A 62,376-nucleotide genomic window follows, 5' to 3' on the forward strand; every position below is an offset into this window, starting at 1 on the left:
CAGGCTGCGGCGCTTTTGCTCCCAAAGCAGGAAAATCGATTTTGCTGGATCCTGGTTGTGCTGAAAGGATCCAGAATGGGTCCAGAGAAGGCTGGCATTTTCCTTTCCCTTAGGAAGCAGCAGGGCAGACACATGCAGAGATGGAATGCACTTGCTGGAGCAAGTGGGCAGCAGCCCATCATCTGACTGGCTTTTTCTTTGCACCTGAGCTCACCCCAACTGCTTAATTAGTCACACGGTTTCCTGGAACCTGGGTCAGAACATCACAATTTTCGGTGGTAGAGGAAAAGGGGATGGAGGGAGGCAGAGGTGGGGGGAGAACAAGCATTTGCAAATCAGACTGAAAAGAAATATTTACTCTAATTTGGGAGTCATGAGCAAATTCAGAACACATCGCCTCAGGCTGCAGGTGGCAAACACAGCAAAGGGGGTGTGCAGAGAAACAGTGAGGTTTAGGGAGTGCAGTTTCAGTCGTGTGAAGCCCATTAGGTACAGAGCTATCTGTGGGCTCTGCCTCAAGGACTTTGTACTTACCCCCACTACAGCTTTTCAGTTTGAAATTGCATCTTTTTCACATTCCCTCATTATCCATGGCTTTGGAAAGCAACATGGAGGACTGCAGAGCTAACACTACCACTGGACCAACCTCTTGGGATCCTGCATCAAGCCCTGCCAGGTTTAAGTTGCACACTTACTGTTTGCCTCTGCACATTCACAGATTTGAAGGTTAACAGAGATTAACTATGCCTTAGTATTCATGTAATACCTGGACAATATAACCCTGCTGTAAAACTCATAGCCCCTTGAGTAACTTGCAGTTCTCTGCAGACTTTTTTCAGATCACTCAAGAAATGAATAATCTGTTTTTTCCCCATGGAAATTTGCTACAATTGTTATCTGCTTTCACAAGTAAAGGTCCATATACAGTTTTATCTGGTTTTCATTTCCACCTGTCTTTCTTTTCACTATGTATACTTTTTTTCCCCTGCTGTTATTGGAAAGTTGCCTGCATTTTTAAATGCTTTTTCAGTAAACCTTTCATTTCTCACTGGTGGCAATGGCAACTGGAAGAGGACATTTTGCACATTTATGTAACTTAAAATAATCTAAATGAGAGCTGCCAGAGATTCCCCTTACTCAGATACACAGGCACACCCTCTGGGTCACGTTTATGCAGTTTAGAACTGATCCATCGAAAGGGGGATCTGCCTTTCCCTGGAGCATCTTGCCAGCTGGACTGCAGCACAATTCCACAATCACACAGGCACTAGGGCAAGCATGGGAGGTGAGGCAGGATGGCAGCAAACTTCAAGCAGTGCCCTTGCACCCTTGGAAACCTTGGGGCCAATCTCAACTACAGTCACCTCAGTCTCTCAGTGGGTCACCAGCAGCACACGGAAACTCCACAGCTCTGGAAGCTGCCGTCCCACTGCCCATATCCCAGCAAGAATGGCAACTGGTGCATGCAGTCTGCTGGCACTGGTGAGGAAGTGACTCGTGGGTAGCATCCTCAGCAGCATCTCTGTGGTGGCCCATCCCTCCTGCAGCATGACAGCTGCTCGGCAGCTCTATCCCCCTCTCCTGTGGGAAAGGGATAACAATCTCCCTTCGAACCAGCTTTCAGTCTCACCTTATCAGGTGTGAGATGACTGCCAGTCTCACCTCCTCTGTGGCTAGTCAGCATCCTGCAAGGATCCCAGAGGCCCTTGCAGATGTTTTTGCAACAGTTTTGCCTACAGCTGTCTCACATGGAGCTGCACTAGAACAATCAATCCCTCAGTGACAGTAATTAGGGACTTTAGGCTCTTCTATCCAAATAGTGGAGACAGGGTAAGGTTCTGTGTCCCAGCCATGGAGAGAGCGTAGCACAGGTCTTTATAACAAAATTTGGCATTTTGCCATGATAAAAAAGTGGACGGAGCCAGGCTCTTCTCACTGGTGCTAGCCAGTAGGACACAGGCAGAAACTGGTGCACAGTTCTTCCTCTTGACCACGAGGAAGAACTTTATTGTGTGTGTGGAAGATGTCCAGAGAGATGTGGAGTGAGACAGAAAACAGCTGGCAAACAAACTTTCTAATACAATTTAAAGTATTAGAAAGCAGGGATTCTTTATTATGAGTGTGCTGGATTCCCAGAAGGTATCTTCTCCAATATAACTGTGTCCAGAGTAAAATCCCATCATGGCCATACATGTTCATTGCAGTGTACTTCCTATACAGAAACATCACTTTTCCTAGAACTAATTTGCATGGATCCACTTCAGATGTCCTTTATGGTCCTAGAGGGTCATCTAAATGGGTCTGTAGTGGTCATACTCACTGAGTGGCCCCGAGAGGAAAGCTGATGCCTTTATGAACAATTTGATGAGTGAAGGTATGGGTGTTAAAATCTTTGAGATGGGTCTTAATGTTTCTGCCAGTTTTGGGCAGCAGAGCCCAGAGAGCTTGGCTCCTGAAACAGACAAGGATCTGCACAAGCCTGAACTTCTGAATTTTGGGGTAAAACAGTAGGTTCAAGGGGGGATATGTGGCAGGCAGTTCAGGAAGGCTGCACCTTCCCAGTACCTTGGCAATGGGGAAAGGAAGAGGGCAACATGTGGCCGGGAGTTTAGGATAAAAGGTGGCTGTGCCCTCCGAAACCTCGAGAAAGCAAACCCTGCAGGTGTGTGCCCCAGTGAACATTCCCTTTATTCAAATAAAGTTTCTGGACAACTCTGTCTCCTTTTTGGACATAAACGTCTGGCGTTTGTGGATTTTCCTGTCACCCCCAATGATGCAGATGACCTTGGCTTGAACTTCTTTTAGGGCATGAGCTGCTACTTCTTTTTACATGGCTTTGCCGCAAAAGCCACTATATTCCTCGTTATCTGTTTATCCACTGGTTCCAGCTACATTTAGCATCCTGTGTGTCTACTTTTATACTCCTTTATCTATTTTGCTGGTTAGTATTTAAGTTCTATTTAGCAGCTTCAAGGGGAACCGAAAACTTCTATTCTCTGTGTTGTCTGTTAGGAGTCTCCCTCACTGGAGATACTCCAGAACCGTCTGGACACAATCCCGTACCGTGTGCTCTTGCACGACCCTGCTTGAGCAGGCAGGTTGGACCAAATGACCCACTGTGGTCCCTTGCAACCTGACCGCTCCTGTGATACAAATTTGTTTTCTGAGCATTTCTAGGGAGACAGAGAGGTGGGAGGGAAAAAAAAAAGACGAGTTAAGACAGACACTCATGGACGCGGCGAGGACAGAATCTCCCGGTAGGCACAGCAGCGTGACCATGACTACGGAAATTATTATTTCCATACTGGCAAGGGAAGCGGAAAGCGAGACGCGGCGAGGAGAGACTCGCCCCAGTAGGCACAGCAGCGTGACCATGACTACGGAAATTATTATTTCCATACTGGCAAGGGAAGCGGAAAGCGGTGCCGTGCCGGGGGCGGCGCTTCCCGCCCGGCTCCCGCAGCCATGGCGGCTCCCGGCGGGATGGTGCCGGTGCTGGCGGGGCTCTACGTGGGCGGCGCGGAGTCGTGCTCGTCCCCGGAGGCGCTGTCGGCGGCGGGGGTGGTGGCGGTGCTGACGGTGGACGCGGAGGAGCCGCCGGCCGTGCCGGGGGTGCGGACCATGCACGTCCGGGCGCGGGACGAGCCGGGCGCGGACCTGCTGAGCCGCCTGGACGAGTGCGCCGCGTTCCTGGGCGCGGCCCGGGCGGGCGGCGGCGCCGCGCTCGTCCGCTGGTGAGCCCGGGGCCGCGGCGGGGCCCAGCGCTGCCCGCGGCGGCGCTGCCGCTGACGGGCCGCCCTTGCCTTGCAGCCACGCCGGGGTGAGCCGCAGCGTGGCCGTGGTCGCCGCCTACCTGATGAAGACGCAGGGGCTGGGCTGGCAGGAGGCCCTCGCCGCCGTGAGGGCCGCCAAGCCGGACGCGCAGTGAGTGCCCCGCCCGCGGCCCCCGCGCCCGCCCGCCCTGCCGGCCGGCGCCCCCCTCACTCACCCCGCTCTGCTCTCGCCCCCGCCGCAGGGTGAACCCCGGCTTCCAGGGGCAGCTGAAGCTCTACGAGGCGATGGGGTGCGCCGTGGACACCAGCAGCGTCCTCTACAAGCGGTACCGGCTGGAGATGCTCAGCGAGAGGTTCTCCGGTGAGTGGGAGCAGCGCGGGTGCGCGGAGCAGGCTCCCAGCAGGGGGACAGGCTGTCCCGGAATGAACCCCGTCAAAGGGGCTTGACTTCCAGTGTTGCCCCCAAAGGAGCCGAGCCTGCACTTGGCCGGGGCCAGCATTCGCATTATACCAGCCCTAGAGAATCCCAGCTCATCAGTGGGGGGGAAAAATGTGCCTTTGAGAGATGCGTGGGAAATAAGATCTCTAAGGAGCTGCGCTCTTTAGAGCAAAGTGCAAAAAAGTGGTAAAGGTCAATGTGATATTTTTTGTGATTTTTACATCCCTGGCAAAGCAAACAGCATCCTCAGAAAATACGTCAATGTGATGAAAAAAATAACATGCAAAATTTGAGATAAAGTTGAAATGCAGGTAATGAAGTAAATTTTCATACTTTAATTTGCAAAAGATATGTGTGCATCGGTGTAATTTTATAATGAAATAATAATCTTCAGCTTTTCTTGCAAGATCTGTGTTGCACACTCAGCATCACAGTGCTGTTGGCCCTTTATGTATCATTGTCCTTAGCAGTTCTCATTTGCAAGCTGACTTTCTGTATTTTGGGCACACAAACATTGGCACAACTGCTCAGAAACCTCCTCTACCTTTGCTTTCTGCTGAAGTAAGAACATAAAGCAAAATATCATTATTTTGTCATGGTTGAGGCCATAGTCTAGATCCCAGTTCTTTGCATTAAGCAAATCCCAGTCTTAGGCATGGCGGGATGAGGCTCTTTTGGTTTTAGCTTAATCTATTGGAATTGGTGAGAGAGCAAATGAAGGGGAAGAAGGTGGCTTCTGACTGGGGCAGAGGCACAGTCCTGTCTCATTCCCAGGAATGCAGCGTGGCTGAGCTGATCTGATTCACAACATGGTTCTGACTCCTCTGCAGAACCTCAAGACTTGCCCCGAGAAGTCTTTGCAGTTGATCCTACGACTATATGTCAAACTTTGAACACAGAGGTTCTCTACAGATGCAGGAAATGCAGGTACTTTATATATTTTTTTAAAAATATGTATTTTTATGCATTTATAAAATACTTTCTATTTCTCCTTAAAACGGCATTGTGAAATCTATTTGAGAGTAGAATAACCTGTGTAAATCAATGGGTATGTTATTCTTGTCAGGTCAGGGATGAGCTGTTGCCTAAGTTTCCATACTGTGTTTGTGGGGAAAAAAAATCAAAAGTACAAAATAAAAAAATTTTTGTACCCTGCAGTGGTGCTTGTGAACCTTCTGGACTAATAAAAAAATGTAGGATTTGTACTCCTTTTTAATTATTCAAAATCAGGAGGCCCATATCCTTATTTTCTCTTGTCTGTAGATTTGCCCAGTTAAAAAAACTGTTTGTTTTACTTGTTTTTCCCATGTCCCGGAGGGCAGACGTGCTCTGTTCCGTAGCTCCAGCATTTTGTCCCACACGGAAGGAATGGGACCGACAGCCTTTGCCCACAAGAGGATAACAGAGTCTGCACGGCTTTCTGGGAATGGCCAGGAAAAGTGCACCTCGTACTTCATCGAGCCCGTGCAGTGGATGGAACCGGCGTTGCTCGGAGTAATGGAAGGGCAGGTGAAGTGGAGCATGAGCTTTGTTCTTTGGATCTTTGGTGTCTTTTTTTTTTTTTGCGAAGGCAGAATTGTGTTTCTTCCCTGAAAGGAAAACCCCCACACAAAGTCCTAGGCCTCCCAACCTTACTGATGTAAATTTTGCAGCTTACGGGCAGATGCTTAAATGAAAAATAGTCTTTCACAAGGAAACAAGCTAATGCTCTGCTTGAGATGACAATACCAGCCACGATCTTGGAGAGGGTTTATCTGCTGTTTGTTTCTATTATGAGAAAGATTTGTGCGACTTCAGAAGCCTGTTGTGGTCTCAGGCTGACTGAGTCTTTTGGACCCTGGTAAAACTGTCTTGGAATCCCACCAGGTCCCAGCAGCTGCATTTCCACACCCTCCCTTCTGCTAGCAAAGCTGCCTGCTACACCCCAGGGCTAAAGAGCCCTTCCAATTTGGCTTTTTGGCCTGTTTTTAGCTAGGTCCACATCAACACGTCTTAGACTGAGTCCTGTGGTTTTTTTGCAGCTTCTGTGTCCCAAATGCACGTCGAAGCTGGGCTCCTTCAGCTGGAGGGGGGACCAGTGTTCCTGTGGCCGCTGGGTGACACCAGCCTTCCAGATCCACAAAAGTCGAGTGGATGAAGTGAGGACATTGCCTGTTGGTAACTTCCAGACTGCCAAAACGTGAACTCATCACTTCACTTGATGGATTTCTTAACATCTACTGAGAACTACTAGTCCATAGTTGCCAGGAAATGAGCTTATGACTTCCAACCCTTTGTGAGGCGGCGGACTTACTTGAACGCCTTCAGCTTGCTGTGTCTCTTAATATATTCCATGAAACACCAGAACACTTTCTTCAAAGAGGTGTTACAGAGTGGTCAAATCTACAAAATGGGCCAAATGTGATGTTTTCAGTGTATTCTTCATTTATGCATTGCTGTTCAGAGAAGGTCTCAACACCTCATTCAAAAGGAGTTGCTGTGGCCAGTAGTGCTGCTCAGCTTCTGATCCAAGGTGCCAAGTGCCCTCAAAAGGTACAATTACAGTTGTTTTGCATGCATGGCAACAAAATACAAACTTACAGTTACAACTTCTATTGTATTAAAAGTAATCCTAAAAATACCTGCCCTAAGAGTATTTACTACTTTGTAACTGTGCAAGCTGTAATGGGAAAACTGAAGTAAAGAGTCCATGCCAAATTACTGCTTGCAGTTTTGAAGAAATCCTTAAAGCGATGAAGTAATTTTTTTTAAGCAAGCTGTCACCTTTTGTGATGGGCTGCTGTGTACACCACTGTGGCATAGGTTTGGTTTGACATAAGAAAATGGGACAGATAAAACCTAATTTAAATCAATTTTATTTTCATTGACTTGAACAATTTTTTTAAATTTATTTTTTACACAATTTCCAGCAACGTACATTATGAAATATACAAGATAAAGTAGGTGGTGGGGTTCTGCCCATGTTGTAATTCCTCCCACAGCTGTGGAAGGAAGACTTGCAGGACACAGTGAACATCAGAATCTCAACACTGAAAACAGACACAAAACAAAAAGGACAAAAATATATATGAAACTTTAAACTGGTCACACTTCAGGGCCAGGTACAGCACAATAAATATTAGAACTGCATTATCTTAGACATCTTCTGTAAAGTTTATAACATCCTCTATTTAAAGAGATAAGAACATCTGGTTTCTAGCATGAAATGCTACATTGTACAGTGGTGAAGGGTACAAATGATGAGCCCAGCAAGGGCTTGGATGGTGACTACTCATTCACACATGCTCGTTGATAAAATAAGCAGCATACACCAAAAGTTTAGTGAGCTGTAAACTTAAGCGTTCACTACCAGAATATCAGCTGGAGGAGCAGTTTCTTTTCGGGAGAACCAAAAATAGTCAATCCCTTTAAGGTTCAGCTGGGCTCTCCCCTGACAAACAGTGGGTTGATACCATAATGGAAGTGGCAGCATTTGGTCCGTAGCACAAGATCCCTTTGCATCACTACTGTTCAAAGCTGGCGCCGGTGGAAATACTTCAGTGCAGAATTAATGCTCGCGCAGGCACGGTGTCACCAACAACAGGTGCTGTCTCAGGACTAACAAAACAGTAGGTGGCAGCTGGAACCCAGCTGGGCACAGGATGCCACCTGACACAATCGAGAGGGAGAGACTGGAGAGGATGCCAGCATCTCTCTCTCTTGCACTCTGGAGCAATGGGATGAGTGCTGGGCTCAGGGAGTTTGACAGAAAGGCTGCGCTCTGCTCATTCCTCATCTCAGTCTAGTTTTACCGATAAAAAAAAAGCCCAAGAGACAGCAGTTTCAGCTGCTTGACAGAGGGCTTCCAGAGCACAGAGCAGAAGACCAGAGCCACTGGTTTGTCTTGCATCGTAATCAACAAGGCAGGAGTAAATACATTTTGTACTCTTCAACCTTCCCCCATTCATCCCCTGCCCCCAGGGGAACTGGGGACCTTCTGTGCCACCACCCAACAGGCCAGGTGAACACAGGTGGAAGAAGAAGGCTAAGCACGTGCTTTCCTTTCCTTGGCATAAACTGGGCATTGCACTGGGGGCAACTGCACTGGCAGAGCACCACCAAGGAAGGACCAAGGACCACACTGTGGTCAGCACGTGTGGCATCACTGTACCTTGCCAACCATGCCCTGCAGTACATGGCAGCATCACAAGCTTCACAAAGTAAAGCAGCTGAGTGTCAGGAAATTTTAGGGGGTGAAAGGGTGCCAAGAAGGTAAAATTCTGCTGGAAGCTGAGCACCTGTGGCTTTGATTTTAGCTGATGCTGAGTCCAACAGTCCTAACTGCTTTAAGTAGGAAGATAAAATTGTATTTCTCCAGTGTACAAAATTATACCAGTCGCTTACATATGCTCATCTTCTACTTAGTCCCTTCCTGAAGAGGACCCAGAACTACCTCATTTCAGTACCAAAAGACTCGGCTGAGAGACAGAAATGACAGAGTAGTGAAGAATTTTTGGTTGTATCAACATGTCATCACAATATGGTCAAAAATTCTGTTTGAGAACAAGGAATTCTATGTCTGATAGTCACTTAGCAAAGTGGCAGGTGTAAATGCCCTTCCCACTGCCAGCTCGCAATGTACTGCATGAAGACCTACACCTCCTCTGCCAGTGCAGCTCAACTGGTTACACCCCGAGGGGAAAGACTGGTTACCAGGAGAGCTGGGAGAGGAAAAGTGAAATTTTTCCCACCCTAGAAGTGTACAACAGCATTTCCTCACTCAGCCAGGCCCATTCACACATCACTCACCACTTCAGACGCACAAAGCAATGCCAAATACAAACTAAGAGGAATGTTTCTTGTAAAGACACTCTCTGAGTATGAACAGGGGAAACACAGGGTTATTTATCAACTCAAGTACTGTTGCATCATTCTTTTAAGGTAGGGAAGCAGAGGAGCTGAGATGAGGAACTGAGAGGACAAACTGGAGTGGTCACAGAGGTCGAGTTTAGTCTTCCAGACTGCGAAATGCATTCTGCATATCCTCAAACAGCTGAGCATAGTCCGCCTTGATTTTTGTTTCACCATCTTTGACAGGGTCCTGAAAAAACACAGCAAGTAAATAGATCCATCAGGAAAAGCCCATGGTAATTAAGTCAGCCCTGGTTTGCCTCTGCTGTAACCTCTTGACCTCAGGATTAACACTTGCCAACTGCAGAGCAGGCACTGTAGCTCTGTCTTTGCATCCTGTGTATCTCTCTCATCAAGAGCCAGAGGGTTTAAATCTCATTCTCTTCCCACATTAGTGAGCAGACAGAATGGGTACTGGAAAGAGATTTTTTTTTTCATGAGCAGTGGTTACTGCATTGTAGAGCAACTGATTTGGAAAGCAAGCAAAAATACTGAGGGTCTTGGTTAATGCTGTGTGATTTAAGAGCTGCAGTGATTAATACCAGAACCTATCCCCACACCAAATGCAGTGCATCCCCATTAAGTGGAAGAGTTACTCTGCAATTACTTAGAGGTTGTTTGGTTCAAATTAAAATGTATTGTGTAATTAAAAATCTCAAAAATATCTTTGCACAGCTTCATTTTCTCAGAATATTTTTCATGAAAGACAAAGGCAAAAAAATTATCACCTTTGGTCTGAGGCTGCAAGGTTTCCTCTGCAAGAAGCATTAACTGTCAGGCTGTGAAATCTGTTCAATGCCTTCACCATGCTCCCCTGAGTGCTAAGATCCTCTGGGTCAGGGCAACTCTTGGTAAATGCAGAGGCCTTACACATGTGGATGCACTATTTCTTACACTGGCTCTCCAAAGTACCCAAACCACAGGATGCAGGACATCTGAATCCTCACACCTGTCAGACTGACCTGGGGAATACAATTTTCCTTTCATAGCTATTAGAGGTCCAGCTCCACTTAACATGTATTCACTCTCTGATTTGCCTTTTTCAGCCACGCTGTCCACTGCTCTGCTGTACTGCAGGTGCCTGCTGGTGAGCCAGGGTTTGTAGGGAGTGTTTTAATTATTCTATCTACATAAGCAGCTCTCAAAGAAGCTCATGTCCCCAAGGGCATCTTGTTATGTTCTTGATGCTTTGAGCATATACACCAGGAACCCACTTACTGCAGAAACAAGCCAGTACCCTGCAGGAACAGAATACATTGGCATGGCAGAATACTTAATTCTAAACAGATTTAATCCACTGCTACTTGTTCTTCGAAGATTTGCAGTATTGACTTACATGAGTTTTAACAGAATAAGCATTACATTTCACAGAGGAGATCAGTCAGTATCACAGGTTACCCATTGTCCTACCAGTAACTGCTACACCAGCATGCTCTGGAGGAGTTTTAGTAAAGCTGTACTCTAAAATGATGGCATCTGAAGTTACCGAGAGCAGGTGCTCCAATTCACTTGCTTTGTCTTAAGTCCATGCTAAAGTTACTCCTCCCTTCCTCTCCCCACTTCCAGCACTCTCTTTTATATTAGAGACAGGAATAAGCAGCCTGAAGTTTAAATCCAGGATAAATTGAATGATAGAAATGTTAACTGAGCTACTGTAAATAAAAGTTAAGGAAAGAAACGCTCCTGCAATAACATATGACATGTCCCATGTTTGGCTTCAGGCTGCTTCTCTCTGACAATAGTCTCCTTAGAACATGTTACAATATTTTTACAGAATTTTATCACAAAATCCCCAAAGCAAACTGAAAAAGATGCTTGTACTGTTACCATGACTATATGTAACACAAAAGAGACTGCTGAAGGTGGAGTTGCCAAGGCTGTGCAGTCAGCATCAGCTGACTGGATTTCTGCACTGACCATTCCTGTGCTCAAACCAATGCTTTACGTCTTCAAAGTGATGGCAAAGAGTCTCTTGTTCACAGACCTTTTGGTAAAGGTCTTTGGTAAACACCACTGAGTCAGCCTTCCAGAGGCCCTGGAAGCTCACAGGAAGCAGGACAAGCCACTTCCTTACAAACATACCTTGAACTTCATGGAGGTAAGTCTGTAGAGGATTTCGCTCATGTTCTCTCGGATGATGGACCACGTGATCTTATTGTCACTCTGAGCTGTGGTTTCTACAGCACGGCGTGCCATGTCATAAAATGCAATCATGTTGGAAAGCATTCCCACTGTTTTATAGAAAGGGCAGAACCTGATGGAATAGAAGAGGACCTGTCAGGCATCTTGGAACAGTTATCAGCATCCTCCCCTGAGAGAAAGAGTGTCAGCCTGCCTTACTCCAGTGATTTTTAATGTATACTGCCAAAGGAGAGGGGGTGCCTCAAATAGGTCCCACATTTTTAAACAGTCAAATTGCAGGACAAGACAATCATCCTGAAGCTGACAGAAGTTGAGGTTTCTGAAGCAGTACCCAAACATTCAGGCAAAATAGGAGTGAACAGGAACTGCTGCTCTACAAGTCTCACATTTCAATCTGTGCCAATGCTAACAAGTAAAGGAAAACAATGAGCAGCCAACAGAATTCCTCCTTCCTGTTTTGTCCATCAAGGGAGCAGGCTTCCTCCTACGAGGCTGGGATGACAGCTCTGCAAGTTTCTTTGCTCACAGGAAAAGGAATTTCTCTATGACAAGAGCACTTCATGCAGTTCCATTTTCAATAGGTAGGTGAGTGCCATAAAAGGTACCTCATTATTATTTATGTGGTACTGCTGTGCTTCCTATAGCATATACACATACCTGTCCTAGTAACCTGATCAAAGGCACACACTGTTACAAAATGATGGATGTCGACATTTCTAGTGATGAATTGCTTGAGACTTCCTGATCTACCTGGGCTGGGGAGTGAGATGAAGTACAAAAAGGCCCCTTGCCAGGCTGTTAAAACACAAGGATAGCATGAAAAGAAGTGTTCACTAGGGAGAGAGTAAGGGTTTTTTTGATGGATCAAACTTACTCAAGAATTATGCAATAGTAACTGAAAACAGATTCTCGCAGTCCCCTGTGTTTTGATGGGGTAAACAGGAAGACTTTGGATGAGGTCTATGAAAATAAAGCAGTCCTGTCCTCCTCCTCAGACATGCTACTGCAGAAACACTGGCTAACAGAACAATAGAGGAGGACCTGGGAACCCCGAAGGGTTCTGCTTTCAGAAGGTGTCTGCATGCCTTGGGTAAGACAATGTGAATGCACTGTTGAATGAGCTACCTATGCACAGTTCTTCCACTTCTTTACAGACAGTAACATTAATTTCTGCACTGGTCAGCTTCCATGTGAAATAACTGTATCATTCCAGACTGCACAGGACTAAGAGGGCAGTGGCCAGTCAGATCTCACCTGTCATAAGGAGTGTAACCATTCTGCTGCAAGAAGTCATCTTTTATCAGCTTGGCAACCTCCAAGGTAATTTTATCTGTTTCCGCCAAGGAAGCCTAGAAAAGTAAGGTAAACAGTTAGTTTAGTACTCAAGTCCATGAAGACACATGGCCAAGAACATGTCCTGGCCAAGTACATGTCCTGTCTTAATCCTAAGACAGGATTAAGTAGAACTCTGTCTTTTGGGTATTTCTCACTCCCTGCTATAGAACAGCAAATTTAACTGACTGCCAGATTAAGATGGGCCAAACAGTAAATCTGCTTTAGGTCTATCTGATGATAGGGAACTTCCTTCCCACTGTTTAAGATCATGGAAAAGCCACCAGACACTGAAAATGCAAACAGCTTTGCTATGAGATACATTGAAACATCACCCTCCTACATAAAGAGAAATTAATTTATACCTTCCTCAACCCTTATGGAAGAAAGGCTAGATCTCAGCATGCTAGATCAAGAAGCAAGCTAAAGGATTTGGTACTAGTTTGCACCGTTACCAATGTCCTTTTCCCACCTGGCATTCAAGAAAAGAAAAGGACTGATGAAAATGCCTGTCATACTCCACAGGAAAGCCAAAACTGCTGCACACTGCTACTCTTGGCACCACATGGCTCTTGGTTGCTCTTCTCCACCTTCATCATCCTTTTACTAAAGGGGTCTGATTAAGCTTTAAGTAGCCCAACTTGCTTTCTAAACAGGAAGTTTGGACCTTCTTTCATGAGAAGATCTAACAGAATTCAGAGCTAAAAAGAAAAAACTACACCCAACTGTACTTCCACAATTCCCCCTTTCTAAAGATTTGTTGCAGCTGTTAGCCAAGCCCAGACAGAAAGGAACTGTCAAAAAAAACATCTCTGAGAAAAAAACCCACCGGTTCCAGTAATTCTATTGTGAGAACAATGCCTAGTCACAAGTACTGGCTTATGAATATCCCTTCCTCACCAAGGACCCAATCCTACCCTGCTTTGCAAACCACTCTTTCAGAAGATGGTTTTGTAAATAAAGAACTGCAGAAAGTCCTATGACCCCATTTCCTTTTCTTCAGAGACACATCAAGAGAAGAGAGCTCTACTAGGCAAGATCTGATGAAAGGTCTCGTCTTGGTTGGACTAGAACATCAGTGAAGAGACAGAGCATCATGAGCAAACTTCCTCCATGTAACTGTACTTAATACATGTTACTACACACTGCTACAGCTCTGTAAATCATAATATCTCATCTGAACATCACAGAATTAAACAACTGTCAAGTATGTGCCAGGAACCTGCCAATTATCATATTTACAGTGCTAAGCTGAAACACAGTTTTCACTGGGTCCTTTCTGAGAGCTTTCAGTGGAAATTCTCCTGTCCAAGTTTAGCTTTCTCTTCAAAACAGTGAAGTGAAAAAAAGAAATTAAAGAATGCCTGCAAAATGGAGCCATATGTCACAGGTTTCCAAAAGAAAAAACAGATAATCACAAGTTCTTTAGAAAGCAGACTTCACGTTGTTTCTACAGGCCAACTAGTAAATGCCAACACCTCTGTCCTGCAGTTAACAACATGGTTTCTAAAAAACTGTAACCCTTCAGATAACTTCAACAGTAAAGATGGGTTTGCATAATTTCTCTACAAAGACTGCTTCCAATGGAATAGTACTTTAAGTTGCAGCAAAGGGCATTTCAGCAATAGAACAGAATAGAACACTGAAGCAAGTGAACTTTAAAGCAAGCAGCAGATGTCCCAATATCATTTACATAAGAAAAGCAGCACCAAGCCAAGGTTTAGCAAATCTGAAAAACTATTTGTCATTAGAAGTCAAACAACATGTAGGAAAGTTGGAATAAAGCACAGTTCGAGGTGAGAGAGTCTGACATCTGCCAGTGATCTTTTGTGTGCAATGCAGCATCCATCAGATCTGTTCTGAGACATGGTCAAAAGCCTGCACTAACCATAAGGAAATGGAGGACGGCTCAATGACACCCACATCTGGTCACTCACCTTCCCAACAAGCTGCACAATCTCTGCAAGGTCCTCTTCCTCCTGTAGGATCTCTTTGGCCTTTGTCCTGAGAGGGACGAATTCTGTGAAATGCTTGTCATAGTACTCGTCCAGGGCTCGCGTGTACTTGCTGTAGCTGATCAGCCAGTTCACAGATGGGAAGTGCTTGCGCTGGGCCAGCTTCTTATCCAGGCCCCAGAAAACCTGCCAGAAGCCAGAAAGGTCAATCAGCTCTCCAAATCAAAAGTGAACTAAAATAATTGAAGGCAATTAAAAAAAAATAGAGAGAGCAAGTCAAGCAAGTTGGAGTTAATGCAGCATAGCAAAGGCTTCACAAATGGAAGCCTGGGAGCTTATAGCAGTGACATTCAAATAACACTTTTCATAAAATGGTGCAATTTTTAAGCTGAGTTCAGATTTATTCAGCTTGAGACTGCTCATGAGGGAGCAATTAACCATAGCAATGTCGATATTGGAGTCTATGTGAAGATGAGACCAAATAGATGTAACTGCTTTTCCCAAAACTCCAAAGAGTTGCAAGACACTCCCAGTCAGCTTCTCTGAGGATTTTTTGTGGTTTCAATGCACCTATATAGAGTGGTCTCCTTTCCATCTCAGCTGGAACAGATACATTTGCAGTGCAGCTAAATAGGCAGCACTTAGAAAACACACAGATATCCCTGAGTAGGCAATGTTGGAAGGAATTGCTGCCTTCACTCCCTCTTCCAAAGGGGTCTCAAACACATCGGTTTGAGACCATCTCACAAGGTCCCCTTTCACAGTGTTAGAACATTTTCCAAAACACCCTACAATGCTGCCTGTGTCAAATCAAAGCTCACCCCAGGCACTGGCACAAATGTGCTGAAGTACAACCATCTGGAGTCTAACAAAGCGGACAGAAGAGCTGCAACGTTGTGAGACGTACCTGAACAATGCCCAGGGTAGCAGATGTGACAGGATCAGAGAAGTCACCACCTGGGGGAGAGACACTGAGCAGGAAGAGATAGGGAAAGGTTGTCAGAGTTGCTTTCACAGTTCAAACTGAAGTACTGAACATATGACTGACTGCACAGCTCAGTGAAGAGAAACCAGAAAAGTCAACATGATTTCAAGTAAATAATAGATCGCAATATGTTTGCAGAAAGTGCTTGATGCATACCCACACAGGGGTAATATCAAGCATACCATGAAATAGTTACATCAGCAACTGATTGACAGTATTAAGGTGTAATTTCAGTCATGTTAGCTCCAGGTAGTAACTCCAGCTTGGATCATGAAACCTGTCTCAACTAGAACAGATTCAGCAAGAGTGCTGACAGAACATCATGAATACACAGTGCAGTGATTTTACAGAAAACAATATGCCAATTTGAAATTATTTTTGATATTCACCTATACAGTAACTACTTCATTTGTTCTTGACACTCCAATATATGCCTTTCCAGAGATTAAAAAAAAAATTGTCTTCCAAACTCAAAAGCAGAAAGCCCTTATGTACGTATGCTGTGAACAGAACTAAGCAGAGCAAAAAATCAGCTCTGGGTGTTCTTGCAGATGCCAGGGGCCCTCTTGAAAACACAGGGAATCCACTTTGCCGAGGGTATGATACACAAACCAGTATCACCTAGGAGAATGCCTGTGGACAACATGCTTCTCACAGCCTGAGATACACTGCTCCATGGGATTCTACTCTATTTGAGCATAAGAGTCATGATTCATTATGCCCCCAAGTGCTGCTCCAACTGCCCCTTCTTTCCTGCTCTGAGCATGGTTTGACATACTTTTCAGAGAGCCCTAATGACGTTCTTCCCTGAGCCATTTGATCCGATTGCTGTGCCTGTGATTCCACAGAGCTACCTGTCTGCATTCATTCCTTCTGCCCCCACGCACAATTTAGCAGCAGTTCTGGGTGAGCAGAGACTATCTACCTACTCACTCCCATATTTTTAAATTCTGCAGCTGCACAGAGCAATGAGGCCCTTTTGTCTGACAAAAAGGTACTGTGTCACACAAAACAGTGAGGAAGAACCACAGCCAGTGCAGAGGCAAAGCAATGCAACACTCACGCTCCGACAATGCTGACACTGCCTTCCCTATCAGGATTTCCCAGACACTTCACTCTCCCGGCTCGCTCGTAGAAAGAGGCCAGACGGGCACCGAGGTAGGCTGGATAACCACTGTCTGCAAACACCAACACAGAGATTCAGCCAAAGGCTCGGAGTTTGAAGGGCTGCATTTACAAGCCTAGACTGAGGAAAGGCTACTCACCAGCTGGCATTTCAGCCAGTCGCCCTGAGATTTCCCTGAGAGCCTCAGCCCATCGGGAAGTAGAGTCTGCCATCATACTGACATGGTAGCCCATATCCCGGAAATACTCGGACAGGGTGATTCCTGTGACAAAGACAGTACAGAAAGGAATTCTGTGCTTACATGTCATCATAAGTATGCAAATAAACCAAATTATTTGATTTACATTTTGATGGAAACAGACAATGGAAGTTACTCTTTCTTCCTGCTTATGTCCCTGCTGTCTCTTTTTTGCTGTTGCTGTTTATTTCTTCTCACTCTCCTCATTTTTGTTTATGAATCACTCAGATTCATCTTACATTCAAGTGTATTTCTTTGAAGAGACACTGCAATGTCACTGATGCTACTCTTTCCCTCACTGAAACCAGGAACACAGACTCCACTTACTGTAAAATGTCTCCTTCCCTTTCAAACCACCAGAATACAAGAGTGAGAAAAGGTCGTGTTTTATTTGAATTATCTGACAATTGTTCATAAAAAAGAACTTAAAAAAAAGCCTTCAAGAGGCTGCAAAGGAAAGATTAGTCTACCAACTCGGAGAATATTATTCCTGTCCGTTAAGTAGCTGTACTTGTCAGCAAAAAGCTAGTCAAAACCTAAAGCTTACAGAATTAACACATGCAGAAAACCTACACAAGTCCTGGCACAGTAAATACACCTTATAAACAAAATTTACTAAATATTCAGAAATGGCAATTACATGCAAGCAAGTCAGATTCAATTAAGATACTAAGACTTTGTGCAGGTAAGGTCTGAAAGGGTTTACTTCTGAAACTAAACTGGCTTCTTGATATGGTCATCTCAGGAACTGAATATACTAGAGAATGATGGCTTGCTTTATACACACAACTTTCTCTATCCTCTTGTAAATCTTACCAGTATAGATGGAGGCTTCTCTGGCAGCCACGGGCATGTTGGAAGTATTTGCTACTAGAGCTGTTCTCTTCATGATGCTTTCTACCTTGCCATCAACTTCCATTGTTAACTAAAATGCAAGAAAAGGAAAAACACCCAAACTGTAACAGTAGCAAGCTTTTTTTGTTAATTTTTTGCTGCCTTTTTTTTTTTTTTTTACTGTTTTACTTGCCTTGTGTCAGGATACTCTCCTCACAGCTATTCTACCAAGAGCAGAGATGAGATTCAAAATTTTAGGATATGTTGGTTTGTCTTTCAGACTACACACAGCTTAATATTTTAATGTACATGCTTCAGTCTCACCTCATCTTCTGCAACTGCCAAATCCCTGTTGATCCCATTCAAGTAAGTAATGACAAACCCACTGCACAAGGAAGCACATGGTCCTCTCTCAGATTTCCAGGCTGAAAGAGCTAAAAATTCTTAGCCTGCTATCATAAGTCCATTAGGAATTAGAGATCTTTTTTTCCCCATCTACAAGAAGCCAAGTTAGTATTTGACAACTGGACATAAAACCACATTTTTAACCTCAGTGAAGCCTTACAAGCCTGAACAACAGAATGCACACCCTGACATTTGTGTAGAATTCCATTTATGAATACCCTGGCATCTGCCTTCTTCAAGGCTAGCACAGCTTGACCTTCCCACTTTGTCACCAATCAACACACCCAAGCCTTTTAGCCCCTATTTCTGACAGTGATGTTTTTACCTGACTGTTCATACTAGCTGACCCTGGCACAACAACTTCACTAAAACATAGTAACAGGTACAAGGATTGGTAAATCTGTTGCTTGGTTGCTGTTTTTTTGTTTTGGTTCATTATTTTTTTTATTAACAAGGTATTTTCTACTTCATTCAAAAGGTACTCCAAAGCTTAACATGTCAAACTAATATCTGGTACCTGTATCACCACCCTGCAACTTGTAAATGGATGCTGCATTTTCTATGCATGGTCAAGTTAAGAGACATGGCCAGCAACAGGTGAGACACTTACAACTGTGCTAAATTCTTCTGACACTCATTCTGGCTTTATTTTAAACAATTTAGAAGGTACACCCAAAAACTAGTCCAGATGTTTATCGAGAGGCCACTGAAATAATTCTTGAACAAGCCAAAAGGGATTTTTGCCAGAGCTTCAAGGCAGATGATCAAAGATAATCATTTCAAGTCGCTCTACCACCATGATATTTTACTCAGTTACAATACCAGTACAATGGCAAGTCTTCCCAGGAAGGTTTACTCTCCATGAAATCTCAATACTAACCTCAGGGAAATCTCTCAGTACTTCAGACATTTCATTTCCTCGTTCTCCACAGCCTACATAAATGATGACATCACTGTTGGAGTACTTTGAAAGAGACTGTGAGATCACAGTCTTTCCACAACCAAATGCCCCAGGAATCGCTGTTGTACCCCCTTGTACACACCTGAGTAAAGAAAAAGGACTCTGTTTTGCAAGGAACTAAAAAACAGCTCTTTCCCATCTTAGAATATATTTTTCACTAGAACTCCCTCATCAAGAGCAGAATGACAGGAGTCACATTCAGTGTTCTGGGTGAGAAACACAGAGCTATTTCACTAAACAAAAAATCGAGGGATTAAACCATCCTTTTCTTCTCCTGTCCTTGAAGTATATGACTTATGCTGATACAACAGCATGACTTTTGGGCTTGAAACATAGCAGTTTTCACAGCTGGAAGCAGTGATGGAATGGAAATGCTAAGAAAAGAACAACTGTACTTAGCTGTGTGTTATAGAATAAGCAGCACAATATATCAGGACCAAAATAACTGAATTCAGTGTCTTGGAAGTTAGCTGCTTAAATGAGCAGTTTGTGTTACAGTTAAGTGCAACAATTTTCCTAAGTAGCAACTTGAAAATCATTGGAAACTACACATCCTCAAAACCATGGAAAGATATCCTACTCATGCATTCAAATGAAGATAGCAAGCTCAAAAATTCCAGCCTTTCTGCAGATGTGACACGATTATGTTAAGTTCATGCATGTCCAGTTTTTTCTAGATTAATGCCCTAGAAGAACAATTTTTCTAAACTTCCTTTTTCCACCAGTGGGTTCACCTGCTAAATAAATATGAGAAGTTCAGCTTAATATTTTTTAAGATTATGCTGTGACACATGGTGAAAGCTTACCCTTAAAAAAACCCAATGCTCTAAGGCCTCTTGCCTCTGCTTCCCCCTAAGAGAGAGATTTCTTACACAGTAGAAAATAAAAGGAAGTGCTTACGGGAAGAGGGCATCCAGGACTCGCTGGCCAGTTAACAAAGGATGATTGGCTGGTAACTTCTCAGTAACAGGACGGACTTGGCGTACAGGCCACACCTGCACCATGGTGAACTTCTCCTTCACACCTTCAAACTCCAGCTCTAACACTACATCCTAACAGAGAGCACCAGACATGTGAAGTAAGCTAAGAGCTGCATGCTGGACCAGCACACACATTCTCATTTTAACTAGTCTGCACAGGCCTTTGATAACACCACAGAGCTCTCAGAACCTCAACATGCAATCATCACCTCCCGAGGGAAGGCTCTTTCCCATATTTACAAAGCCTCTGGGGGAAAACAGAGCAAGACATACCATACATTAAAAATACGCTTTTGAAGAGCAAGTGAATTTTACATATTCCTAAGATATTGTAGATCCCCACAGAGGTCATCAAACATGGCACAGTGAAGTGCCATTGGGAAGCCATACACATAGAAAATAGCTGCACAAAATAATAATGCAACCCCTGCAGGCAGGGTAGCTGAAGTGATCATTAACTCAGACACCTTGTTGCATGAAACACTTTAGCTGGCCTCATGCAGAACAGAAAGAGTACACCAACCTTAGGAAAGAGACATGGAATATACCAGCAAATGCTGTTTGGGAGACTTACTGAAGTGTCATAGTTTCCTGGAGGAGCAATGTATGTAACTGTTCCCCTATTTCGTGGGGGCAGCATGATTTTGTGTTTGATCAGGGAGTTTTCATCCACCACACCATAAATATCTCCACCAGTGATGTGGCTGCCAGCCTAAAATCAGAACAGGTCTATTAGTCATAACTTTTAAAAAAGAACCTTGACAAACTGTAAAAAATACTACAGCTATTAAGTCTAGCACTGTGATTACCCCTTTTAAAAATTCCTTGTTACAGCACAGTAGCTCATTTACATATCTCATTACTCCAACAGCATTGCTAACAACACTACCTGTGCTCAAGTGCCTTTCAAGGCTCAGACAGGAGCAATTACTAACAGACAAAAGAAATTTTCCTCATTTCTTTTCCACTTCTCAACCTAATGTGCTAAGAAGAGAAAGGACAGCACATGCTAACCTGCAGGGTTGGAAAAAAGATGCTGCAAAGGGCTAAAGCTATGACATTTTCCAGCTCTAAGGCTACCTTCACCATTTGCAAAATGTGTGCTGCAGTCATTCTTTTTCCTCAGGTAACACCTGCTCCTGCTAACGCTTACTGCAATTCCAGGAGTTTCTCTATGGTTTGGTAAATACATCAAAACTCTGTAAATATCTCATATGCAGCAGCAACACACAGTAAATCATATCAAGTAAATTTTGGTGATCCCCATCCAGTCTCATGCATCACTACCACCTCCTAGCACTCCTTTTTGCAAACTTCAATAAACACAGCATTAACCACAGGTCCCAGCAGGCACAGCCTTAGACCACTGCTCCTGGCCTAAGCTCTGGGGGTAGAGGAGCAAGAGGGGAACACAGGATTGTCAGAACCTACCCGCAGATTTTTGGAAGGTGTGAAGTCCCATTTGATATCTCGGCTCAAAGCTGACACGTTGACACCTCTAGGGATATAGATACTTTTGGTCAGGGCGCTGATGTCTGAGAGAGGTCTCTGGATACCATCAAAAATAGCTCCCATAATGCCAGGCCCCAGTTCCACTGACAGGGGCTTCCCAGTACGGAGCACAGGGTCTCCTACAGAGACACCAGCTAAAGATTTGCTGAGGAAAAGTTCATCCAGAACAAGGGAAAGAAACCAGGCAGAAGTCACCAGCTCACATCATACTCTCTAGCTCCTTTTCTGACTTTAAGGTAATACTATTCCTATGTTACACATCAGCATTTGAGAAGCATGTAGGGCTCATACTAAATTCTGAATTTGCTCAAACAGCAAAGTTCACCACCCTCTAGAGAGGCTAAGTAGTGGCAAATATTCTGCTTTACAATCATTTGTTCAAGTCACCTGCTGTTGGCAACTAATGTCAACTAATATGGATGAATTCACTGCAGTGCCAGGCAGTGGGATGACAAAACATCACACATTTCTTACATCTTCAAACCTAGAAAACAGATTAAGCTGTTTAAGTCAGATAATGTTATGAAATACGGAATTTTTCACTTCAGAATTTGTTTATAGAGAACAGCTGTTTTGATCTTGAGCCTCACACAGCTTTTTTCAACAGCAGCCTAATTTTAAAAGGACTTTGTCTAAGACCAGCACTACTGTCCTCCTGTCTTGTATCAAGTTGTCAGGTCTGTGCACTACCTAAGCTCCAAAGATGCACAATGGACTTTTCTCTGCAAAGGGCCAGCACCTTGGCAGAAGGGCCTGCAGGAATACAAAAGAAATCTCCAAAACTTAGACAAATTTAATAGATTTAATATGAGTCGACTTTGGAGAGGCCTATGACCAAGCTTCCTCTCAAGAGGACATTAAAAGTAAACTATACTCAAACTTGTTCCATGTACTGAAAGCTACTCGATACTGTAACAATGATGCCATCTAAAATTATAAATTATTAGGCAGAGACAGGACCTAGTCAGCAGTTTGCCAGCAAGCTCTTCAGAACCAAGGTTTGGAAGCCAGCACAGCATTTTTCCTAGGCTCTACAGATACAGTCCCCTTGGGAGGGGGAAAGAGGCCTGCCTTCAAGTTTCATGACTTTTTTTTTTACATTCTCTCATATATATGTATATACACACATGTTTGTGTGCGTGTGTGTGTAATAAAAAATACATTTTAAGTTGTCTAGCTTTTAGAATATATGCTGCATCACAGCTGGACCAAGATAGAGTAAGCCTACTGCAGAAGAAAAAGTGTAATCTATCATGCTTGGCAAAATACTCCATCCAGAAGAAGGCATCCTGCCCACTTCACATTTCTTTTTAAGCATTATACAAGCACAGTTATCAAAAGCAAAGACAAAGATGCAACAAATATTGCTTAGGTTTGCCATTTATGGTTGACACTTGTCAACTGCCTTAACAAAGAGGCATTAAAATGCACTTGAATTCTAAGGTACGCTTTGATTTCCAGTCAAAAGAAGTCTCCTCGCTACATAGCCACATAAGGTAAGCTTCACCTCAAACCCAAAATTTACAAAACACATGCAGAACAGAGGTCCTGCCAGAACCCAAAGTATCTGGCAGCACAGAGGGAGCAGTGAAAAGGATACAAGTTTCCTCATAGACCTGGACAGTTGCCAGATCCCCTTCCAGCCGGATGATCTCCCCCACCAGCTCGCTGTGTCCCACTCGTACCAGCTCGTACATGGCAGCGCCTGCCATGTTGCAGGCTGTGACCACTGCAAAAGACGGGCACATAGGTGAGTTATTTTTCCTGAGGCTCAGGAAATTTACCCATCACAAGTCTGTAAGAACTGCACAGCATGGACCTGGTATTCACCCATATCAGACACGCACTCTTGACTTCATGAAAGGATGCCACAACTCCTGGTATTTCTAGTTTAAAAGTCAAAAGAATAAGTTTTCCTACAGTTTTCACTCTGTCCTTTATCCAGAATAAGAGGACACTGTGAGAATGTAGTAATTCACAGGACAATTCAGGCCATAATTTCTCTTATCTGTCCTGACAGATTGCAAACGCTGAGGGTGTGAGATGCTGTAAACTCTGACAAACAAGTTCTATAGGCACTTCTCCCTTGCAGTGAGCTGGGCCACATCCTCATCTGGCTAAATGAAAACACACAAGAAAATGGCAAAACTCACCTGATGCCTGATAGTTACATATACCTGTGGTTGGGGGCCAGCATTTTCAAGTCACTTAAACTTCTGTTTACCTTGGTAGCATCTGGATGCTGGCATAAACATGGATAGATGAAGCCAAGGCACCTGGCTAAATACCCTTACATCTAAAGTGATGCCTAGACAGCTTTTAAAAAAATACTGTTTTTTGTAGAAAAGCATTGTCTATCTTAGGGCACTTAAATTTAACTTTCAACAGATGACAATTGTTGTGCAGCATGTTTTGGGCCTGAAACTTCTTGATGCTTTGAGATAGATTTCAGCAGGTCATATACGGAGTCCTGGCTGCTTTAGAACAAAATTTATTATGTCTTGAATATTATGATCACAGTAATGGAAGTAAGCTTCACATATTTACACAAAAATACATTTTCCTCTTCTTGGGAAAGAAAGCTGTGTCAGTTTAAAATTGTTTCTAAGTACCACCTCTGCAGTTACAGAATTTGCAGTTAAAAAACTTGTGCCTATTTAGGTAGGGATTTTCTTATTCATCAAATATGTTGCATTAACAAAAATACTTGCTAATCTTCTGTTCTCACATTCCCATCCTTTCCTTCAGCTCTTGAAGAGAATGCAGGACGGAGCAGAAATGCCAGTAGAGTCTGCCTGTGTTCAAAAGCTGTTCCAAGCAGAGCCTAAACTATTTCAGCTGATAAAGATGAAGAAAGAGTCCTGCTTCTGCCAGCTGCACTATCACCACATTCTATCACCTTCCCTGACTCTTGTGGCTCCTTGCTGAACTCTCCCAGCCCATGGTGCAGTAAACAGAACAGCTTGACACTGACAGGGACTGAGGATCTCAGAAAGCACACGGACAAACTTTCAGTGAGAAGAGACTATTTATTTCATACCCCTTTAGAGAAGCTTAGCAGATTGGGCCCTGCAGATTTCCAACCAAGGGGCCTTTTCTCATACAGAAAGCTTACCTTTTGTTATTATTATTATTGTGGTTTTTATTCAACTGCCTGCATCTGTTCATTACATTTTTAAAAAAAGGTTAATTAATGGCAACATCTTGTTAGCAGTTTTTTTAGTAGTTTGTCAGACTCTAAGTCAGTAATTCTTCTTGAAGTCCCCCACCCAAAAAAAGCATTAAAAGAACCACCCAGAGCTCTTTTATACGTCTCTGCTTTCAAGTGAAGATTAATAAGATCCTAAATAAAACAAAATCTATGACTTCCTTTACAAAATAATACCTACCAGGTCCTGAGACTCCATAAACATAGCCAACAAAAGCCTCTCTGTCCTCATCGCGTATTTTGGGGAGCTTGGAGAAGTCCATTTTGCCTGTTCAACTGAACAAAAGAAAAAAATAAGAGTCAGTCCTGAAGAACACACACACATAATAAGCTACTCCTCTTCCCTCTGCTCTCTTCTTATTTCCTGTTAAAAAGAACCCTGAACTCATAGTCTGAAGCACCTTAACCACTATGATTTTAAAGCTGTAAAAAGTGAAACAGTAACTGATTTAAACAAACAAAATATCTCAGACTCCTTATTGCAGAAACACAGGAGTAGAACATCACCCCATAATATGCTCTACAGAGTGCTACTCAATGAAAAAGATGCAGTGCAACAATGCCCTAACACTGTTTCTCTGTTTTTAAGCTTGGTAATAGAATATTTAAATGACAGAAAATCTCTTTTGCATTACACATCTCATTACCCCCCTTCAAAATATGGAGTTTTCCATGATTCTGAGTGAGCAAGAGAACGTTCTGGGTCTGCTTTACTGCCACCAGTCCCTAAAATGCAATACTACAAATATTAATTGTGAAAATTCAATTTTTGCTATCTTAAGGTGCTGAATCACAGTATTTAGAGGAAGAAACACAGATTTTCAGAAGCACCAGCACACAAACACGTGAATCCTTTCCATGTGTTGTCTCACAGCTATGCACTATGCAGTCTTTGCTCTCGGTGAAACCCATGGAGCATTACAGAAGAACCGTGCTGAATAATGGGCAAAACCCCCAACTTACAACAGTTAAACAACAGGCTGTCATCTCATGCCAGTAACTGTTTAGGAAATCTAAACAACTGGCACTGGAAAAGCTGTTTTATCACAGACTTCCTCCATCCATGTTTGTGCTGTGACTGACAGTTGGGCTGTCCTGTTTCCGGCGCGGATCAGAGGATTTAGCGGTTTTGCTTTGTGAGCCCTTATCGTGCTGTGTGTTACCTTGGAAACTGATGGGTGTTAGAGAACTGTAAGGCCACACTCTTCCCATTTTTCCTGTATGGACACACTTAGGACACAGCACTGGTGAAAGGTGTGCTATGGCACCCCAGCACAGAACGCACCTGTGCTAATCAGCAGCAAGGCCCTTGTTCGGTGACACGAATTGGGAGGCATCTGTTCACACTCACACTCAAGTCTTTGATAGCACCCTAATCTTACCCAGCATCTTCCACAAGGAAGTACATACAAAGGTATACTCAGGCTTAAAAAGCTGCCTTGTGTACAATAAGCAAGACAACAGCTCCATCCTTTCCATTAGAATTAAAGGATAAATTTTTGCCTATTCTTTGGGAGCAGTAGCTGACTTTTGCTATTCTTGAAATCCTACAGCCATTTTCCAGCCTTTTAATACAATAATACAAGTCCCCTGCCCTCAGCCTCTTTACTGATCTGTAAGTTTCAAATTGATGGCACTGCTCCTTAAGAAAAAGATCTCCCACGATTCCAAACCCCTGTTCATCCTGAAGGAATAGCCTCTCCCTGACTCCATGTCTCTGTGGAGTGTACTGTCTATCATGGCTGCCACTGATTTATTCCACAGCAGCCACCACAACAGCTGATCATGGCTCAATCACCACCAGCTTGGAGCAGACCTGCTAATGGGTCTTGAGCCCAAAGGCTAATCCAGATATCCATTAGATCCCTCTACCCTCCATAGCCATAGGTTATCTTTCACACTTCCCAGTGTTTAGACCCAGGAGATAATTTTGATTTCACTGCTTTTTTCTCAAATGCCTCCTCTGACAAATGGGAAGAGGGAAGGTCCTGGCAAAGCAATCTGCAGTTTCTGAGCAGCTGGTATGAGCTGGTTCTGATCTGACTAACACAACTATCTCATCTTTTTTTGCTTTTAACAACTAAAACTCAAGCAAGCACAATTGCTGTTCATACCGAAATAAGCAGTTGTTCTTATAAATCCAAATTAAACATTAACTTCAATATAACAGTACAGAACAATGTCCAGTGTTGTACTATCAGCATCTCTAAAAGCACAGGAGAGAGTTAAACCACATTCTCATAACTGAATTAGTGACACAGCTTGGCAGTTAGACAATGTCCCATATGAAAGAGTCAAAATACAAAAGCAAGGAAAAGCAGGAACACTGGGCCAGTTTCAATTTAAATTAACTTTTCTTCATAATCCAAACCTGCTTGAAGCAACTGTTTACCTATTAGGGAGGCAAGTAAGAACCTCAGAACAGCCATTCTGCAGTTAAATGGCAACATACTGACAGACAGCACCTGCCTCTCCTGTTCCTGTGGCTGCTCTGCTCCCTCTCCCTTCCTACAGCCACCTTTCTGAAGTGAAAGAGCAGGGGATCCTCCACTAGACCACCTAGCAACACATTAATAAATCCTGTCTTTACCATGATCTCTAGCATCTACACCAACAGCTTTTAAACACATACCTATTCACTATTTCAAGTGTAAAATATGTGAATTCTTTCTCACCTCTGTTTTACCTCCACTATACCTTCAAAGTACAGTCTACACAAAGCCAGTGCCCACCCAGCCAGGCTGACCTCTTTCTTAAGGGGCTACACATCTCTTAACACTGAATACAAATTAGGGGGGAAAAAACCCTAACAGGTTATTTATCTCTGCATCATTTTCTTGCACTTGTGTATTACCACTACAGATTTTCAATTTCTATGGAAAAGCCCTTGAGGGCCAAAATGCTGCCTTACCTTCCTACCTCGTCAGGTATTTTCATTGCCAGTACTCAAAGATAATGAAATTCCCTAAAGCATATATGTACCCCAGAAGCCATGGTAGCTGATCATTTCAGAAATCTACAGAGCCCCTGAGGCCTTTGAAAGGCCTCTTGCCAACACAAGATATTAGGCACTATATGCAATTCCCTCCTACAAAAGCCCACTAGCACACCTACATAGGATATCAGAAAATTTTAATTCCCTTATGAGTAAAGATGCATTTTGTATCCTTTACAATTTATATCTTCCTTTTCTAAAACAGTTCACCAATTGATTTCAAACATGCTCTTAAGCTCTAGCAGTCATATTCTGATTAATAGTACCCAAAAATCAAAGTATTGCTTGCAGCAGAACCTTCTCTGACTAAAAAGTAATTTATTACACTGATTTTAAAGTCCTAATTAAACAAGAAAGAGCCCATAACCTGAGCTTTCTATCTTGGTTTCTCCCCAGCACAGTAATCTGGTTACACAGTAGCCTAAAAAATGTAACTGCCCTGCTCTCAATGTTGGAGAAACCTGGTTTGCTTCACTCTTCCTGGGTTTTGCATCTAGCATTTGATCAGACACAGAATTTACACGATGAACTGCCTTAACACAAAGATTTTTTCAAAATTCAGACTCCGGTGAGATTTTTAGAAGGAACCTTCTTGCAGCAAGGAAGAAAATCTACGACAATTTTACCACATAAACACGGCTCCTTACCTTATTTTGCAGAAGCAGGGAGCTCCAAAAACCCACAGGCCCAATTCAAACGCTAGAATTCAGCAGTGAAGCATCACCGCTTGCGAAATAATCGTCCTTCTAGTGCCCCTACACAGAAGGATGAGAAAGCTGCTGCAGAGGGGAACGAAATTTCTGACACACAGCAGAGGCACAACCACCTGACTTGATGAGTCATCAGTCTCCCTCTCTCTCCCACCAGCACCGAGGAATGCCGCAATAGCAATTCCAGCCACCTCGAGCCCAGCTGAACTCCCATCTGTGCTCTCTCTACTGCACAGGACCGAGCAGAAGAAATTAAAAGGCTTCGGCGTTTGCATTCAGAGCATCCTACAAAGCCGGGAATTCCAGTGTCCAATGAGTGGTGCACACAACTATATAAACGTCTTTGAAAGAGGTGCATGTTTTCTGCTGGGATCTGTTCACCTGCCAGCCCTCCAGTGTAATACAGCCATGTCAGTGTGTGCTGTGCTCTGGAAGAGCTTAACAGAACAATTGTTTAACAACAGACTGCACAGGGAGGCGCTGAACACACCGCAATACTAATTGCATGAGCGTGTTGAACAGTATTGATTGCCTCCAGGAGTCTTGTGAGGCTTCCTTAGGCTCAGAAACCCTTCCCCTGGCCAGCAGAAGCACTAAGGCAATTGTACTACATCCAGCACCTCCACAAAGCAGAGAGCTGTGCCACCCTGAGTGACAGCTGCTGGAATCTGTTTTCAGAGATGGGCAGGCACTGCCCTGTACGCTGAACGGAACACGGGCAGCTGTGTGACCCCTCCCTAAGAATCTGCATGAAGCTGAAGAGCTCCCTGCAGTCTTCACAACTTCTCAAGTCTATCTTTGCAAGTTCTAGGATTACCAGCACTTCAGGTTGCCACAAAAGCCTAGACACTAACCACAACTGTAGTGAAGAGCACAGCATCAGTAATTTGGATGCAGCAGCGTTACATCAGTAAGTCATCAATGGCAGGAATAATTCTGCTAGAATAACTTTGAACTTGAAGGTCATACATTTTAGCACATCTGAAACAGACTAATGTGGTTTGATTTCCAAGGGTAGAAAAATAGAGTCAGAATATAAGCCCTTACATTTGATATCCAGGAAAGCTTAATAGCCATAAACAGTAAAATGTAAGAGTTTTCCAAAGAAAATCATACTTCCTCCTCTTCTTATTAAAAACCTAGACATTACAGGACAGTAAAGATCACCACCCACACTGGACAATCAGCTTAGTGTCACATTGGAGGAATGTTTCAGATTCAAGGCTGCCGACATTTACTGTGCTCACCTGAGCAGACTGTGGCACAGTGCATAAATCCGTGTCCAGCTGCAAGGGCCTCACAAATAACCAGATAATCACTGCCACAGATTTCCTGTAACTAGGACAGTTTAAACTTCCCCTTCTAACAGATGATATCCTTAGGAAGAAGTATTAAAAAAAAAAAAATACAGTGCCTGAATTACTAGTCAAATGCGGAAGTTTGGCAGCATTTTCATATCTAGAATTTAGGATATTGTCCCACAAAAAACAACACACCCAGAACTCTAAAACAGGTCACTGGGAAAGGAAGCCCAATAGTATTCTCAGGAAACCTGTTCCTTCACAGGGTGCAGAGTTATAATTTTACTATAATACAGCAGGGAAATTACTCCAGATTTCTCAGTCGCCAAACAACTGAATTACTGAGGTTCAGAGGCACCTCTGGCAATCATCTACTTCCAGCCCCCAGCTCCAAGCAAGCTGATGTGGGCTGCTCAGGGCCACATCCAAATGCATTCTGATTACCTCCAAGGACGAAGCCACCACAACTCTCTGGGCAACCTGTTCCAGTGTTTAGACACCCCTGCAGTAAAGTGTTTTCCTATGTTTAAAGGGAATTCCTTGTATTTCAGTTTGTGCCCATTGTGTCGTGTTACCTCAGCAGGTAGCACTGAGAAGAGTCCGGCTCCATCCTCTTTGCTCCCTCCCATCAGGTGTTTATATACTTTACAATAAGATTCTCTCTTCCTGAGGCTACATAATCCCAGCTCTCTCATCTGCTTTTCCTACCTCCAAATGCTTAACAGTCCTTGTGGCCCTTTTCTGGATGTACACCCCTATGCCACATCTTTCTTCCACTGAAGAACCCAGAACCATACACAGCACTCTAGATGTGGTTTCCATCAAGTTTAACCAAGGTGAAAAACCACCTCCCTGAACCTGTTGGTGGGATTCTTCCAAACACAGCCCAGGATAGTGCTGGCTGCCTTTGTCACAAGGGCACATTGGCAGCTGATGTCCGGCTTGGAGACCCCCAGTTCTTTTCGGCACTCAGTCAGTCCTCAGCCCGTAGCAAAATATGTGGTTATTCTGCCTCAGGTGCAGCACTTGGCACTTCTCTTTGTCAAACTTCATGGGATTCCTGTCAGCCAACTTTCCCAGTCCAGGTCCCTCTGTATGGCAGCACAACCCTCTGCTACATCAAACACCTCCCAAGCTACCATGTGCACTCTGAGGAAACCAGGCAGGAGTGACGTCCTGTGCTCAACACAACCACGTGGCTCAGTCTTCTCACGACACAGACATCGTGAAGTGAACAGCACCAACCCTCCTGCCAAGCTCTGAGCTAGAAAGAATACTTCTTAAACTCAACAATATGGACATTTTCCCACTTAGTTATTCATACAATTTCAGTTGTCACGGGCGCTTTGAGGCCACCTCTGCTCTAGATCAATCCAGAATCTGCTTAAGTGATGATCAGCTACATACTGTGGACCCATCTGCAACCCTACAAGACCATTTATCTTCCACATAACTTGTTCCTTGGGTTCTTATAAGCCCCCTCCTCTCACATGAGGCTTGCTTTGCTCAGCACATGTACACGTAAATCCACGTGAAAGAGAATTATGCTGCCACTGTCATTGCAGCACATGATGGCTACAAAGTGAGACCATGCAACACTGAATTCATGAAGTCCACCAAAAGCTCCTACTGACCTCTTCCTAAAAACAGCTGGGGGCTTAGCTGTGGGCATGCCAATACATACAAGTTTGATACTTCAAATAAACATCATGCCTTGCATACAAGCTAAAGATATAACAATATATTTATATTTGATACATATATACAACATACAGTATATATTCCTAAAGCAAGGGTGTGAAGTCTGCCTATGCAAGATGTACCATCACTACAAGCTGTAACTCCACCACCCAGGCTTTTATTCAGCAGCTTGGGAAATTCCTTCAGTTAGCCCAGAACAATTCTAGAACAAAGCTGTTTGAACATGACTAAGAAGTCAGCAGCTAAAATAAAACTAGTTAGAAAGGCTGGCAAGGTGTTCATTGCATAAGTACTTTGACCCACTGAAGATCTGATCAGCTCAGTAGATAAGCGGCCTTCAAACATCAAACACAGCTATCATGCTATATCTAGAAGTGATAAAGACCCTAGCTAAATCCATTAAAACACTCCTGTTACTAGAGAAAACCACATTGTCCACATGAAAAAATGTTCATCAACTGACTCATATGCTACAGTTTTCCATAATAGGGTTTTCTATACCAATTCTTTCCTCTCAGCTGAGGCTTCTCCAGAGGAGGAAATTGATGAGCCTCTCCTTAGTTCTTATTTGCTACACTGCTTCACAATTTTATTACTGTGAAAAATTTGACATTCCTTTCAGCCTGCTACACATTCTGCCCTTTGGTTTGATAGACTTTCATATAAAAGAAAGACCTAATGCAACTGAAATCCAAACCATAATACAGAACACTAATACAAAATTCATCTCCTTGTTCTACAGTGACCTTCTTTTCTTATCCTGATCCTGTCATCTAGCTGCTAGGGCTGAAAAGTTCTGCAGCCATCTGCTCAGTGCAATGCTCAGTCATTTCCTCTAGATGAACAGTTTTCATTAACCTCACTAATGTTACTGCTCAACTAAAATCTACCCTGGCTTTTATTAACTAAAAGTCACTCCATTTTCAGGTGTAGTTGGCACTGTTACTTGAAATAACTTTTGTTGCTCTAACCTTTAAGATGACAAACATTAAAATGAAATTAAATGAATACATAGCTGTAAGCAACTGCAACAGCAAACTTTACCACAGTTCAGCAGAGTGACTTCTGAAGAGCTGAAGATCTTACATCAACAGACAAAAGGTGTGCAATTTGACAAAACAACTGTTGCTAGGTTTTTAAGTCAGGCCCAGTTTTACATACAGAATTACACGAGTTGTTTAGGCTCACTAAAATACATCGTCTCCTCTGTAAGCCTCACTACTGCCTAACCCTTCTCCCCAGGTGTAATGGCTAAGCTAAAATACTGAGCATGAGTTTGGAATAAGCATTTCATCATTACACCTAAATTTCATGTCACCTCTAAAGTTAAGATATTACGGAAACTTCAGTTTATCATGCAAGGTATTTGACAGCTAGTTTGAAGAGCTGAACCAGAAGTGAGTCTGCATGAAAGTCTTTGAGAAAGATCCAACATCCCTAGCAGACAGAAGTACTCTTTTATAGCACCTTTGATATAATGAAACACCTGGCTGGAATCACAGCACACCTATTGGCACTGAATTCCAGTAAAAGGAAATTAAGTTGAGGTTGACTTTTCCTATAATGAAAAACTTCATCTTTATGTTTCAAAGCAAGCTAAGCTACATTTGGAAATCTTATGTTCAATAAAATAATACCTGAAGTATTCACAGCTTCTTTAGAACAGCCAGAGGCCTTCCAACATATTAATGTTACCATTGTTTAAACTACATATTGTGGTGAATGTCTGAATATCTACCAGCTCATGCAAATTTATCCCATGACAACAAAACCCTTAAAATTTTAAGGATCTGTAGGCAATTCACATAATAGAATTGCTTATTTAGGCATCTTTACCAATATAGTCTGCAGTTAGTCTGAAATACCATCTTAGGGTGTTTCTGAAGAGCTGCTTTTTAAGGTCTTGCTTTCAGAGTAGGAAATAACGATACAGTGTAACAAGAACAAGGGCCAAACATTTGCCCCACTAACTGAAATTCTTGCAAGATGCAGTTTCTTTGTTCAGATATTAAAAAAAAACCTGTCAAGCCATTCTTCAGACTCTCACACAAAACTTGCATACCTGAAATCTTTTGGCCAGCTATAATAAGTTATTCCCATAAAGGCACAGCTGCCTATGAAGTCCATGGCTTTTCCCATATCCTTTCTATACCTCCTCACACACAACCATCCCAACCACAACTGCTCTTCATGCTTAGGGCACAGAATACAGACATCCAAACCACCTCTCTTCCACATGAACCACCACAAACCACTTCAGTAAGCAAGCACAGCTTAGAGCAGCCTAAAGACCGGATACAGCATCTTCACAGCACACATTCTGGCACTTTTCAGAGGATGTTGTCTGGCAGAAACACAGCTGGGCAGACTGGTCAGCTGAAACCAGAGCACCAACATTTCAACTTGGCTATGAGAATCCTTACAACGTGAGCACTTTTCAATTGTTCAGGAAGGACAAAGAGAAGGCTTTTATACTACAGAGATCCTCTAGAACACCACTGCTCTCAAGCATTTGTATCTGCAATGGGTCTATTTCCAGCAGGCTTTTTAGCTCATTTACCTGTTCAGCACAATGAGTCTCGGTTAACTGGGGCAGCTTCCCCTGCTAGTTTTGGTTCTTGCTGATTACTTTTGATGTGAACATAACAGACTCCCCAAAATGTTGTAAATTATAAGAAAATTAAAAGAGGGGTCACTGTCAGATAAATTAATTCTGAACAGAGTGAGCAATGACACTGAATTTTACCATTACACAAGCTCAGAGGTGTAGTCAAGCTGATGAAACAAGCAAATTCTGCAGCTAAAACTGCTCTTTATCTGCCATTTGGTTAAGTGGTAGTAACAAGGTCTGTTAGACTTTAGGATTTACCCATATAAATCTTACTGGCTTTCACAGTAAACGTATAACTTCAGTAAAGCCAGGCCTTGGAAGGCAAAGTCTGTCAGAACAGCCATATCATGTATGGGCATCTGAAAAGCTGGCAGCAAATGGTCAATGCTTCTGAGACATGGGACTGTTGAACTTGAGAGCTTGACAGACACAGGAGAAATAAATGCTTGGATGAAATAAAGTAACCATACAAAAAATATTTATGAGTGCAGAACTTAATCCCAGGAGAGATGACCAAACCCAAGAATTTGGTACAAGCTTAGCTGTCCACTTCCAAAGGGAAGAATGGAGTGAGCACATCAAAGACAAGCAAAAAGCTTTTTATACCATAAAAGATACAACAATGACAAACAGAAGATCCAGTCAAAACTGGTTCTGCATGTTGGACATTTAGGTGATGATTGGCTTATTCTGCACAGGAAAAAAAGGCTGAGAAGGTTAAATTAATTCTGCTTCTTCTGCTGGAGTAGGACCCTGTTTTTCTCTGCCCAGCTGGAAGGTTAAGGAGTCACATGCTTTAAGATGTCGAGTAAGAATGAATGAGCATGATATTCCAGTTGACTACATGGTCTGTTTTCACTGGCAAAATTCCAGCCTAAAAAAAAAAAAAAATCACATGGACAGCGTTGTTCAACAATGCCTCAATATTTCCAAGTCTGAAATCCCCCACTTTTGAACCAATGAAACAAGCATGGAGAAAAGTATATATTTCAGTCAACGTAGCATTGGGTTGCGGCATGGTTTGTGTTTTGTAGGGTTTTCTTAAAAAGACAGAGGAAAAAAAAAGAGGGATTACTACTTGGTCAGCTGTAGCATTCAACATTTTATGGTCAACATCAAAGTAACCAGACCCCAACTAGATTATCCTGTAATCCTTTTACTCTTTCCAAAGGAGTAATTAGGAGCACAGCCATAGCTCACAAACATGCAATTTAAAAGCACGAGGGAAACCCATCAGTAGGAACTTCCAGGGCTTGAGAACCCAAAGACAAACCATTATGGCATGAAAACACAAGGGGGAATGCACAGTGCCTCTAAAAGAGGAATCATTCGGGGGAATCATCTGGTAACCTGCTGGACTACAGCAGCTTTGGATGACAATGTGTAACAGCAGCACCCATGCCAGCCTGGAAGATAAATGCATGAAGTCATCCTGGGAAAAAAATTAGGCAACAGAAGGACACTTAAGGCACACAGCCTTCATAAATCAGGGTCAATGAGGCATAAAACTGTTAATGTTTATACTTAGACCAAAACAAAAGCTAAATTTAAGCTAATGCTTTATAAAAAAGAAGCAACACGAATCACTCATGGCTCAACCCTATTAGCACTACCTATAGAAAATAACTGTTGATTTGGAAAATGACAAGGCAGCATTTACAGGAAACAGAGATCTTGTGTTACTATTGCAACACAAGACTGCAACCCCCCTTTGAACAGTCAGCTGATGCCAGCAGCCATTTTCCACTGTTGCCTTAATTTCTCCTTCCCTGTTCTCTCAAGCTGATGTCCATGGTGATTTACTATTTCTGAATGTCAGACTTTGCCACCTGATCACAAAATTAAGACTAATTTTTTCCCCACATAAAAGAATAAAGCTTTCCCAGAGGACTTTTCATTACAGACTGATAGGCACAGCAAAAAAAAAATCTGCTGTATTTTTGGTAATTCAGAGATGTGCAGATTCTGGTATCACTTCATATATTCTTACATAGAAAATAATAAAATGTAGATATTATTACATATTTATATTTGCTGGTCATTGAAAAGGCACTTGAAAGTACTGCACAGAGAAGCCAAACATTCAGCTGCTACAGACCTGCACAGTGCAGAACTCAGCACAAATACACCACAACTCACAGCATACTGAAGATCTGCCTCAGTTCTCAAACTTCCACTTGCAAATGCCAGTTCGTATTTGGCATGTTCTTGCTAATAAATCACTTCTAGCAGTCTGTCAGCAGGTTTTCCTGCTTTTCCACCCCCTCTCCATTTCAGCAAGCAGAATTAGCATTTGAAATACCATGCTAGATCAAATAGCCAGTGTACTTTGCTGAAGTATTGCATTACAATGAATAAAACGATCACCAAATTGCTTTTATGCCCAGCAGAAGTGCAAATTCTCTGAGGGAAGACAGTAAAATCTTAGAAAGAAAGACTTTACTTTCTTCCTAAGAAAGTAAATCACTTCGGGCAGCTGCAAGGAATGGATGCATCCTGACACATTATGTGTCACATACTCCAGTGTCACAGCTACCCGTAACACGAACAATATCATCCAGAATCCAGTCGTGCAAATTTCTCTCTTGCCTGTAAGCGAATGCCAAGAGTGATGTTCGGAACACCTCATCTAAGGCAGAATTTTGTCACTGGCTGCAGGAACAGGAAGCACATTTGATGTGCCACCAGGCAATTCAACAGCAAAGCAGCGGGGGGCTCTCCTGCCGCAGCTGGGCTGCACGAGGAGCCCGCAGGAACAGGAACACTCCGCTCCCCGCCGGGCTGCGGCCAGGCACCCAAAGACTCAGATCCACCCACTCAAGATGGTGGGATGACCTGGCACTGGAACCCAGCCGCTATCGCCCTGTTTGTTTTCTGCACGGAACTCTGGCATAGCCCCGGAGCAGCTCATGGGGCGCCTTGGAGGAGCGCTCGGCAGGCTGCTCATTCGGGGCCGCTCCGCTCTCCCGGTCTCTGCTGGCAGCGAAGCGGGGCCGGGAAGCGCATGGCCGCCTCCAGCGGGCTGTGCTGCCGGGACACGGCTCCCCGAAGGTCGGCTGCCCCTGCCCCGGGCCCCGGCGACACCCGCTCCGCAGAGCCGGGGCCGCGCTCCCTCTGCGAGCGGCTCCACCGGGAGACCGCGTCCTTCCCGGGCAGGGTCCGAGCGGGGCGGGGAGCGGCGAGAGCCGCCCCCCCCCTCTCCTTCACCGGCAGAGGAGGGCAACCCCCGGGCGCAGCTCGGGAGAGGCGGCGGCGGCGGCGCTGCGGGGCGGGGGGCGAGGGCCCGAGCGTCTCACCTGGGCCGGCCCGGCGCGCCCGAATCGCCCGAGTCGCTCCGGCGGCGGCGGCAAAGGCGGCTCTGGATCAGCTGACGCCGGGCCCCGCGCGCATGCGCCGCGTCGCACACCGGAAGCGCCGGGCGCGAGCCCTGCCCGACTCCGGGCGGAGCTTCTCCCGCCCAGCCCGGGCCGCTTCCGCGCAGGAGTGCGCCCAGAGCAGTGGGGCGCGCTGATTGGTCTCTCGACATCACGTGACGGCACCATCGCCCCGCCCCCTAGGCACGCGGGGCCTCCCCGTCCTCCCCCGCCCCGCGGGGCGCGGCGCGTGCGCGGCGGGGGCGCGCGGGCGCGCGCGCGGCGTGAGGTGAGGGGTCACGGGGCGGGGCGGGCGGAGGCCCATGTGGAGCGGGAGTGGGATCGGGATCAGGATCGGGAGGAGACTGAGCTGCCCGCGCTGAGCACGGGGAGGCCGGAGCCACACCCGCACCGCCGGGCCCTGGACGCAGCCACTGCGGACGCCGGGCAGGCCGCGGACGCACCATGAAGGGGTGAGTGCTGGGCTCGGCCCGGCCCGGCCCGCCGGGGCCGCTCGGGAGGGGAGCTGGGAGCGGGGCGGGCCCGGGAGGCGGAGAGGGCCGAGCGGTGCCGCCGCCTCTGAGCTCGGGGGGTGCCGCCGCGTCCCTCCCCCCCTCTGGGACGGGGCCCGTGGCGGGGAGTCCCTCCGGGCGAGAAAAGCCGGCGGTGCCGCCGCCGGCGCCCTTTGGGCTGAGCAGGAGCTGCCCGCGGGGCTCCCGCGCCGTCACGGTCGTGCCGCCGCCGGAGCGAGGATTGTCCGCGCTGAGCCCCGCGCTGGAGCGGGCGGGACGCGGCGGCTCCCCGTGCTCGGGGGTCCCGCCCCGCGGGGTCTGGCGGTCTGCAGAGCGGGCGGGGATGCTGGCCGGGCTCTCGTCCCTGTCTGCTCCTTGTCTGGCGGGAGCAAGGAAGCGCCGCTCGCTGTGTGCGAAAAAGCCGCCAGCCTCGGACGTGTGTGGTTTTGCAGTGCTATTGTGTGCAACGTCCTCTTAGCACTTCTGTTGGTTTTTTAAGTCTTTAATTGCTACGTGGAGGCTGTACAGCGTGGATGGATGACAAATGAGCCGTGTTCTGTGTCATGTTTCTGTAGCACACCCGCTGCTTTGGGCCTGGCATCGCTTCGCTCTGTCTCCTGAAAACTAGAGATTTCAAATCTGGTTGGCTGAAAACGCTGATTTCCTTCTCAGTGGGGGCAGTGAGGTGCCGTTTTTGTACACGAGGCTGGAGGCCTTTACACTCACAGTTGTGCTTTGGTGTCAGATGACCTGCCTGACCTTGTCCAGGTCACTTTGGGACAGGTTTTTCAGTGTTGGCTAAACCACCTAATGTTTATTAATTTCAGCATCACTTGTGCTCCACAAAACGTGCTTGTTCCAGTTCTGTGCCTCAGTTTCTTCATAGGCACAGAGGAAGCTTTCCCCAGCTGATTTTCAAAAGAGCATTAAACCGGTCCCCTTGGAACTGGTGTTATGCAATGATGGGTATTATTATTCCAGTTTGGCAGCTTAAGGCAGGGTGAATGGAAGCTGAATCACTTAAGCTTTTACTAAGAAATGGTAAGGGGTTTAGCTTATTAGCAATAGGGGTGAGGTCATACAAGACTGCTCGATAACACACTCTTAGCTGGTTCTTACAGCATGTAAGCAGCTCCAGGCATCCTGAGGGGCTGGCAGGTGTCTGTAGAAAGAGATTCAGGGATTATTCCAAATAAACAAACTCTCAGCTGCCATAAGATAGGCGTGTTTGGGATATTGGACAACCCTTTATCCACCTGCACCACCCTGCATAAAATGGGACACCCCCACTTTTAGTCCCCTTGTAATGAGGACGGCGGGGTTTGCGGGAAGAGCAGCAGCACGGATCAGCCAGGATGAGGTGGCGCTCAACGTGATCCTTGTTCCGCAGCGCTCCCGAGAGAACTGGGTTTCCTTTTATCCTTTGTTGACCGTTCTGCTGTTTGCTACAGCTTAGCCTTGCTTTGGTTGTGTGTCAGTCGTGGGACGGGGTTACTGGGACCTGCATGTGCGAGTGGGAAAGCGGCCCAGGTGTGCCAGGCTGGTGCTGTGGGGATGTCCCGGCAGGGCACAGCCAGAGCTGACTGCCGTGCTCAGTGTTCCCCGAGGAACTGGGCCTGGCTTTGCTTGCACTGATCAGGAGTTCTCTTTACATGGGCTTTTTTACTTCTTGTAACTTTTTTTTTAGAATAAAAGGATATGGAGAAAAAAACCTCCATACCACTCTTCTGCTTCTAGAGCACCAAACTTCATTTCTGTCACTTTACTTTTACTTACAGGAGCTTTATTTCTGATTCAATTTCAGGGCTTACTGCTTTGGGTTCTGTACTTGGTATTTCTGCTCTTCTGGTACTCTTTCATCTCTTTGAAGAGCAGCATATTCCTGTCTTGCCAAAACACTGTTAGCACCACACAGCACGTTCTGGTGCAGAATAAATTCATATTCCTGTGCAGATTCTTATATTGAATCCAGGTGTTCTCTAAAAATTCAGATGGAGGCAAATATGCTGGCAGAGCTCAAATTGAAAAATAACCCCATTTAAATACAATGAGACTCAAAGGACTAAAAAGTAGTTCAAAAGGAATGTATAAATTACACAGGGGTACTCTGGAACAAATCCAAATTGTTTTTTAAGTTACAAAGATTGGTGAAGATCCCTAAAGTACAAGTATTGTCAAAAGATGGGTCCAAAAATAGATCTAAAGCTTCAGCTCCCACCATACAGAAACTAATAGGCTTGAAGGGATCTGGTCTGTCTTCAGTATTGAATCCAAAATTGTGGACAAGTCCTTCTGAACAAACTGACTCCATCTGACTGTTTTTTTCTGGGAATGTATGCACTGCATTGTAACCCACACCACAAAATGCAGAGATGATTTTGGAAGTGCTTAGAGCAGCTGATGTTTAATCAGCTGTCATTATGGAGAGTCTACTTTGGCAGAGAAGGAATTAAAAAAGAAACTATCCGGTTCATCGGCATGAAATTTCAGATCTAAAAGACTGTGTAGTCAATGTCTGTGTCTTGCAGCGTTCTTTCTTAGCTCTCTGAATTCGAAATAGCACAGAGATGTGTGTTAATAATGCATAGCAGGTTGTAGTGTCTCTGTCATCAGGGTGTTTGAGGTTAGGTGGCCTACCTGGGCCCTCTGGTTCCAGAAATAGCAGAAGATTTTTTGTGCTTTCTCACCTGCTTACAATTTTGTGGGTTTTCTCTTATTTGATGAGTTAAACACTATCTTCTCAACTGGGAACTGCTATTAGTTTTCACCTGGTTTTGTGAGACTTGGCTTTATGTTCACTCTATCCTCACCTTCTGAATAATTTTAATAGAGTCTCATTTTGTTTCCCTTTTTTTCTTAAATGTGACTTGAAAAACTAAGGTAGTTCAGTGTTCTGTTAGTGAACCTTGTGATTCTCTAGAGAGTAATTTATTTTTTCATTTATTATATGTTGTTATTGTTAGCTCTTGAATTTGAAAATCTATTTTAGAGCTGTGTTTGCATGAGGAAAAATACCAGTGGAAGAGATTCAGGTTCCACTGTCTGTAGTAATCTGGCTGTTTCTATAGAGCAGCTGTAAATAATACTCCCTGCACTTTGCTGTTTTCATGGTGTTGATTCACTTGTTGCTCAGTGGTTTTGTGTTTTCATTACAGTTGTTATGCTGCTGGTTTTCAGGAGAGAAAACTGAAAGTCTTGCATTGATTCTTGAGCATTTGCTGATTGCTGTTCGTGACATTTGATGTCTTAAAGTAAGGGTTCATTTCTGACTTGTTTCAGTTCAGAAACCTATGAAAGTAAGGCATCCAGCCTTTCCCTGATAGCCTTCCCTAAAAATCACATTACACGAGGCTATTGCAGGACCTGTGTGCTCCACTGCGTGCACGTACCTGCTGTGTGACCAGGATTGTCACATACAAGGAGCCAGCAGGGCGTGTTACAAGCAGGGCCCAGTGCCTGTGATCCTGTGCCTGTGTTATTTTTTCACATTGACCAAATCCCTCTCCAGTTTTGATGGGAAACACCTGGGAGATTGTCGTGGGGCAGCACATCTTGAGTCATGTGGCAGAAAAGTGATTGAAACAGGGAGGAAGTAGAGTGCTGTGTGTTAAACCAGCCTTAGAAAGAAGTGTGCATTAACTACTTTTGGGTAAGACACTCCTAGGAGATTGCCTCTGAACTTTTGTTGTGTTTGCAGCTAAGTCTCAGGTTTTGTAGCTCCTAGGGGTCCTCTTGACTTGCTGTGGAAGAGTCCTCCAGGCTACATCCTACACAACGGGTACCTGCTGCCTCAGAGAACTTCCTAAGCCTGAGACTTCGCAGTGTGTCTGCTCTGGCTGACTTTGTGCTGCTCTGGCTGACTGTAGGAGAGACATCACAAGCTGGGGAGTACTGAACATAACAGAAAAATAACTATGTTGTTTCTGAAGTGTGGGGAGTCATTATGGTAAGCCCTCTGCTTGTTTTGCCTGGATTCAAGGAGTAAACCTTTCAAGGTCCTGAAGATGATCATGTTTCTGAGGAGAACAGGGAGGGTTTTTTCTCTCCTGAGTTAGTATGACAGAGTTTGTGCAGAGCTGCTGAATTGTTTCCGTTTGCTCGGCACAGTGCTAAGCTTAACATATATGGGAGGAAGTTCCAAGTCTATGAGAAAACTGCTGAATGGTCATATGCACTGGAGTCAGGACAAAAAAGCTCAATTGAGCTTGAAAATCACTTTATTTTTAGGCTTTTTCTGAACCTAGAAATGTCCAAATGTGAGCTATAGTCTGCATTTATTTTCATGGACGGTAAATTTAGACCTTGCCTATATGCAAGCTTACAAATGGCTTAAGAGCTTTTAAATGAGGTTATAAAAAACTCAGTGCAGTTTATTATAGATGCTTTAACCTGATTTATAACTCTGACCACTTTGAGTTTAATTCCATAACCAGATTAAGACATTCCATGAAGTAGAAAGGATTGGGAGGGTAGGAAGGTAGCAGAGGAGTTGTAGCCATTTTACTGAAGCACTTTAGAATGCAGTCTTGTGTTTTGAGCACTGTTTGACCATTTGGTTCTTTCTGCATGTAGATGTGCCTTGGCAGTTTGGGATATTTCTGTGAAAAATGTAGTAACATCAGTTAATCACCAAATGCCACAGACTCTGCTGCCATCTCCTGAGGACAAGAAATGATGCATCCCCCTTTGCCACACTAAATCTCTTTTAAAATGGGGAATAATGGGTGATGGTTGAGCCAGAAAAATACTTTAATCTTAGTGGAAATCATTCAGAACTTGAAGAGCCTGCCCATTTGGCAAGCATTAGAAGTGTTCAGACCAATCATCTGAGAAGGCGCTAGATATTTTTATCCAGAAGAGGAAAGAACATCAAAAGTTGGATCTTTATATTTGTTTGGGAATTGATAAGAGAGAAGTGCAGTACTTCCTTGCATAACTCCTGCTCTAAGTGAGGCAGGCAATGCCAGGATTACTTTCTACTCCTGTCTGGAAAAGAGAAAGGGAAGAAGTGACCCATGTGGGAGTTTGTTGTAAAGCAGCAGAAGTTAGTCAGGAGGGAGTTTGAGGTGTGGAAGCCAGGGTAAGAGAGAATCTGTACAGAATGCCTGGTTATTTGGAGACTCTTGGCCTTGAAGACCTGAGAGCAGCAAAGCACAGCACTGAAATGAGGTAACTGTGTATTTGTGTCAAAGTGTATTGAATGAATTCATTATAAGAAGGAAATTCGGCTATATTGAAAATAGAGCCAAAACCATTTCTACAACACTGTCACTAGGTGACTAAGATTAAGATATTTGAATGTCATTTTTCCTGCAGGCAGAGTATTTCTTTCTTTAACTAATTGAAAATACTGTGCTTCATAGTAAGATCTTCATGCATGAAGTCCTTCCTGAGCTCACTTGGCCTTCCTTCTCCCTCTCCCTATTCCTTTCCAGGCTCCATGTGATTTTTGGCCCTCAGCAGCCTAGAATCTCTAAACCTGAAAAAAATGTGATTTGCATCATCTGAGCATTGAATTTATGTTCTCTTGAGAGTATGGGATGAGACCTGGACAGCAGCGGATGGCTCGTGAAAGTTTTCTCTACATGGCACTCAGAATTGTTGGCAAAGATCACAAATTAGCTTGAAAATTGCAGTTAAAGGAGATCTGTTTTTTGATCTTCAGCACAAATTTTTATTTGAGAACAATTCATTCTTAGTGAAAATTAGGAAAAGGATGGGGGGAGGGAAATTATTGTTGCCTTAGAAGTGTTTTTAAGATAGGCACATGAAACTGATAGCACATTCAGTTAATTTTTCACAGTATGTTATTAATATAATGTGTGATTTGAACACCTTGCAAAACCCAGCTCTGGGACTGAAATCCAAAGTATAGGTAGGAAACCCATAATGAACTGACTTCTTTTTCCCCACTACTCTAATGGACAAAGGCATTTGTAAAGAAATGCATTTTCAGTGACCTATAGAAATAGTTTGTGTGAAACAGAAAAAATATTTTGTCCTGGTATGTCAGTTATCTAGTTTGTTACCTGTGTACATACAAGAAGTACCCTCAATAAGGTGCTTTGTAAGCACCACTTCTGTTCTGAATTTGAAGGTAAGCCTCTGTTCTTACCCGATCAGGTACTTCATGAACATTAATTAGCAAAGGGTCATGATCTTCCGGGAGGCAAGTAAGGGTTATAATTGTTAGATCTGGGGACACTGAGGGTGTGGAAAGGGGCAGTAATCTATAAGGTGTCTCAGGATATAGTTAGTGGAGGCACAAAACTAATATTGAGGGAAGCTATTTCAAAATAGTGAAAGTACTTCTGTTTAGCAATCATGGATACAAATCAATGTTCTTGTGAGCTTGCTTTAGAGCAGCAATGAAGAGTTGGGTTTTCTGGCAGCCTTTTATCTGCTGTATGATGGCAGACAAGTTGTTTCCTCTTTCACCTGATATTGATGTACCTAGGATAGGCTGAATAAATCTTTTGGCCTTAACCTTGTGAGGTGCTCTGGAGCAGCAGAATTTTATGGACAACTAAGTGATATATGTGTGTGTCTGCTTTTCTGTTCTAGACCGGCTACATTTATTTTTGCCATTTTAGAGTTTGAAATTTCTGTCAGAAAATTCTGTCATGCTCTTTCTATCCATCTACAGAATAGAATAACTTATAATTTTCTTGGGAAAGTTTATTTTTCACTTGAAGATTTGAGACCTAGGTAGAGCATATTTCAGGGGGAAAAACTGTGAGGCTATTACAGCATGGCTTTGCTTCTTGCATGTGAAGACTGGCCAGTCTTTTGTATGTGGTCAGGTTTTCTAGGCTGAAGCAGAGTAAATTATATGACATCCAGATGTAATGAAGAAACTTGGCTGTAATGTGCTGTGTATTTTTTTTCCCTTTTTTTAATGCTAAAGGGAGAGGCAGTAAGGGTCTGATGTATGTCTTGGAGAGTTGTGATGCATGAAACCTGTTCATAGTGACATCCAGTAGACTTGCAAGTCTTGAATGAAGTCTTCTGTTAATTCTGCTTCTAAAATTGCTATTTTTTCTTCTGTACATCATTGTGTTCTTCTGCAGGCCAGAACTGGGGGTAATGTCCAGCAGGGGTATCAGGTGTCATGCAACACATGTTTTCAGTAGTAAGCAGGACTAAAGATCAGGGGTCTCAGAGCAAATTGGTAAGGCTTTTTGCATGCTAGGTTTGTATTTATCCTTCTGGTTTTCTGACAAGCGAAGCAGAGTAGATATGCAGCCCACAGATCTTTTGAGATAATTGAAAACATACTGGTCTGCCCACAAGAACCAGACTAACTTGTGTGCGTGTAGCAAGACAGCTCATCCATTAAAAAAATCCTAAGCAAAAACCAAGCAAACAAAAAAACCCATAAAAATCCCTGCGACCCCAAAGCACTAGAAGAGGGTCTTTTGGCCTTGGACTAGAATCCAAGCAGAGCCCCACCCTTCAGGTCTATAGCCTTCATAGTTCTGGTTTGGTTTGATTTTATGAGCGGATTATCCTGTCTAGACTCCTGCTTTGACTTGGATGCCAGAATAGAAGCAATAAAGCTAGCTGGCCGCTTAGCAGGTGACAAACCTTCTCTGAAGTCCTCTTAATTTGTTAGGGCCCATTTCTCAGTGCTGCCTCTCCTGACTTACTCCTCAGTAAGTTTTGCAAGTTTCAGATACAGCTCTTCTAAATTTAGCCTGCCAGATGCCTTCAATAAGCTGGAGCCCAGCTATCAGTTACACGGAGATCTGTTTCAGTCAGGCACAGCCCTCTGGGGAGAGACTTGCACTATTTAAAGTTGAATGAGACTGAGATTCTTACAGCATTAAGAAACTTGAAATTCGCTTTTTCTCCCTGATGTTGGTTCTAAACTAGTGTTGGGCACTTGTTATTCCCAGGGAGTGAATTTGCTTTTCCTGTTGAACTGTAGCTGCAAATTGGCTGCCTCTTGAGCTGCCATTCTGTATGGCAGTTCTTCTTTGGTATATGTTGAGCAGCAAAAGGCAGTCTTAACATAAGTACCACTAATATCTCATGTAGCCTGTGTTATTTCCACCAGTATCAATGTAAGACATTGTAGGAAAAATAGACTGTTCAAATCACGGCACTGTAAGCTGCAGGCCGAGCAGTGCAACTGCTGCAGGACTGACTAGATTGCGTTTGGTCCTACAAAATGTGTGATGCTTTTTCTAGCCAGTGCCTGGAGGATCTTAGGACACTGGCATGCAAGAGCAGGAGTGTTAATGCTAATGTTCTGGGCATGCATCCAGTTTCAGGAAGTGGTGCCTGTCACCTCACTAAAGTCACACTTCTGTTCAGATTTGGTGGATCACTCTTCACTTCCGCTCTTAAATTGCTGTGCAGTGTTGCTGTGTACTTTTAACAGATAGCAGCCTATGCACCAGGAGCTGATTGCCTTTACTAGTATTCTACTTAAATTCTCCAAGAGTTTTTTTCCCCAGTGACCAAGTCATGGAATGTAGCAGTCGTGAAGAACGCTGCATATTTCTCATGAAAATGTAGTCCTAGGATATGTCAGGAAAATGCTTCCAGTAGTGACAGGAAAAACTTAGTGCCACTGGACAGGACAATAGTATTTGGACTGCTGTAATTGGTTTTGGTTATCCATGTTTAAGGAAAATCAACTTTAATCAGAAGAAATGTAAGGAAGGGCTAGTATGACAATAGTAAGAATTAAAAGCCAGCCTTACAGGAAAAGGCCAGGAGCTTGGCTTTAGTTAGAAGAAAGGTATGAAGACATCATGATAACTCTCTGAAAAGGCCTGTGCAATGGTGCCCATCATCTCCAGGCAGCATAGAGGTACATTTGAGCACACTGGAATAACTAACTGAGAATAATGGCAGCTTGGGAACAGCCTTACAATGGAAGATGTTTAAGTGGCTTCAGAATGCTGGTATTTCATTGAGGAGAGTATGGATTTTTAGAACACTGTAGTAGTAAGAGGTCTGACCTGATAAGCCAGGAGTCCCTAATTCCTCTGTGGTAAAAAACAATTGCTTGGGATGGGGTGACTGGCTTGTCCCAGAAGCCTTGACATCTGAGATGGAGTACAGTTGACTGTTGCATATTCCATGGAGAGCCACTTGAGCTGTGGGCTGCCAATAGTAAGAGTGGATCTTCTTAGGAATATCAGTGGCATTATTGTTACGGGAGGGCACGTGCCTTCTGGGCACTTCAGGTCCTTTACACTTCTGTATGTTCTCTGGTATGATAATTTGAGCTCGTAATTTATTTTTTTTCTTTGCAACAGCAGAGGACAAGTGTTTCTGGTACAGCTTCTACTAAACTGGAATGCACAGGACTGGCCTAGTCAGACCTTAGCTGACATAGTAAACTTGCTTAAGTTACTGATTTGGCTGAGACTTCACTTGAAGAACCAGGTCTAGTTGTAAACTGCTGTTAAACATACAAACTTACAACAACAAAAAAGCCCCCACAAGGCTGCTTGCTTTACTTTGGTGAAAATGAGGGAGAGATAATTTTGAGTCCTTTATTACAGGTGCTTTGTCTTGGCTATTTGGAGTAGTTTTTCAAAGTGCACGTTGTTCTATGGATGATAAAGTGTGGCACAACATCTGTAGACTGTTTTCACAGATGTACTGGATAATCTACACCCCTGTGCTCCTCTTGCACAGTACTTCCAGTTTAAACTGGGGTGAACTGGCAATTCTGCTCCAGAACCAACTAGTTTTGCCTATGGAAACTTTTTTTCTCTTCTTTATTGTGGCAGAGTACTTGTGTGATAAACGCAGTCAGGGGACTGATATGGGTTAAAACTAAACTTTTCTTTTTGTGTCCAGGTTAGTTTTAATTGGTGGTAGTTCACTACATTGATGCACAAACGTTTATACCAGAAGAAGATGGAAATTAGTGGCTCGGGGACAGCCAGACTGCTGCTTTCGGCAGCAGTGCCAGCTTTCCCATGATTTTACTCAAGGCCCCAGTGGCACTTTTGCCACACTGTCCTCAGGCAAAATGATGAATTCTCATAATGTGGGTCTTCCTTTCCATGTTCTTACTTAATTTACCTATTAAATGATTTTAAGCATAATAGATGTGGTGCTGATTTCATCAGCTAGTGCTATACATTAAAGTAATTTATGGTTTGAGTACATGCTATTTAAACATATATGTTTAGGGTCTTGATTTATGCTTCCTGCAGTGTTTCTCAAACCTCTTTCCTATCATTCTCCAGGATAAGATACTGTCCCTGGTGCAATTCTTGCAAGGACAAACCAGATAGTGACAGAGCATAGGAGACAAACAGCAGGAGATGGCAGGAGGCAGCAGTGAATGTGGCAAGTGGTGAGAGATAGAGGGGGGAAGTCCAGGGGCTTGAGGAGATGTGTCAGCAAGTGCCTTTTAGCCATCTACTAACAGAGCTCATTTCTCTGGCCTGATGCCAGCCTCAGAGGTGATGTCTTGCCTCAGAAGCTCCCAGCCTTAGACTCTGCTTCTGCATTTATTTATTTGTTCTCTGTCTGAAACCTTCTTGGTGAAGATCCATTTTCTGGCCATGTTCCCTTTCTTAGCCATCTTAGTCCTGGCTGCCTGTGGTAATATATTTTTGTCCTGTTGCACTGTTATCATAAATATTTTATAGTGACTGTCTTCTAATGCCTGGTTTGTTTGATTAGTAACTAATTAATCTTTAAATAATATTAAAAAACACTACCTTATGATGGTCTGTGTCAGGGATTTTTGCTTAAAAGATGTGGTATATAGCAACTTTCTTGTGAGTTCATCATGCTAGCATTGCGGATCTACAAAAGCTTGGGACTACTGATACTTTTTTGTATCACCAAGGTTAATATTGTGTTATTTGGAGAAGCAGTCTTGGCTTTCAGTAACTGAGTATGGATGTGAGGTTTGTTTCCTCCCTTACTGACCTCCTGCACTGCAGCTCATCTGACCTAGCTGGGCAGTTGAGACCTGCTCCCTTCGGTTTCTACCCTCACGCAGACTGCAGCAAAGGGGACTCTTCAGGCTTCTTTTCCCTCCTAGTACGAGATTACTGAGGTGCCCTACTCCAGCAAAACTCTTTCACGGACACAAATATACCCAGGAACCCACATGCCACAGTTTTACTCCTGCCCTTTATGAGGAAAAAGGCAGCAGCACTGCTGGCTGGGATCAGAACTTGTCTTCTGTGAGCCTAAAGAAGCCTTGCTGTGCTATGCTGAGCAGTTGTGCAAAGCTGGGCACAAAACAAGTACTACAGTTTCTCCACCATCTCATAACTTTGATTGCATGCTTGTTTACACTGGGAGTACTTCTATAGTGTGAGAACATCATCCTTATTAGCTCGGGACTTACATTGTGTTGGAATATAATTCTCAAAGGGACTTGTGCAAATGGCCATACATGAAGAAAGGAATCTTGAGAGCAAACAGTGTCTTTACTGCTATTTGGACAGAAAAACAATCTGGTTGCCCATATCTATTCAGTAAAACAGGGCTGGTATGAACCTAGAATTTTGTGCTTTTCTAATTCCATGTACTGGCTTTCTACATATTCTGGTGGTCATTTGGGAAAAAATTTTTATTATCTTGGTCTTTTTTTTTTTTATTCCTGTAATCATTGTTAAAACTGCTTGCCCTCACCCAAGGGTAACCTCTTTCTTTTTAAATTTAATTTTATTATCTTGGTCTTTTTATTTTTTATTCTTGTAATCGTTGTTAAAACTGCTTGCCCTCACCCAAGGGTAACCTCTTTTTAAATTTATTTTTCTTTTCTTTTTTTTTTTTTAATTTTCTTCTGTATGTATAGTGTTTCTGCAGGAAGTTAGTCTTAGAAAAGAGAGAAGCTTGGTCTATTCCTTCTCAGTATAATTCAGTGTATTTTAAGGTGGTGGTTCTGCTCTCAGCAGGAAGAAAGATTTCAGTGATGATCAAAGTAGATGCTGATACCACCTTGAGAAGGGCACAGTTGCACATTAACAGGCTTAATATATTTGGTGCACACAGTACTGTTGGTTTTTAGAGAAAGATGTCTAGTAATGACTTTGTCTAAGCATAGGCTTTATATTGATAGGTGGCAAAATTGAGGCTGTCTTTGAAGCATGGATAAGGACTTCATTTCCTGATCTCTGTTCTAGCTTCCTGTTCCTCCCATATTTTCATTGGGGTTTTTAATTTTTTATTTTGTGTGTGTGTGATCTTGATGATCAGAAGGAAAGTGAGTGAGATAATGTTAAAGCTAATACTTCTGTAGAGATCCATGTTCTCCTGTCTCCCACCCAGTAAAACCACACCTATACATACTATGATACATTAGTGTTTAGTGTGGCCTGAGAAACTTCTGACTGTATAGAACTGACTGAAAGTAGATTTGGGACTTAAATCAGCCACCAGCATAAGACTTGGTTGTATGGGTTGGATGTGGCAGTCCAAATATGTATTGAGCTGACTGTTAGGCGGGACAGTTCTCTAAGGATGAGCGAAGTAATTGATCTTGGGTGTCCTTAAAAATGTTGCAGTATGTCAGATGTTAAGCATGTTTTGATTTGTTCCAGTAGCCGGATCGAGCTGGGAGATGTGACGCCACACAACATTAAGCAGCTGAAGAGGCTAAACCAGGTCATTTTTCCTGTCAGCTACAATGACAAGTTCTACAAGGATGTACTGGAGGTTGGCGAACTTGCCAAACTAGGTACAAATGTTCTTGCCAGTAATTGCGGGCTGTGGTGGCAGAAGTGGTCATCATTGCTATCCATAATGGTTTTGAATAGCAGCTCCTTCTATTCAGTCGTTTTACATCATGAAAATAACTGTTTAAGAACCTCAAAGAAGCTGCAGAGGGTCTGTGTTCTAAATAGATTACGTGCCACTGGGAATAAGCATGTTTACTGTTCCAGAAGAAAACAGTTGTGCATTGCCAGCTTACCTTGTGATGTCATTGCTGGTTGGTGTGAACAGTAATGAGCAACCACTGTGTCAAAGCAGCATTGGTTACTTCATTCCAAGTATGAATCCACAATGTATGTTATTTTATCTGGATAGGAGAATTAAGAGAGGGGAGGGAGGAAGATATAGGGTGTAAATGAAAGAGCTGTACTTGTTACTGATAAACCTTTGTTTCCCTCCCTGGCAGCCTATTTCAATGATATTGCAGTGGGAGCAGTGTGCTGTAGGGTGGATCACTCCCAGAACCAGAAGAGACTGTACATCATGACACTTGGATGCCTGGCACCCTACCGAAGGCTAGGAATAGGTAAGGAGGGTCTTCTTTTGTATTTGAGGCATCAAAGAAACCAGGTTCCTGTTCAGCTTTTTAAACGCCCTTTCAGATTTTTAACCAAGTTAGTGCACTTTAGACTGCTGATTTCTTTGGAAGGGACTTGGGGGAAAGAGTATGATTTATCATGTGCTCATTCTTCTCTGCCTTTCAGAAATAAACCTTTTGTAGAAATTTTTAATTCAGGATTTCAGATTACTTTAATCTTAATCATATTATCATATTGTGATGTAAATACTTCTATGGATATGAAATTTGTTGCAGAGAGAGATGAAATAATTTGTCAGAGATATGTAACCTGTATGCAAGTCATACATAAGTAGTACACAACATTGCTTCATTGGCTTCTCTCTTCACTTTTCTGAGTGTAGGGGTTTTACATTTATTTTATCACTACTGATTATTGCTGCTCAGTGGTAGCACCTGCTTTTGGTCTGTATTGCATTTAGTTCTTTGCTCCACATTGCAAACCCATAGGACAGATTAATCAAGACCTATAGTAACCTGTTTGCCTTGACAAACTGACTGAAAAGATAACTTTATTTTAAATTATTGTACTAGGTCTTTAGTAAAAAAACTTACCAGTGCCCTCACTGCTTTATAAATATTTTGGCTGTATTTTGAGCTGAATTTGAAACTAGTGTTAAAATAAGCTGATTTATACATATGCTTCTGGTCTGTTGTGATTTTTATTTCTTCTTCAAAGAAACAATGAATTAAGGTTTATAAGCAATCAGAGACAAAATGAAATACACATCATGTTTTATTTTCCTAATTCTCACGCTATCATTTTAGTCTACCTACAGTTAACCTGCCTCTCCTCAAGGAAGCACCTAGCTAAGTACAGACTAAATTGTGCCCTTCCAATTTTCTAAGGTGTCTCTTTATCTTTTGGCAGGAACTAAAATGTTGAATCATGTCTTAAACATCTGTGAAAAAGATGGCACTTTTGACAACATCTATCTGTGAGTAAATGAGTTACACTCATGCATTTTTGAGAGATGATACAGGTAGATATGGGAGCAAAGGAATGGAGATCCAAATGAGGGTTTAGTATATTGTAGTGGGGTCATGGAACATCTTGTAAGTACCAGGAGGAAAGCCAGGGGTCATATTCTGGGCTTGTTGTGTAATGCTGGGAAAACCAAAAGCTGCTTGTTTTAGAAAGGGTGCTGCAAATTTGCTGAATTTGAAAGTAGTTTAGTTACAAAATTACATTCTAGAGCAAAATTACACTGTAAGACCAAAAAAAATTCTTTTTAGAAAGGATTTTATTTTTATCATACAAGGTCATCTTCAGAATTGAAAATACTGCAAGTCTTGAATGCAGTGTTGATGCATTTGCTTTCTGTCTTTGATGACAGCACTCTGTGGGTTAGAATATTAGAGATGTTTGCAAGCACTGAAAGCTTACTACACTCAGTAATAACTGCTATTCTCATTCTTGCACACTTCCAGGTCAACTATTTGTGCAGCAAAACAATAAACTAGATCAGTGTCCTGACCCAGCTGGGAAAGCTGTTCTCAGTTTTGTTTCTGGGTGTTGTTTTTTTATCCTAGTGTGGGTTTGGGTTTTGGGGGTGGTTTTCTTGTGCTTTGTTTTGGTTATTTTTAAAATCAACTGCATGTCTGTGTAAGCACTTGGCATTATGTAGGCAAGAGAGCAAGCACTGGGGTAGAGGGCAGTACCAGTAGTCCCCCTGGAAAGGGAGTCTGAAATCCATACATGCCAAAACTATGCTTTTCCTTTGCTGCTGGGTTCACACTTCTGCTTTTTGCTGTGCATTGGTGTCTGTGTGGTTCCCGAGTGAGCTGATGGCAGTTTTTGGCCTGATCGCCTCTCTGAGCCAACTCCTCCTTGTCCATCACTGCCTTGGCCATCACACCAGAGCAAGCACGATGCACTGCTGGGGATAGGCACAGCAGGTACAGCTTGGATGGACTTACCCTGCCACAGAACTACACCCTGAATACTTGCCAGCCCTGAGGAAAATGCTTTGTGAGGAGGGTTTCACACACTGATATCACTGTAAATGGAATGACTTTCTCCTCAAACTCAGTCCACTACTGCCATGGAGGTGTGGACTCTTCCATGTCCTCTGCTGTTGTTGCTTTGTGCCATCTCTGTAAGAGGAATGTTTTAAAGAGGTGTCTGAATAAAGTTGCCTTTGGGTCATATTCCTTCCTGCCCTCCAGCCTCAGGAGAAGTGGTAATGAACTCTCTCTGAGATGCCTGCATAATGGGACAGGGGCTGTCCTTTTTACTTTTGCATATTACTGTGTGCACAGTGAAGGAACTGTTTGCTGGTTCTAAAAAAACCACCCAAATCCTTCATAATCCTTCTTTACAGTTCCTAGACCAAGGATTCCGGCATGACAATAAATAGCCCCCAAAATTGGGCTAAAGTTCTTTTAGTGGCCTGTTGATTTTATTACTATGTCTGTTGCTTATGCATCTTCTATTTGAACATATTATGCAGTTTAGCACCAAATTTGATATCACTGCCTAAATTTGTCATTGCAATTAAGTTCCCTTTTAGCTTTTTGGTGCTTATTTGGCTTGATTCTAAGATCCTTTGTTTTGCTCTGCTGTTGCTTCCACAGTTACTTTGGTTCTGTAGTTAGGCAGTGTGTTGTCATGACAAAGTGATTCATGAAGTTGTGCAGTGTCCACTGAATTTTGGAAGTGTTTAATGAATGCCTTTTGTTGATCCAAACATTTTTATTTCTTTTCTCTCTCGGTGCTTGTTTGGTTTTTTTTTTTTAATGAAACTTGTGCAAATAAATGTCCTTTAGGACATTTAGGATAGTCATTTAGGATAAAAATAGTCACTTGGGATAAAAAACTGATGGCTGTTTATTTTGGAGACCTTGAAACATGCTAGCGAAATCTGTAAAACTCTAGGGGAAGTAAATACAAGGCAAAAGGACTTTTTAAATCCATAGGGCATTTTTGTATTACAGCTTTTTGTGAGGAGAGAGGAGTGGTTAGAGTAGAGCAAGGTGTTAAAATCATATCGAGCACCATCGCCAGTTGTATGTTACAGCGTGTTGGGGTCATCGCTGAGACAACTCCTCTGGTCATCTGCAAAGTGTTAGTACAGGAGGTTAAAGCTGGCTTTATAGTGGAACTCTGTTACATATTTCCACTGAATATCTGCCATATTGCTTTATTAAGATGAAGAAAAATTGAAATTACTGATGTAGTAACGCTTCAGAGTCTCTGTGCTATTTTGTGTTTCTTGAAAGAGTTTTACTGAGGGGAAACATTTACTAATACTGACAACCATGGGCCATCCAGGAGCTGAGTGTTAGCCCAGAATTGAATTGGGAAGACCAACATTTCCAGTCTTGGATTTACACCGCCCTATGTCTCTATGTAGCCGTCTGCTTTGGCCATTCTGAGTATGGAGGCAGAATACTGACCCCTGTCTCTCTGTGCCCCGTTCTGTCCCAGGCACGTCCAGATCAGCAACGAATCCGCAATTGACTTCTACAGAAAGTTTGGCTTTGAGATCATTGAGACGAAGAAGAACTACTACAAGAGGATAGAGCCCGCAGATGCTCACGTGCTGCAGAAAAACCTCAAAGCCCCTTGTCTTGGCCAGAATGCAGATGTGCAAAAGACCGACAACTGAACAAAACCCCAGCGGACACTTTCTTGCACTTGCTTGTCGCCAAATAAGGAAAGAGAGGCCTCTTTTTTTTTTTTTTTTTTTTTTCTTTTTGATTGGTTGGTTGGTTTTTCATTTTGTTATGGGTTTTGGTTTTTTTTTCTCCACCCCTTCATCTTAATTTTTTTTTCTTGACCTCTCTCCAACAAAATGTAATGCTTCTTCCAAGGATTGTCCAATCATGTTTGGGGTTGGGTTTTGGTTGGTTTTGGATTTTTTTTTTTTTTGAGCTCTCCTTTCTGGTGTTTTTTTGAGGACGGGGGGCTGATTTTTTGTTTTTTGTTGGGGTGGGAAAAGGTGTGCAGATTTCTTTTAAGTTTGAGGTGTGGAGGGCTTGAGCAGGTTATCCTGATGGCAAGTTTCCTTCAGAATTATTCTTTCAGTAAGCAGAATGTAAACCCAATGGGGGGGAAAAGGCAAAGCAATATCTTGTCCTTTGACTCCTACATTATTGTGTTTTTTATAACCTACAGGGTACTTTACTCTCCCCCAGCCTTTGAATGTTACTTCAGTACTTCCCACTCTTCCTTTTAATTCCCCCACCTCAAAAACATATATTTAGTTCTTCCCAATATTTTTGAGTATGGCTTTTTCTCCATCTTTTGCTGAGAAGGGTGGGCTACTTTACCATACCTTTTCACTCTGCCTGGGCTGATCTTTTTGGATGCTTTTTTTAAATACTCCTCACCCAAGCTGGTGCTACACTTCTTAACTGACTGAGAGGAGGATTTAGAGTGGTCTTTGTTTTTTCTTATTTTCATTTACCCAACTCCCAGCAGACTTTTGCCAGAGTAAGAGCTAGATCTGGTGTTTGCAAGAATAACCTTGTAAAAATATGAATCCTGAGGCAAGACCCTTGCTTTAAAAATGGGTGAAATTCTGCAGGGCTCATTGAGAGTGAGTTTTATCTGTGTTGTTGGGATGGAAAAAGTGACTGTGACCACCTTACCAGCTTTGATGACATAAAGCAAGCACCTGTCTCCAGATAACTATGTTACAGCTACTGAATCTGTGGTGACAGATGTAAGGGTTGAGGAAACCAGGCAGCAAGGCTAAGAAGGCAGACATGAATCTGACCCTAATCACATAGCTTTGCAGGGTCTCCTGGATTTGCTTGGGATTGGCTTGACTTGCTGTGTTTATGAGCTCCTTTGGGAGGAGGTGGTGAAGAACTGCGTGGTTTTGCTCCTTTGAAGATTATTTTCCCCTTCCCGCATTCAGTAGTAATAATGCAGTTCTCCTCTGGTGAGAGGGTGTTCATGGAGCACCGGAGAAAGCAGCGTATATTAGAGCATTTTATGGGTTTGGAAAATAGGCTGGCTGGCTTCTTCCTAGTACTGTAACTTTGAGGCTACAGTAAACTGTACTAAGCTCTGCTTTGCATCCTTTCATGCTTTGTTTGCGTGAATACCAGTGCTCCTTTCTAGGCACTGTTGCCAGCAATTTTATGTATGCCAATATAAATACCAACTTGAGCTTGGACTCTTCTCCAAGCATCTGGGAAAGTGCACTGAGCTGAGACAACACCAACCTGCCCCATCCCCCATGTAGATGCTGAACTGTATTCTTTTCCTGTTTGTTTTTTAAAGTTTAGATCTGCATCTTGAATTCTTCCGCTCTGAAAGCCTCCAACCTGTAGTGTGCATTGCAGCATACATCTGGTTAGTAGGTGCTGTCCAGTCATTAGAGGGTGACTTGGAAACCAAGGATTCCAAAACGGGAATTGTGGTGAGGCAAGGGATGGCACCCCTCGCTGCACGTTAGGTGGTCTTTGATAGCCTAGGGATGACTATACCAGCTGCTACACAGTTACTCCTTCCTTGATGGGGGTGTAGCATTTGTTGGAGTGCATCTTGACAGACCTGTGCTGGAAAGTGGCTGCTGAATTTGCTGAGTTTGCACTAATGGAGTCTTGGAGATGGGCAGGTGGCCAACCAGCCCGTCTGCATGGCCCGAGCACCTGTGTTTGCAACACGTGGTGGCAGACTCTGGCTAGAAAGATGCAAACGGTTCCCGTGGCCAGAGGCAGCCTAGTTTTGACAAAAGCTTATTTTCAGTACAGCTAGGACCTGCTCGTGGTGGTTATGTTGGCAGCCTAGCATCTTTCTAGAAGGGGCTGTATCGAAGCACAATTAGCTTGTCATATGCCAACATAGTTTCCCTGGCCATCTGTAGACCAAACCAAGAGAAGTATGTGGAGGGAGAGAGAGAGTATTGTATTTGAGGATGTTCGTGCAGCACAGCTGTAACTCAGACCATAGCTGCCTCTGGTGCCAAGCAAAGTGCTCTTCATTCTTCTAGAACTAAGTGGTAAGTGTTTGGGTTGGGTAGATGGGTGTGGGGATATGAACTCTTAGGATTTGCTGTTGTCGTAGGCTTCCACAAATCAGTGTGTTTCACAGACAGTTATTCTTCAGGTTTAAAAGTACAAGTCTGATGTCTGAACTTACTTGGATTAACCTTTGTTTCTGTCTCTTTTTGCTTTGGGCTGCCATCATTCTATGAATGTATCCATGAGAACAATTCTTAAAGCTCCTATTCCACAGCAGACCTGCCTCATTGTAACTTCTAACAAAATGTTTAGTAGGAGGTGGAAGAGAGAATAAATCTAAGACTTCTTTTCCCAGGCTATTAATCCTGGAAAACAGTTGTTGAATCTTGAGTACAAGGTTTTATCTGAATCTTAAGAAAACTGTGTTCCCTGTACATGGGTAAGGGCAAGTGAAGGTCAGTAGTTCTGGATGACAAACATTTGTATTTTATTAGTCTGCCAGTTGTGTTGAGTGAGGGAGGAGAGTGCTGTCTGTATCTTAGTGCTGTTACCTGGAGACACTGAAGTTGTGTGAAGTATGGGCTTACTGCAGGGGACTTCACTTACTTTGATTGTTGCTGCAGGAGGACATCCTTCTAGTTTGAAAATAACAGCTTGTGAACAACTCAGTTTTTCCAAAGTTGGGAGTTTCAGTGGGAGAAAAAAAAAACACCAGCACCTCCTGTTCTGGATGAAGATCTAGCAAGAAAAAGTACACGACTAACAGCTTTAGAGTGTAAATTGTGTATATAAAAGTTACTCCTGAATCTCTGCAACTGGCTTTGTCACACATCGGTTGAAGTATGAAATATTACCTACAAAAAGACTCCTACTTGAGGAAACCATGGTACAGGAGCAAAAGAATCATCCAGAAGAGAGATCCCTCATTTTTGGGAGGGGTAAGGGGGAAGAATGTATTTAGTGTATACAGAAACTGGCTGAGTTTACATGATGCAGCTAATGGTTAAACCTGCCAACTAAATATGACATACTGTTACAATTGAAACAAACTTACATGATATTTAGTTAAATCTTGATGGTGCCCTGTGTCTAGTACAAATTTGATCCCCCAAATTGTTTTATTCTCCCCGTGTTGTAATCCAGGGTCAGCTGCTATGCACAATGTCTGTGTTTTGTAAAGTGTTTGCTGACTTGGATGTTTCTTTTGAATCTGCAACTGCTTCCTGATTAATTTGGCTAAGACCACCACTGGTCTCTTGAGTTGAGATTTAGTGAAAGGTATGCTGTATGCAGTTTACAGATGCATTCTCAATGTTACAAGTTAAGTTGCAGGGGGAGCAAATTCTTTACAATAAGATGGTCCATTTTTAATCTATATCATTGCCCTTGTTGTACATCAGGAGCATGTTTTTGTTTTTCTCAAACTCCTTAGAAATACCGTTCAGAATAAACGTGCACTATTTGAGTTATGTCATTTACAACTTGTCATGTGCATTTTTTTGCTGCCCAGCTGTTTCCTTCGGAAATCAGATATAGACTATTCCTCAGATGTTTCATAAACTGTGTAACTCAGAAGATTTCTAACATGAACTGTGTGTTGGGTTGCTAGAATGAATGTCACAGGTGTCTGACAACTGTGCAGAGTGAGATCTGTTTGTTTATTTTCCCTGAAGTAATGAGCCTTTCCTCAGAAATCCTGTCTTGTGGGGTAGGAGGGAGGAGAAGAAGAACTGTTCTGGAATATTTTTGATTGATTAGTGAGGAGTTTGTAAACAAACAGACCAGGTGTCAAGAACTCTGGTTTGGGGTTTAGAGGTTAAAAAGTTCAAAGTATCCAAATTAGCTGCTAGTTATTGCAAATCTTGACCGCAGTCTTTGAAAACCTATGGTCCATACTTGTAAAAGTGACTGGTCTTAACATACAGCACAAACTCTTCCATACTGACTTTTCCCAAAAAGGAATTTAGGTAAAACTCATCTCTCTTCCTAAGAATTCCAGTCTCTTCTGTTAAAGCTGTTTTTTGTCTGTAATTTCACTGTGCTCCTCTTCTGCTTTGAAGTGCCATTTATGAAGTGATGGAGTTGCACTCTGGCCCAGGTTCTGGAGGAAAAGAGTTTCCCTAAATGTCCTAGAGTGTATTCTATTCACTTATTTAAGTTCCTCTGGAAACTGCTTTATCAACAGATGGAGTTGCTGCATTCATTAGAAAAATGGTGCAAAAGCAAAGCTCACGCTCTGAAACTTGTCTGTAGTCTTGAGTGGCTGTTTCCAGCTGTCTTCCCTGACCTCTGCTGGAGGGCCTGGAAGGCACAGCTGGAAGTGAACTGCTACCAGAAGTACAGCCTTCATCACTTCAGCCTCACCAGCAGCTGCAGAGACTGGAAAACCTTTGCTGTACTTAAACTGCTGCAGCTGTTCTCCAAAGCATTGGGCTTTTTTTGTTTTGTGTTTCTTCCCTTCTCCTTCCTCATTCCAGTTGCTTCTTAGAACAACCTGTACAATACTAGACAACTGAGATGTCCTTTACAGGGAAGCTAGCAGGTACTCCTGATCGTTTATGTTGTGCTTTCCCAAAGCTGTGCTGGTTCTACAGGCACTCCCATTCCCCTCACTGCATTCAAAACATGGGCATTTATGGCACCTCTGTGCACCTATGGCACTCAGGGTGTGCTGTTAGCTCTAACTCGTTACTGGTACAACTACTTCAAGAACAGTTACCACACCAGGATCGAGGGAGAGTGGTCAATTATTCACTTCATGTGGAACACTGGGATTATTCTGTCTTTTCATCAGCTCTCTGTCCCTGTGAGGACATTATCCTCTGATCCTGCAGTATCTTAGATTACTTTAAAAAATCCCTGTCCAAAAGCTCTTACGTGAAGTCCTTTTGAGAATCTACCGAACCAATCTTGCCAGATGAGCATTGTCATCTGCTTCTGGCAGTGTTACTTTCCCTTCCATAGGGGTTCTCTAAGTCTATTCAGCCCATCTAATCCAGATGCTTTGTAAGGGACAAGTGTCCTGCCTTCTGTTCTTTTCTCTTGCCCCTAAAGAGGCATCAATTCAAACAGATAATGGAATGGTTACTCTATCCCTCTTTTCATTCTGCCTTCTTCCCTCCTCCTCAGTGCTTTAACACTGTAAAAGCATTCAGCTTTGCTACCATTCTGCCTGAAGGCATTGTGGCACCACCAGCTGAAGCTCTCTGAACTGCTGAGTTGCCAGCTTTCTTTCACTCCCTGTACGTGACCCACAGTCCAAGAAACTCCTGCACGGGGAAAGATGCGCTGACCTGTGTTCTGACTGCCTGTCAGCTGCTCTATCACATCATACAGACTTAGGCCAGTACTGCTCACTGAATGATTGAACCCAAACCTGCACTACAGCCGAGAATTTAAATATTTTTTTTAAAAGGTCAAAAAAATTGCACTCAAGTTGTTGATTATCTGAAATAAAGCTGCAAAACTTCTTGACTTGTCAAAAGAACAGCAAATTATCTATTCAGTGTAAAGCTTTCCTTACAAGTATTTGTACAAAAGCACTTCGTTTTTTAACCATCTTGCCATATAACTGTACATTTATATTCTCCAAAAGAAACAGGTAGGATCCTGTTGCATGCGATTTCACCTGGGGATTTTTGCCACAGTATTTCAGATATTTAACCCTGTTCTGGTATTGACCACTTATGAACTCAAACACTGTAGATCACAAGAGTGTCAGAAGGTAAACTTGGTTCCACTGCTTTGGATGGGGGTGGCTATTTAGTGAAAATCTTCACCAAAATGCACACTACCCTTTAGAAGAGAAACCTCCCTCCTCAGTTTATATTGGAATAAATTGATGGAGCAGTGGCATTTCAGGTTTCGCTTGTCTTCCAGTTTGGTTGTGTCATATCAGAACCAAAGATGATGAAAAGCAAAAAAAGTGCATTTACATTCCTGCTTTACACTTTCAAGCTGGTATTTATAGTAATGTTAGCATTCCTCTGCAAAAACAGCTTGGGCCTCAATTTTCTTCGCAGCTCGCAAATGGGCTTTTCACTGAATGTCAGCTGCAAGGTTATTTTGCAAGTGGCAGCTATTCAAAACAAAATGCTTTGGGTTATTTAACATCTGATTGCTGCTATGACTCATTTCAGCAGCAGCAGAGTTCTTGGACACTGCGTCAGAAGCTTGTCCCTGCTCTGTTATGTTGCAAGAAGGCATATGGATACAAGATGCTTTATCGGGGAGCTGAGCTGGAACTGGGAAGCTGCCTTATTATGGATGATAACTGAAGTAAGCATTAGCAGGAAGTAAAAAGTGAGGTAGTGGAGAGTTGTTAATGATCCACAGTCCCTCATTTCGTGGATAGAGCAACACTTTTCCTAAACTCTCATGAGTTCAGTCATGATTTAACTCACGAGGAAGATGGATGGAGTGCCTTCTTCCCCGGAACTAAGCATGAGCAGAGCGTGTGACAAAGTTAAGGAAAGACGTCGATTGAAGCATCAGTCACGGCCCAGAACAGTCACAGGACGTGGCTGGCTCCTCGTGGACAGCTCCACGTAGCAGATCTTTAGCCAGCCTTTATCTGTGCCCGCCACTCCGTCGCAGGGCGCGGCTGCCGAGGGCGCGGGCAGCACTCGGGCGCACGAACGCGGTGCCGGGGCTCTCACACCCCGCGGCTGAGGTCGGCGAAGGGCAGCGCTCGGGCCATTCTCGCCCTGGCAGGAGGGGATTCTTTCATCTGACAGCGACACACACAAAATAACACGCGGCCCTTTCCTTTCTCACACGCAGTCCCCTCCCCGGTGCCGCTCGGAACCGACCCAACGCCGCAACCTTTCCCGTCCCGGCGCGGCCGCTGTCCCTTTAAGAGCTGCCGCCCGCCCCTCCGCGCGCCTCTTCCCGCTGCGCTCATTGGCCGTCCGGGACGCCGCTCCCCGCCAGTTCCTGTTTCGGCCACCTTACCTTGTTGACGCCAGTCTCTGCCTCCCTGCCCTCTGATTGGTCCGCGCCGTCAGTGTTTGTGGCGTTCATTGGCCCGCGCCCGCTCCGCCCCGCCCAGTTAAGGGCGAGCGACGCCCTCTCCGGCCTGGCCCGTGTTGATTGGCCGCGAGGGCTCGCCCCGCGCTCGGCGATTGGCTGCGGCGCGAGCAGCAGGGTGGGCTGCGCGGGCGGGCAGTGGCGCGGAGGCGGCGGCGGCGGGGCTGGCGCGGGGTGTCCG

The 62,376-nt window shown here is 43.6% G+C and overlaps 3 protein-coding genes across 5 annotated transcripts; 2 read left to right on the forward strand and 1 right to left on the reverse strand.

Annotated features, from left to right (window-relative positions):
• The first annotated feature begins 3,443 nt into the window (after window positions 1-3,443).
• Window positions 3,444-6,947, forward strand: DUSP12 (dual specificity phosphatase 12). Its single transcript, XM_041410841.1, has 6 exons — window positions 3,444-3,734; window positions 3,811-3,924; window positions 4,016-4,134; window positions 5,043-5,139; window positions 5,535-5,721; window positions 6,234-6,947. Exons 1-6 carry the CDS (start codon window positions 3,466-3,468, stop codon window positions 6,393-6,395), a joined length of 948 nt encoding a protein of 315 aa, XP_041266775.1. The 5' UTR covers window positions 3,444-3,465; the 3' UTR covers window positions 6,396-6,947.
• A 104-nt stretch (window positions 6,948-7,051) lies between these two features.
• Window positions 7,052-37,546, reverse strand: ATP6V1A (ATPase H+ transporting V1 subunit A). Its single transcript, XM_041410840.1, has 15 exons — window positions 37,395-37,546; window positions 24,962-25,056; window positions 23,173-23,301; window positions 21,492-21,706; window positions 20,635-20,772; window positions 19,981-20,132; window positions 19,000-19,162; window positions 17,697-17,805; window positions 16,782-16,904; window positions 16,580-16,694; window positions 15,439-15,502; window positions 14,514-14,717; window positions 12,499-12,593; window positions 11,185-11,356; window positions 7,052-9,292 (listed from the first exon to the last, which is right to left on the reverse strand). Exons 2-15 carry the CDS (start codon window positions 25,041-25,043, stop codon window positions 9,200-9,202), a joined length of 1,854 nt encoding a protein of 617 aa, XP_041266774.1. The 5' UTR covers window positions 25,044-25,056; window positions 37,395-37,546; the 3' UTR covers window positions 7,052-9,199.
• A 168-nt stretch (window positions 37,547-37,714) lies between these two features.
• NAA50 (N-alpha-acetyltransferase 50, NatE catalytic subunit) lies at window positions 37,715-58,645 on the forward strand. Of its 3 annotated transcripts, none has more exons than XM_041410880.1 (5): window positions 37,715-37,924; window positions 50,503-50,636; window positions 51,078-51,197; window positions 52,120-52,186; window positions 54,679-58,645. In XM_041410880.1, exons 1-5 carry the CDS (start codon window positions 37,917-37,919, stop codon window positions 54,857-54,859), a joined length of 510 nt encoding a protein of 169 aa, XP_041266814.1. In that variant the 5' UTR covers window positions 37,715-37,916; the 3' UTR covers window positions 54,860-58,645. The 3 variants fall into 3 exon arrangements, with proteins under 3 accessions (XP_041266814.1, XP_041266812.1, XP_041266811.1); XM_041410878.1 differs by having other exon boundaries at window positions 37,717-37,924; window positions 50,500-50,636; XM_041410877.1 differs by lacking the exon at window positions 37,715-37,924 and having other exon boundaries at window positions 50,465-50,636.
• Window positions 58,646-62,376: the final 3,731 nt, after the last annotated feature.

Source organism: Onychostruthus taczanowskii, unplaced genomic scaffold, assembly GCF_017590055.1.
Source record: "Onychostruthus taczanowskii isolate IOZ18803 unplaced genomic scaffold, ASM1759005v1 scaffold34, whole genome shotgun sequence".
In the NCBI taxonomy this organism is placed as follows: Eukaryota; Metazoa; Chordata; class Aves; order Passeriformes; family Passeridae; genus Onychostruthus; species Onychostruthus taczanowskii.

What these genes read in the sequence shown, in the direction of transcription:
- NAA50 (XM_041410877.1), top strand. Translation starts at nt 50,465, where the DNA reads ATGTCAGATGTTAAGCATGTTTTGATTTGTTCCAGTAGCCGGATCGAG. An exon ending in CTACCGAAGGCTAGGAATAG is followed by an intron (nt 51,198 to 52,119) that starts GTAAGGAGGGTC and finishes ATCTTTTGGCAG; the next exon opens with GAACTAAAATGTTGAATCAT. An exon ending in ACTTTTGACAACATCTATCT is followed by an intron (nt 52,187 to 54,678) that starts GTGAGTAAATGA and finishes GTTCTGTCCCAG; the next exon opens with GCACGTCCAGATCAGCAACG.
- ATP6V1A (XM_041410840.1), bottom strand. Translation starts at nt 25,043, where the DNA reads ATGGACTTCTCCAAGCTCCCCAAAATACGCGATGAGGACAGAGAGGCT. An exon ending in CCAGGTCTATGAGGAAACTT is followed by an intron (nt 21,707 to 23,172) that starts GTATCCTTTTCA and finishes GCAAATCTTTAG; the next exon opens with CTGGTGTCTCTGTAGGAGAC. An exon ending in CAGGAAACTATGACACTTCA is followed by an intron (nt 20,133 to 20,634) that starts GTAAGTCTCCCA and finishes GCTCTCTGTTAG; the next exon opens with GATGTAGTGTTAGAGCTGGA.
- DUSP12 (XM_041410841.1), top strand. Translation starts at nt 3,466, where the DNA reads ATGGCGGCTCCCGGCGGGATGGTGCCGGTGCTGGCGGGGCTCTACGTG. An exon ending in GCTCAGCGAGAGGTTCTCCG is followed by an intron (nt 4,135 to 5,042) that starts GTGAGTGGGAGC and finishes ACTCCTCTGCAG; the next exon opens with AACCTCAAGACTTGCCCCGA. An exon ending in TCGGAGTAATGGAAGGGCAG is followed by an intron (nt 5,722 to 6,233) that starts GTGAAGTGGAGC and finishes GTTTTTTTGCAG; the next exon opens with CTTCTGTGTCCCAAATGCAC.